The sequence below is a fragment of the Adiantum capillus-veneris genome, chromosome 25, assembly GCF_014529385.1.
Source record: "Adiantum capillus-veneris isolate H3 chromosome 25, ASM1452938v2, whole genome shotgun sequence".
NCBI lineage: Eukaryota > Viridiplantae > Streptophyta > Polypodiopsida > Polypodiales > Pteridaceae > Adiantum > Adiantum capillus-veneris.
This window is the reverse complement of record NC_140955.1, coordinates 89,173,992-89,246,080: the sequence shown is the minus strand read 5'-3', so window position 1 is coordinate 89,246,080 and position 72,089 is coordinate 89,173,992. Positions and strand designations below refer to the sequence as shown.

The 72,089-nt window shown below is 42.5% G+C and overlaps 2 protein-coding genes across 3 annotated transcripts in view; one reads left to right on the top strand and one right to left on the bottom strand.

Moving 5' to 3' along the window:
• The first annotated feature begins 20,232 nt into the window (after positions 1–20,232).
• Positions 20,233–48,380, top strand: FIO1 (methyltransferase). 2 transcript variants are annotated; one of them, XM_086500271.1, is made up of 8 exons: positions 20,234–20,582; positions 20,924–21,129; positions 45,676–46,222; positions 46,300–46,513; positions 46,595–46,702; positions 47,177–47,278; positions 47,382–47,451; positions 47,650–48,380. In XM_086500271.1, the coding sequence occupies exons 1-8, from the start codon at positions 20,353–20,355 to the stop codon at positions 47,727–47,729; spliced, it is 1,557 nt and encodes a 518-aa protein (XP_086356397.1). In that variant the 5' UTR covers positions 20,234–20,352; the 3' UTR covers positions 47,730–48,380. The 2 variants fall into 2 exon arrangements, 1 of the variants encoding a protein (XP_086356397.1); XR_015186433.1 differs by lacking the exon at positions 47,650–48,380 and having other exon boundaries at positions 20,233–20,582; positions 47,146–47,278; positions 47,382–47,428.
• Positions 48,381–71,822: 23,442 nt separating this feature from the next.
• Positions 71,823–72,089, bottom strand: part of LOC147425248 (calcium-dependent protein kinase 13-like) — a 22,462-nt gene continuing 22,195 nt past the window's right edge. Inside the window, exon 8 of the mRNA XM_086500800.1 lies at positions 71,823–72,089. This exon is cut by the window's right edge and continues 165 nt beyond it. The gene's annotated coding sequence lies outside the window, so the exon portion shown is untranslated.

Genomic DNA, 72,089 nt, shown 5'->3' with positions numbered 1-72,089 from the left:
AGCGTTAGTCTCTTAGCTATTCTTCATTGGTGGCGTCTTCTCATTTTCCCAAGAATAAATGTTGGCAGATTATGCCCCTTTTTTTTGGCAGCAAGAAAATCAAAGAAGAGTAATCTATAAGGAAACTGAAAAATGACTTATTTATTGTAGGTGACAGGTGGAAATAGTCAAGGGTTATGCGAAAGGTTAGCACATTTATGAACATTTCATTATTTAAGTGCTCTTTATGAGTTATAGTCATTTATGTCCGATCGACAGTATGTATTCATTTTTTAGCGTTCAAGAAATCTATAAATAAATACATGTAAGAGGAAAATGCTCACTCTTGCACTGGGGGAGATTGCACCCAGTGCTTGTGTCTATTCTTCTCTCCTCTCCTCTCTTCTCTCTTGTCGTGCCGGTGTAGCACTCCACTCTAGGAGGTGCACCTGCACACACTCTCCTATTTTGTGCGCGTATGTCGCACGTGTCAATGCAACGGACTTGCCGATACACTGTGTGCGAGCCACAAATGGCTACAAGCACACAACCAGACTAATCTAGCAAGCTCAAGAGAGCAAGGGTGTGTCACTCACTACCCTATGCTCGCTTTCGTGAAGGATTCCTCGCCGCGAAGAAGAGGGAGCTACCACCGTGCCGCGCTCAACCGCCTCACCGCCATCGTGCCTTGTAATGCTCTCTCTCTCTCTCTCTCTCTCTCTCTCTCTCTCTCTCTCGCGCGCACGCATACACACACACACACAAAGAGATGAAGAAGAAGATGGAGATGGAGCAAGAGCACCCTTCCATTGCACAAATGAGAGAATACTATTTTTAAGGTTTAGGTGACTTTTATATGAGCTCGCCCATTCACACTTGGGTGCCCATGCTTAACCAACTAAACCTTGAATGTTCCCGTTAGAGTGCACCTCTCATCGGCGATCACTCTTACCCTTTTCCTATTGGACCGACAAGCCCGATCTTTGACTCAAAACAATGTAATGTCCGTGGATGTTTACTGGGACATTGCCTTTTTGCCAAGGTCAGTACTAAGCGATAGGTGGCATTGGGCAGTCCCCAAGCCTCGTATTCGCCTGGTGTTGACTTCACTGTCGCATGTCATGTCTTTGTCACCAAGGTCAACACCAAGCGATAGGGAGCGTTGGACAGCCCCCAAGCTTCCTATTTGCATAGTATTGACTCTAATGCCTCTTGTAGTGTCTTTAACCCCAAGGTCAACACCAAGCGATAGGTGGCGTTCGGCAGTTTTTCAAGCACTTGGATACATAGTGCTTTTCTTCAAACTTCATGGGTTTTCTCACCTTCAAATCTAGAATTTAAAATTTGTAGGTGTGATTACACTAAACCTAGCCTTTTCCCTAGAACCAGCACTCACATATATAGTGCACTTTTTCAAAAACTTGGAAACCTTACATATGAGAAAAGTATATTTGAAGGTTTTTATGCGATTTTCCTTTAAAATTTGACGGTTTTTACAAAATTTGGAGGTTGCCATCAAGGGTCTTGGAGAATCCCACAAAAGATTGAAATTTGAAAAACCTACATATGATAAACTTTCAGAGACAAATTTACTTCCTTGAGTGCAAACATAGGTTCCATATGCAAAAAAAAGGGTGGCCACAAGGGTGCACAAATTGGCCATCCATTAGTTTGGGATGACCAATTTGCGCGCCCTTGTGGCCACCATTTTTTTTGCACTGTCTAGCTTTGTTTACCCCATAGGATACCAAAAAGGTTAACATATAGTGAAACCAAGTGTTTATGCAACATTAAACTAGATTTTTCAAATGTCCAATGTAACTGGGCCTTTTGGTGCAAGGAACTATTAGGAGGTGATAGTGTGCTTGAAAACTTAAATCCTGAGTTGATCTCACCTTTTCTAGTGTCCTTGAGTGCAAACATAGGTTCCATATGCAAAAAAAAGGGTGGCCACAAGGGCGCGCAAATTGGCCATCCCAAATTGATGGATGGGCCATTTGCACGTCCTTATGGCTACCTTTTTTTTTGCACTTGGTAGGCTTCTTTGCCCTCAGGATACTTAAAAAATATAGATTAAGTGAAAGCAATTGTTTTTGCAGCATTACTATAGAGATACCACTTCTTTTCACTCAGATGTGTTTTATACTTTCCCCAGAATTAAGGTAAGTTGAAAGGATTATCGTGTGCATCCAACTTCCGTTATGTTGTTACTTCAAGCAAAAAAGACATAGCTTATTGAAACATATCACCAATTACAACTATTTTCAAGATTGATAGATCATATTTAGAAGAATATACAAGATAGAGAGACAATTCGAAATATTTTTTATTACTTTCAAAAGTTGATTTTACGTCATTCATCTGAGGAGTTCATAATTTTCTTGACCATTTCCTGGCGCCTCTCTTGCACGTAAGGCAACTCCCCAGTCAAGAGGGGCAATGCTATGGCCTTTGGGTCAGTTGAGCCAATGGAAGCATGTATCCCTATCTGGGCAAGCACTTTACCACGGAAGCCAGTGCCAAATGCTGTGCACACAAGGGATCTACGCACTAGGAACACAACATGCGCAGTTTGAGCAATGGTGCTCAAACACAAAACCTTGCTCAAAGCTTTCAATGACCACGTCATAAAATGGCCTTAGGGAGTAAATTCATTATGGACAATGGCAACATATACAGGGGGGAGTTGTCCTAGGTAATGCGCAAGGGAAGACTGAGGTCCAAAGCCCGTCCGCCTGCCACCCGTTCTTGCTGCAAAATCATCAACCTCCACAACGTCCTGTCATAAACCAATCAAGGTTTAGAAAAAAGACAATGAAGGATAAACAAATAACATGAAAATTAGGATAGAGTTTACCTCCTGCTCCTTGTCGTCCTCCTCCCTGTTGCCCTTTCCATCCAAGTCAATGCTCCCATGCATCGCAGCTACGAGCTTTGGATCATCAGATGGGGGGTTGCGTAGTGGCATAGGCATCCCAGCAGTCTCAACCTTGGCTTGCATAGCTTGGAATTCTTCCTCAACCATGTGCAACTACTCTGCTGCCAGGACCTCCACACACACAACTGCAATAGTGTCAGCAACAAAGTCCCCAAGTGGCAAGAGCTTGATTTCAAGGGCATCTGGCATATTATATAAGGGAAATTTGGTGCTGCTGCATAGCACACTCAAGAATTCATGCATGCACAGGCCAAATGCTTTCTCCAAATCATGCATAAACACATACTCCTTCCATCCACTACCACTGAGGAGAAGTGGCTTATTTCCACCTTTGGGATAGCCTCATCTGTCGATGGTAGTGGAACTATAATGACACTAGGGCCAGCCACGACGATAGATTTCTCTACCACCTCCTTGAGCCCCTTGGGGTACTTGAGCTGAAGTGTTTGTCCTTCTGCTGCAAGGTTCATGGGGTCAACCACCTGCTCCTTGGTGTCCTTGATGAAAGACCGAATCTGAAGGTGTGGTAGGCAGAGCTCTTCCATATCAGGTCCCTCGCTCACCAAGAAGATGAATGTTGCCATTCGAGAAAGATACTCCACTCCCAACTTGCGCTTTTTGAGCGCTAACACCCCTGGGGCTTGCTCGTCCAAGAAATGGTCTACGTTGGTGGCAATTTCTTGGAACCGTTGCAACCGCTTGGAGAATGGGTGATCACCTTTGTGTATGTAAAGCAAAAGATCGCAAGGCACCTAGATTCCTACATATGGGGAGATAGATACAGAATATTTATGATGTGCTCCTCCATGAACGCATAAATCTCGGCAAATGCATCCATGTGAAGGGCAATTGTGGGGTCAAGTTCAGGGAGACGAGTAAAGAAGGTGTGCAGGTCCAACTTCCCTTTGTATTTGGTGTCCTCGAGGAAGAGGATGAAGCGTGACAAAGGGGTGGATGTGGATGTGGGTGCAGATGCAGAGGTTGTGGAGGCGTCCATGTCTAGCCTAGGGTGCAGATAGAGAGTGGAGGAGCTCAAGAGTTGTGAAAGTGAAAAGTGTAAATGAGTTATACGGACCCCCTTTTACAATGGTCCCTTTTTTAAAGACATTTTTTTCCATTAAAAAAGCACTTTTCACCAAAAAATGATCTCTCATCTCAGTGCAAAAAATTATAATCAAAGACATGATTTGCCGAAGCAAATCATGTTGATTACGTCGGGGATTGTTTACAAAATTGCAAGAGTTACAAAGTTATAAGAGCGATAGCATAGTTCCATCCATACCCCAGTCCTCCTCGACCTTCAATTTGTCTTCCATTCTCTTCCCAATCTACAGACATTCATTACAACAAGCATCCAATGATCGACAAACTATGATGTATTGCAATGTGCAGGAAGGATTCTCACCTTCTGACCTTGTAAACAAAATTACTCTTGTTGAAGGGCCTCAAAACCCATAATAACCAAATGTTCTCGCACATTACTGAGAGTCCAATGCTGCCTCCAAAGCATCGTTGGGCATCCTCACTGCAATGTCAAAGCTTGCAATAGCACCGTCTACACTCTGTAAGGGAGTCCACACTTCAAGCTTGCACATCCAATGATCATAGTGGAATCGTATGTACAAGGAGGTGTGGGATTTCAAATAACACATTCCAATACTTGAAGCTCCAACCTTACAACGGTACCAATTCCCATTGTGCATGCCCTCCACAAAACCCCATTCCTCTTCTAAAAGCCTTCCTAATTCCTCATAATGCACATCTTTACATACAAGCATTGTGGTAGTCTCCACAAATCCAAATTCTTTAAAAATGTGCACAAAACAATGAATAGGCAAACACCAACTCAAGCCCACAGACCTAAAAGCTTTAGAGTATTTCAAAGAGTTTTGTACATCTATTATCATCTTTTGCTTGAAAGATGCTACCGACCATAAACCTGTCACCGACCACTCCATACTTAATAAGGAAGTTACTTTGATGGGTTCAAGTGTTCCAAACTCTTGTGTAGAAGTAGGCACAATATAGGAGTGAGAATAGAAGAAAATCCTTCTTTGAACCAGTTTGGATGGGCAAAGATGTGCGAACATTGTTGCTCCAATATCCGCATGTATAGCATTGAATGTGTCGGAGAGACTATGTAGTGGCTGCTCCTCCACCAATGTGGATGGAAATATGACTATAAATGCATGGAAAATCTTAAGTATGAATCCATAATAGCATTACACTGTCATTTCACACCTAGCTTTGTATTCTCAAAACATGTACTTACAATGTGTTGGAAATCGAGGTGGTTGTTGCAATTGCATGCTTGACATTGAGAAAACATGTTGCAAAATGGCTACGGTCCCCTTGTCTTTGAGGTTCTTGAAGCCAAGGAGCTCTCCTTTCGAATGTTGATCCAAGTTTGCACGACTCCGCACATGATGAGGGCCAATAGCAGATGGTTGCATGTATATCCAAACACCTTTGGTGAACTCTTGTGGTACCCACTCATCATCTATACCTCTTGTGTTGTGGCATGCAAGTGATGTGACCTGATCCTTTGGTCACCTTTGAGAAGTAGAGTTGGCCATGGTTGACAAAGAAAATTAGGAGGAGGAGCAGGACCTTGCTTGTTGCTACAATGTAGGTGGGATAAAGTGATAGGAGAAGGTGGTTAACCTTTGCTTGGTGTGGCAATAGGAGGAGAAGGTGGATAATCCTTGCTTGGTGTGGCAATGGAAGGTGGTAGGAGAGGAGAGAGGAGCTTCCTTGCTACAGCAATGCAGATGGTGTAGAGAGAGAGTGTTGGAGTAGAGGGTGAGTGTGAAGGTTGCAACCAAGGAGGGGTTGGAGAAGGGGTTCTAGAGAGAGAAAATCATTTTTTGCCTAATGACTACTTTTGGGGGGGCTCTGGATAGTAAAAAAAGATTTTTCAAAAGTTTTTAGAAAAATTTGAATTTTAGGGTTTTTGGGTGCACGTTTTGACCATGTTTTGTTGGTCTCAACTTTCGAGCTTTCATGAAGGAACTTGAGAAGTCATCAATCAAAATTTCCCTTCCTAGAAACTTACATCCAAGTCACCCGCTGTGCATGCCAACACAACTAGCTTTTTTACTGCTTATGAAATGGCCTAAATGATGTCAACATTTGCTTGCACCTTGAAGGTATGTTAGTATTATCCAATGCCAAAATTTAAGAAGTTGACATGAATGAAAGAATTCATAATGAGATTCCTGTCAAGGGCTCTTGGAGAAGCCCAAAAGACAGATTATGGTTGAAAATGCTTTACTCAATATATACACTAAGTGTGATCATGTGCTGAAAAACGCACAACAAGCTCTCGATGGTATTAATGTTTGTAGTTTACGATGTCGCATATGTCTGGAAGGAGGAGGGTGAGGGTAAGGAAGCTATGAGTAGTTTTCACATGAGACAAGGTGAGGGCTCGTGTCCGGATACAATTTTGTAACCTTATATCTCAAAGGCATGTGGCATCATGCAAGTATTTGGCATAAGCAAACTAAAATGGCTATTGAGGTGCTCGTTGAAAAAACCATCTTGTTTCAAAATGTTTTGGTCAACATGTACACCATATTTAAATGTAGCCTCTTGGAATGCACTTATGTGACCCTTGGCACCCCCATTCTTAGGGGTTTTTACTCTTTAGGGTCACTTTCAAGGAGGCAAATCTACTATATTTACATTAAAATTATTCTTCGAGCACTCACGCACACAATGCTTTTTTCAAAAATTTGAAAAACCTACCTATGAGAAATTTTAGAGGCAAATTTATTGTATGTGATGGTTTTTACACTAAATTTAACTAAACTTTGTAGGAGTTTTACCTTCAAATCTAGAATTTAGAGGTAAATGTCAAAATTTGTAGGCTAGACGATAGTAAACAAAAGTTTTTTTCGAGCATTGAGATACACAATACTTTCTCCCAAAAAAGTGGAAAACCTATGTATGAGAAATTTTAAAGGCAAATGTACTATATTTTGTAGGTTTCATTTTGCACGTTGGATCAAACTAAACCTTTTTTTTTTTTAGCACTCAAATACACAATATTTTTTCCAAAAAACTTAGAAAATCTACGTATGATTACAGTAAGCGAACACTCAAATACATTTCTAGGTGTGATTGCACTAAACCTAGCCCTTTTTTTAGCATTGGGATACACAAAATTAATGTTACAAGAGATGAAAGATTTGAGACTTTTAGTAGGGAGGGGAAGGTGTCAAAGTGTCTTAGACATTATTTGTTGAAGGTGCCATTGATCCAACATCTAATGATGATGGTGAAGAGGCAAATTCTCCCTCATCTAGTCCTTGCATGATGCTAACACATTAATGGTTTCTTGAACTATTGGTTTGCTTGAATGTGAGATGGGTATGGAGATGATCCTTTGAAGGCTAGCGGCCGAGCAACATGCTTCGACGTATGTAAACCATTCTTCATCTCTTTCTACATCAATCTAGGGGCCAATCCCATGGACTCGAGAATGTCAAGTATGATGTATAAGTCATCCAATAAGCACACTATGCTTCTTTTCACCTCTTCTAAAGGCTTGGGAATCATCCATTTTTAGAATACGAGCTCGTGTGAGTGCAAACAAGCGGCGATGATACTCCTCACAAGATGGCTTATTGGGTGGCGATGACACCACACATCTTATGCATGTCCATGGCCAATTGCATCCCTCAAATGTGGTACACATAGGCATGATCATCTTCCATGTTGGCCAAATATGTGCAGTAGCTCCGTGGAGAAGTTATTTAAGGTTAAATTCTCCTTCATCATGGAGTTGGATGGCACTATGTAGCTCTCTTTTTTCTCAAACGATTAGACTCTCTCTCTCTCTCTCTCTCTCTCTCTCTCTCTCTCTCTTCAATAGCTATAAAGCACTCCTAGATCCATTGAAAATCCTATGTAACATGTGAAAATCGGCCAAGATTGGTATTAAAGAAATATTTGCCGCCCCTTGCATGTATAATTTCTTTTGAGAATCCATAAAGAGATGTTGTGAATCATTTTTTTGAAGCGCAAAAGAGTGTATACATGTAGAAAAATAGAATCTATATAACTTTCCACCTTTGTAGTTGTAAGAATAGAAGACATGCATTTTCTAAACGCGGCAATGTGCAGGCTACATCTAGCAACTATTTAGATCTTAAAAGAAACTATCTTGTCAATAAAGGCATTACAACAAGTTATGGCTAATATAACAAGATAAACTAGCTATAAGTACAGGCTTGAACATGAGAAAGAGAATGGGGAAAGAAGAAACAAGAGATACATATACAATGAGAAATCATTTTTTAAAAAGAGGCTTCTAACGTACTTGTGTGAGACAAGGCATTGAGTATGAGAAGAGCTAAGAGGCCCAATCTAATGTATCTTTTTTTTTGCCATACTCACAATCGTGAGTTGAGCTAATTTATATTAACTTGATAAGAATACAACAGCTCTCAAGCATGAGGGGCTAGGGTTCCATCAAAGACTTGTACACAGAAAACCTACCAGATGAGTACCTCGTATCCTCTTGGGTGTTCTAAACAGCTCAAAGTATGCATCCATCCTTCATTTTTGTCTGCTACCCCTCTTCTTGCTCCTTCCATGTGAATGAGCTCAATGCTTGATCGCACAATATCATCTCAATCTGATGTATCTTATAAAGTCCTAAAAGAATGGAGGAGGCTACATCATAGTCACTCTCAACTACATTTAAGCACAAAACCCTTTCAAATATCTTTCATCAATAGCTTGTTGCAACTCTCCTATAAGAGGTCCATTTTTTTAAAGAACTAAGGAGATCCCAGAGCCAAAATGCATGGAGAAGCTCTATACACTGCATCAAATGCGCGGCAAAAAGAGCAAAGGCATGCACCACACAATAACCATTAATCACAATAAAGGTAAAACATTATTTAAGATCTTCTTTTCTAAACAACCTAGTATAGCACACCCTTGAGAGGCCACCATTGATAACATTAACTATAAAATTCTTATGCATGGAGATGCCCAATACAAAACTACAAAAGAGAGGAAAACCTAAAGAGATCTTGAAGAAGTACTTCATGGTAGCAACATTGATGTTGATGCATGGAGCCATGGTAGATGAGAAAAAGTAAAGAACATGTCACCAAAAATCCTTCCGTAGACACTAATCAAAGGAGAGTCTCTAAGTGATAAGACCTTTACATAAGCACTATGGGAGTGAAGAGTATTGAAAAACTTAAGGGTGAAGAGTTCCAAACTTGGCCAAGCAAGCTTAGGGGATGCTTTGATGGGAAAGAATCTATTGGCTGTAGTGATAGAGATCAACAATCTAGTGATGACATGAAAACTAGGGCCTCATCTTCCAATTCCATGCTATCTAAGGGGAGCCTCATCCTCTACCATTATTGCTCGACTCCTAATGAATGATGAGAAAACCTTATGAGTCATTAACATAGCTCTACATGATGATCCTATCCATTTTATAGATGAGTGTGGTAATGCACACAAAGCCTGGGGGTTTTAGAGAAAATTTTGGCACGCGAGGAAAAAATAGCAAAGTAAATCTTAAGAAGCAACGTTAAAAGCTCAATTAGACAAAGATGAAGATATTGCTAGCCTAGTCAATAGGCTACATGGCCTTGTCACGCACTCGCATACATCAATGCTAGGTTCCGGAGAAACACAAAGTTATTGTGCTTCTAATTGCCTTACCCCCATCATTTGGCCATCGAGTTACCATGGTTGAAAAGAAGGAGTGTGCATCTGCCATGCAAGATATGAAGAGCTCACTATCAAGGGAAGAGAGAAAGTATGAGAGGGACACAACTTAAAGGGGAAGAGCTTTAATTGCATCATTCAATCATGCATATTGCAAGGGAATAACAATCATGTTTACTCTATGGAAAACAATTACACCGTTGGTGACTATATATTGTATAGGGTAGAGCCATTTCTAGATAACATGGAAAGCTTGGTCCTACCATAGTTCCCTAGTTTAAGGGGAGGTCTTTTTTTTCTCCCTTGTGGAGGAAAACGTGACATATTTCTCCTTTATGGATGCATGCATGGTATTTTCTCTTATACAAAATCCCGTGTAACATTAGTAGTTTGTGTGGCATTGAGTGTCTTCTCCATTTTGCCATAGCTCAAATCCCAAGGTGAGTGTTGTTGGGTGTGGTCTATGTCATATAACCCTTGGGAGAACCCTACCTTGGAGCACATTTGTTGAGTTTCCATGTGTGTTTTTTCTAGTGGAGTTGAAACCTATGTGGTACTTAGTCATATGACACCACATGTATGCCAACCTTGTCATTTATCCATTTCATTGGAGTCGAAAAGCATCCCAGATTTTTCCCACTTGGAGCATAATGTCATTATATTCCCAATCACTTGATGTGAGCCCCAATGCTTGTCTTCACCTACAAAAAGAAAAAGAAGCCTTCTTTTGCAAACTTTTGAATAATACAAGTTATGTTTTCTTTGTTATCTCTTGATCTTTGATGGTTGATTAGTGTTCTCTCCCTAATCTATCATGCAAGTGGCATGTCCAAAAGGATGCCAGCATGGGCAACTTACTTTTACACATATGGTGCTCACTATGTTGAATATTTTTGTACAGTTGTCACATAGTGTATTTCATTGGTTGAGTCATTCACCTTAGCGGGCGTTGGGGCCCATTGCTCAAGCCTCTTAAAGACTTCACTACCTTTTGGGAGATGGGTTAGGGGGTGTCCAAATTTACATTACGTTCATGTTATGCAAGAGGCATAGATGATATTTTCGGGCATTCCATGCACATCAACTTACATTTCCAAAAAATGAGAACACTTAAAAGGTAACAAGTGAAGAACAATAACCAATAAGCGCAAGTTAGCAACCTACAAACCTCATTTTTCTACTCAAAAGTGGTGGAGAGTCCTCTTTTTTAGAGGTGGGGGAGGAGAGGAAGGAGAGCCAGGTATGCTCCTTCCCTCTCCTCTCTCTCATGTTCCCTTCCCCACTTTCTCTCTCTCTCTCTCTCTCTCTCTCTCTCTCTCTCTCTCTCTCACACACACACACACACATTGTGTTTTTGAGAGAGAGAGAGAGAGAGAGAGAGAGAGAGAGAGAGAGCACATGCATAAACAAAAAACACACACGCACACACATGCATAAACAAAGAATGCATACACACACATTGAGAGAGAGAGAGAGAGATAAAGATATAAAACAAAGAGAGAGAGAGAGAAGAAGAAGAGAGTTTTAACGTCGTAGGAAACTATCCCAAGAGACCTTAAAGATCTAGCCGACGAGGAGTTGAACTTAAGACTTGTTATTCAAGAGGGAAATGGAATAACCAATCTACCACACTTGGGTGATAGAAAGGTTATACCATTTTCCTCTTTTTATTGGCACATACACACACACACACACACACACACACATGAGAATAAGAGAATTTTAACGTCGTAAGAAACTATCCCAAGAGACCTTAAAGATCTAGGCGATGAGGAGTTGAACTCAAGACCTGTTATTCAAGAGGGAAATGGCATAACCAATCTACCACACTTGGGTGATAGAAAGGTATACCGTTTTCCTCTTTTTATTGGCACACACACACACACACACACACACACACACACGAGAAGAAGAGAGTTTTAATGTCGTAGGAAACTATCCCAAGAGACCTTAAAGATCTAGCCGACGAGGAGTTGAACTCAAGACCTGTTATTCAAGAGGGAAATGGCATAACCAATCTACCATACTTGGGTGATAGAAAGGTTATACCATTTTCCTCTTTTTATTGGCACCCACACACACCCACACACACACACACACCCGAGAAGAAGAGAATTTTAACGTCGTAGAAAACTATCCCTAGAGACCTTAAAGATCTAGCCGACGAGGAGTTGAGCACAAGCCTTGTTGAACAAAGAGAAAGAGAGAGAGAATAAAAAACCAAAGAGAGAGAGAGAGAGAGAGGGGGAGAAGACGAAAGAGAGAGGTAAGGGGAGAAAACAAAGAGAGAAAGAGATTATGTTAAATTTTAAATTAGATTAGGTTAGATTACATTTAGATTTGTGTTTATGTTGAGTTTAAGATTAGGTTAGATTTAAATTAAGGTTTATTTAGTGTTAGATTAGAATAGATTTAGGTTTATTTACGTTAGATTTAGATTTACGTTAAATTAGATTAGATTTATGTTTATTTTGAGTTTAAGATTAAAGTAGATCTAGATTTATGTTCGATGGACTAGCTTTTTTTAGATTTAGGTTAGATTTTAGTGCATGTCAATGAAGGTGCGCTCACAGCCTCGACAGTCCATGCGAACCAGCAATTCCACCTGCATGTTTGACTGCTGCTACCATACAATAAGCCGTCATGATCAGCCAATGGAAGAGCAAATTGAGCCTACACAAAAATTAGTGATGCAAGATGACGATTCCAAGGGTCACACACACACACACTACACAGCCCGTCAAATCTAGAGTAAGAATTAAGTGCTTTGAGCAGGCATCAGCTACATTGCAAGAATGACGTACCTACATGCTACAGACAAAGATCTACTGTGAAAAGATGTTAAGATGCTGTGAAATGCTACCATGCACTATCATGTAGACGTGGGTGTGTAGATTTCTTGTACCCACAAATACAGGCATTGACCAATAAAGACGAGATTATAACCCGGTGGTTCTGATCTCCGTGCACCTCTAGACCGAGGTGTGCGGGGATTGGACATGACTAGAGAATGTGAGGTAGTTTATAGTGTGAACAAAGAGAGAGAGAGAGAGAGAGAGAGAGAGAGAGAGAGAGAGAGAGAGAGAGAGACAAATGACGAAGAATGCCAATAGAAGATTAAATTTATTGTCCAGATTATAAGGTTTTTACCCTCATTATGAGTAATGACGAGTATGTGGGGCCGTCCAACCAAAACACCTATCTCTCAACGAGGATCTTATGTCCTTGTAATCAATGCAAGCATACTGTGCGACGGACAAGATGCGTTCTTTGCAACATGTTTGCGAATTTGGCAAGTTCGATCCATCTATTATAGATCGAGTTGTTGCCAATTATAACTTGTCGGACTTTGACGCTGGCCAACAAGCAGCAATATTTCAACCCAATAGACGTGTTCGCAGGCGCTTTGGTCAAGCAGCATATGTGAGACCACAAGATGTAGCCTATGATAGCTCGGGGGATGATCATGCAGACCACATTCCCAACGAGGCAATGTCTGAGCCCAAGATCGATGAAATGATCGAGACGATCATGGATTCAGAAAGGCTTACCTACAATGATATGAAAAGTGAAGCCGATACGCCATTGTATGATGGAGCACGTGTGTCTAGATTGAAGGCGCTCCTGGTTCTCAACATGCAGACAAAGTTTGGATGGAGTGACACTAGCGTCACAGCGCTTTTCAGGTGATCTATTACAATGTGTTTACTTTAATAAAAAACTCTAGATGTATAATGATATGATAGATTTTTACACGATTGTACCGTATTTTTTTCGTTGTGTAGATTGCTCAAAGAGCACATACTACCAGCTTATAATGTGATGCCAGATTCCAAAGAGGAAGCAAGAAAGATTTTGTGAAACTTGGGCATGGATTACAATTCGAACCACACTTGTCCTAAGGACTGCATTCTTTTCAGAGGGGAATCAATAGACATGGAGAAGTGTCTGAAATGTGATTCCGAGAGATATCGAGTAGATCTCCACGAAACAAAAATTCCACAAAAGGTTTTGCGGCATTTTCCTCTGCTTCCTCGCATCAAGCATTTCTTTGAATGTAAGTCCATGGCCGCCCTAGTATCCTGGCATGAGGAGAATAAATCTTCGGATGGTGTGCTACGGATTCCTGCAGATTGCGCAGCCTGGAAACATATAGATGAAACATGGTCGGATTTTTCCAGGGAAGCTCGAAATTTGCGCCTAGGCCTAGCTATGGATGGCGTAAATCCATTTGGTCAAAGATCAACATCTTACAGTGTATGGCCTATTGTCATCGTCAACTACAACATTCCCCCGTGGTTGACTACAAAGAAGGGGCACCTATGGGTAAGCTTGATTGTGTCGGGGGCGATATAAAGTGAAGAATATGGATGTGTATCTTTGTCCACTATTGGAAGAGCTACAACAATTGTGGATTGGCATAGGAGTGGTGGATATGAGCCGACACAAATGTCGACAGAATGCTTTGATCAGAGGCATTCTAATGTGGACCATGCATGACTATCCCAGACTAACAAAATGCTCAGGTGATTTACACTTAAACTCAAACACTGTAAATCTTGGTTTTTCTCAAGCTTATCTATTATCATGTGTATACATGCAGGGATTCAAACAAGCGGATACAAAGCATGTGTCACATGTGGACCTAGATTGAATGCACGCCGGGCGCCCTCATTGAAGAAGCAAATCTACGAAGGTCATCAAGCGTATCTTCTAGAGAATCATGTGTTATGCGACGGCTTTTTGGGAAGAGAGCCACCGAGGATGTTTGCACAAGCATGGTTAGAGCAAAAGGAGATGTGTGATGACGGTTTGCCCCCAGGGATGAAGAGACTCTCTCTATGGTACGAGTTACCATATTGGCCCCAACTCATGATCAATCACTTGCTTGATCCAATGCACATATTCAAAAATGTGGGTAATCTACTATGGGACCATCTGACCGGCAAGAAAGATACTTTGGGAGCCAGGATTGACCTTAGAAATGTGGATCATATGGAGCAATATTGGTCGCAGACAGCATCCAATGGATCGATAAAACTCCCTAAAGTGCCATGGATTTTCACATGAGCCCAAGAACGCAAAGTAAAAGAGACCATTTGATCTTTGCACACCCCCACTGGAGTAATGCACTCGCTCCAAACGTGTTTTACTAAAGAAGGAAAGCTTACCGGTTTGAAGTCACACGACTGGCATAAAATGTGTCAGGTATGTTCATAGTGGAATATATCATAGTGGGAATTGTGTAACAAATTCGTGTGTGGACTTTAATATCATTGCTGCATGTGTTTTGCAGTTTATTTTACCGGTGGCCATTGAGGGATGTTTGTCTCTTGACGTCTGTAACACAATCTACAAACTTGCGAAGTTGGTGCAATGGATCTCACAAAAGGAGATCAACGTAGACTCCATACCATTCGCCAAACTAAACACTACGGAGGTTGTGTGCATGTTTGAGAAACACTTTCCTACTACCATGCTAACCATCCAAGTGCATCTTGTTGTTCACATAGTTGATGAGGTGGAAATAGCTGGCACAGTACAATCCAGATGGATGTTCTTTTTAGAACGTTTCATGAAAATGCTCAAGGGATATGTGCGTCAGAAGGCACGTCCGAAGGGTAGCATGGCAAAAGGTTGGCTGGTATCAGAGTCCCTAGTGTACATTGGAGAGTGGCTAGACGGGTTTGATAAAGCCTGAGACACGCTATGGAAAACTATAGATGATGAGCACATATCTGGGATTGTCATGTGCAATCTCGGTGTTGAGAAGAAGATGATGAAAGATCTAGAGGCTAAAATCAACCGATTTTGCATGCTTCACAATCCGGTGATGCAAAAGTGGATTTCACAATATGAGGATGCAAAGCAAGAGCGACAAAGGGCACGAATCGAGTGGAGACAGGGAAGACAACCACCGATGCACTATCCGACGGGTCTGGAGAGCCTATCAACATTCATGAGCTTAAGATGGTTACACAATCAATTGAAAAGCGCAAAACAGTGCGGTGAAGAAGTGATTGAGGAGAAGTGGGAGTACTCTCGGGGTTGGGCGACCAAGGAAAGTTTGCAATGTACAACTAGTGACTTTCTAGATGTTTGAACGGCCACTCATAATCTTTGTTGGTTGTAGTATAAGTTATACATAGCAACATGGTGTAAAGGTCGACATTTTAGGGTGGAATGGATCAACAAAAAGCATTTTACTGAAGATTGTGGAATCATGGCAAAATTTGAATAGTCTAGTTGACGACGGTCCTCTGATGCAGATCCTGTGGTGGTAGAACTCACTTACTTCGGCACGCTCCAAGAGATTTTGAGGATCGATTATAGAGGATTTTTTGTCGACTTGTTTGACGTGCAATGGTTCAAGATAATCATGGAGGGTCACAACGCTACTGTGCGTAGAGGAGAGTCTGGTTTTCTTGAGGTGGATTCAACTAAGAAATGGACTGACCTAAGAGACACTTTCGTACTACCCGAGCATTGTGAACAAGTAAGTACATAAATAGTTAACATCCAATTTTAGAAGTTATGTTCTTGGAAGCTCTCAAGTAAGTTATGTGGCTCTGGCAGGTGATATTTCATCCTACAAAGTCTGCATCAAACTGGTGGTACGTCATAGAGGTAGCCCCTCGTAGTGCACGAACGTATGAAGGCTACCATGTCCCAATCACAGTGGCATCAATGGAGGAGATCGGAGAAGATGCTCAGTCAGAAGCCGCTGAGGTGGTGCCAGACGAGCATCAAGCTGCCACTCTCTATGGGGTGCATGGAGAGGATCTACAAAATGAAACGGAGGACATTTGTTTAAACGGAGAGCTCTATATAGATATAGGAAGTTATGCTGAGCTTTATGAGGATGAGAGAGATACCTCTTAAAGCCATAAATATAGTATTTGAACAATCTAGCTCCGTTTTATAATGTATATTATATTCACGTGGCTTTTTTCTCCATTTCTGTCTATATGCGTCATTGTTTTCTGCATTGCGATCTCCATTGTCATCTTCTCTATGACTCCTGCCTTCATGTCAACTATCACGTCACTTTTTCTATCATGTCTACCATAACCATTGCTTTTGTGTTGTTCCTCTTCTTTCAACTTAGCCTCATGCGCAAGCTCCTTTTGTAGTTCTTTGATTCTCCCTCCATCATTAGGGACAAAAAGCACATGTTTTTGCTTGTCTACAGCCTTGCTTTTAGGCAAAATAATAGCATGAAATGCTAATGATAAAAATTGTGATGAAGTACTTAAGAAGCTCAACACCATTACCTCAACCCATATCTCTTGATCTCTCTTCACAACATCGTTTGTATTAGAAAATGATGTGTGTGGTAATTTGCGACACATGCATAGCTTTTGATAAACTACAATAGCAGGGAAACATTGTTGTATCTATGCATAAGAGTGTGAGAGGAAGGAGACTCTAAGAGTCTAGAGAAACACAAGCGGCATGCGTGATGTGCAAGATACTTCTCTCTCCATTTTTATTTTCTCCACAAGCTATCCGCTCTTCTCCTCTAAAAACATTCCAAACTTCTGGTTTTTCCATTGCAAGCACTGTCAACAACTCCTCACTAAGAATCTCATCAATTTTTTTTGCCCATGTTAGTGTCTTGCATAATGCCACATGTATTCAAGATGTAAGCATAGCCTACAAGACCAAAGCATAGGTGATTACATATGGAGAAATGCCCTCACTTTGCATCTACTGAAAACAGCCCAGAGCTTCTTGGCCCTTTCCCTTTTTTGCATATCCTGCAATCAATGCATTCCAAGAGTTGACATTACATATAAGAAGCTCCTTAAGCACTTTATGTGCTTTCTAAAGTACACCATATTTGACATACATGTTGACCAAGGCAATGCCAAGCACAACTTATTTTTTTAGCAACCATGACTAACAATATGATTGTGAATTTTGTTTCCATGTGAGTGTCTTGCATAGTGTCACATGCCTTCAAGACAAAAGCATAGATGATTGTAGCTGGAGAGATGCCCTTGCTTCACATCTACTAAAAATAGCATAGGGCTTCCTGGCCCTGCCACATTTGACATACATGTCGAACAAGGCAATGCCAAGCATAATGTTTTTGTTTAACAGCCTCTTGAATAACAATATCAGCATCGGTTCTTTTGCCCATCTCAGCGTCTTCCAAGTTGTCACATCCCTTCAAGATGCAAGCATAGGTGATTGTATATGGAGAGATGCACTCACTTTGCATCAGCTGAAAACAGCCCAGAGCTTCTTGGCCTCACTAGGCTTGTTTAGCATATCCCACAATCATTGCATTCTTAGACTTGACATTCTCGAAAGGCATCTCCTCAAGAACTTTTTGTGCTTTCTGAAGTACATCACATATGACATACATGCCAACGAAAGTAGTGACAAGCACGATGTTTTGTTTCGATAGCCCTTGACTAACAATATCATCATGAATGATGTTGCCCATATTGGTGTTCTGCATAGTGCCACATGCCTTCAAGATGCAAGCATAAGTGATTGCATTTGGATAAATGCCCTCGCTTTGCATCCTCTAAAAACAGGCCAAAGCTTTTGGCCCTATCCATGTTTAGCATATCCCACAATTAGTGCGCTCCAAGAGACGACATTCTGGATAGAAAGCTTCTCAAGCACATTTTGTGCTTTCTCAAACACACCATATATGGCATACATGTCGATCAAGGTAATGCCAAGCATGTAGCCCCTACCTCTAACAATATTATCGTTGCCCATCTTGGAGTCTTGCATAGTGCCACATGCCTTCAAAATGCAAGCGTAGGTGATTGCATCTAGAGAGATGCCCTCACTTCTCATCCGTGTCCTTGTTGTGAATATCCCACAATCAATGTGTTCCAAGAGATGACATTCTGGACAAGAAGCTCGTCAAGCATTCTTTTGAGCTTTCTGAAGTATTTGTTGGCATGCATGTCAACAAAGGCATTTCCAAGCACGACTTCTTTTTTCAACAGCCCTTGACTAAAAATATCATTGTGAATCCCTTTTCTCGTATTAGCTTCTTACATAATGCCACATGCCTTTAAGATGAAAGCGTAAGTGATTGCATTTGGAGAGATGCTATCTCTTTGCATCTGCTGAAAATAGCCTAGGGCCAGAAGAGCTTCCTGGACCTATCCTTGTTGGGTATATCCCACAATCAATGCATTTCAAGAGACAATGTTTTGGACAAACAAGCTCCTAAAGCAAGTTTTGTGCTTTTGAAAGTACACTACATTTGGCATACATGTCAACCAAGACAATGCCAAGCATGAAACATTTTTTAAACAACCCTTGACTGACAATATCATCATGAATATTTTGGCCCATATCAGTGTCTTGCATAGTGCCACATGCCTTCAAAACGCTTCTCATCTACTGAAAACAACTGAGAGCTTCCTGGTCCAGCCCTTGTTGGGAATATCCCGCAATGAGTGAGTTCCAACATACGACATTCTGGACAGTAAGCTCCTCAAGCACTTTTCTGAGCTTTTTGAAGTATTTGGCACACATGCCAACCAAGTTTTGTGCTTTTTGAAGTACACTACATTTGGCATACATGTCGACCAAGGCAGTGCCATGACGTTCTTTTAAACCAACCCTGACTAACAATATCATCGTGAATATTTTGGCCCATATGAGCATCTTGCATAGTGCCACATGCCTTCAAGATGCAAGCATAGGTGATTGCATTTGGAGAGATGCCATTGCTTTGCATCTATTGAAAACAACCCAAAGCTTCTTGGCCCTATCCCTACTGGGCATATCCCACAATCAATGCACTCTAGGAGACATTCCGAACAAGAAGCTCTTGAAGCAAGTTTTGTGCTTTTTGAAGTACACCACATTTGGCATACATACAACCGTGTGGACTATCGTGTTCACTTTTGCTATCTGAATGCTTACTTGCTTTTAGGGGTAAGAAGAATATGAATACTCGTGAGAAAACTTCCACGAAGTACTCATGAGAGGCTTCTTCCAGCTTCTTGACGAGCTCTGCTAACACTTTGTAGAATTTCCTTTGTCTCTTTTGGGGGAGGTCGATGATGGACTACACTCACACTATCTAAGAAGCGCTCATGTTGGCTTCCAACTCTGTGCAGACCATGCCAACTTTGTGCTGACCTTCCAAATGACAGAGAAGTATAAAGATTTCGTCATAGGCTCTTAGCCCTTTTCCGTGCCGAAAAGCAGAGAAGCTGTAGGGCAGATTAGCCTCAATACTATTTGACAGCAAGTGATGGGATCCACGAGGTTGAAGTGAAGCTCGTTTCCCGTGAAGCTTGGATGCTGTTTGATTTTTCCATGTTTACTTTTTTGGTCCGTGTTTACTTTCCCCCCTGTCCGAGTTCACTTTATGAGAGAGTGGTTTCGCCTTGGGGACAAACAATCCCACGCAAGCGCGTGGTTAGGGCGTCGGGCTGCTAACCGTGTGGTCGCGGGTCTGAATCCCCCACGGGGGATCGTGGGTCAATACACTAACTTTTTTCGCAACCGTCTACCCTCCTCGAGATTCCTATAGCAAGCGTGCAACTGTCGATCCTAGCGTCGTGAAGTGTCATTAAGACCCGGTGTTAGATAGTGTCGTGGGCAGATTATACGATGAGATTCAGCAATTGGACGTCATACATGTTGACTACGTTGACCACCGTGAGGCCTCAACCCTGTTTCCAGAATCCAAATTCAGCAACACGAACTCTTCCTTGCGAACGTGACAGCAGACAGAGCTTGCCATGGCAAAGGATGGCTCAAGGAAGCGGAAGAGGGAGAAGCGGAGCATGCACCCTTTCAACAAGTATGCGGAGAATCCCCCCGATTTCAATCTCCTCGCCTCACGCTATCCTTCCTTCAAGGAGTACGTCTCCTACACTCCAAATGGCAGAGCAAAGATTGATTGGACCGACTTCAATGCCACTCGAGAGCTCACCCGAGTCCTTCTCGAACACGACTTTGGCATTCACTGGTAACTTTCTCATGCTCAATCTAATCTAAGTCTACAGAGGTCGAGATTAGAGAGGTCGTTGAGTGGGCGACTCGAGGCTGGAGACAATCATGCATGCCTACATATTCATGCACTGATGCATGCATATGAACATCCATATGCCTCTGATGAGCGGGGGCACAAAGGGGAAAAAAAGCCTTAAAAGTGTTTTGCTGGTGGTCCTCAATGGGCCACAGCACACAAGAAGGAACTGCTTGAGACTTTACCTTGATGGCTGGTCTATCAAAGTCCGATTCTCAGCTGATGCAAGATGACTGGAAACAATTATGACGACTATCAACAGCCTTTTATTGCTATTGTAGGTGGATACCAGATGGACAACTTTGCCCTACTGTTCCTAACAGGGCAAACTATATCCATTGGATACAAGACTTGCTAACAAATTTCCCGGCTCCTTGGCATGCTATTGCTGAGGATTCAATACTGGGACTTGACATTGGAACGGGAGCAAATTGTATCTATCCTCTTCTCGGTGCTGCAATACATGGTTGGCACTTCATTGGTACAGGTATTCTATTCTATTTCTAGATTGTAGTTGTGCCTTATAGAAGTTTATCTTTATTTCGAACTGAAATTATTTTAACTGACTGTGGAGATTCTAGTGAGTAAATGTGCTAAAATTTTAACTTTATAGTCTTAGTTTTGAAGAATGTTTTTGGCATTTCCATGCTTGGTGCAAGGACCTGTGCATTATGGACCCTTATTCTAACCTTTTTCATCCTTAATACTAGATTTTTTCAGATTGACTTTGGATATGCTTGCGAGGAAACTTATTAAAAAACTGAACTTCGTTAGTCTTAAATTGCAAGAATATTCTTATAGAGATCTCCTTTGTCGGGCAAAGGGCTCCTTATTCTCATGTGTATCAAGTTAATGAATGAAGTAAAGGTTAGTGAGGCTAGTAAGGTTGTTGTGCTGCAGAAAGCTCCACCCATACAATGTGCACTCCTCTCTCTCTCTCTCTATAAATAAATAAATAAATAAATATAATATAATATAATATTATATATATTTATACATACATATATATTGTACTGGTTGAAGCATAACAATAAAGAAATACCGAGAAGGGACACTAGTCTTTGGGGCCAGTACTTCTGGGTGTGAAACTCTGTCGTGCCATGTCGTCTCTCTCTCTCTCTCTCTCTCTCTCTCTCTCTCTCAGTTTTCTTCAATTGTTTGAGTTTCTCTCGCGTATGTTGCACTAGAACTTAGGCCTGGGGTGCCCAAGTCTGTTACAGTGGCACTACATAGATCCAACACTTGCACAAAGACGACACTCACTATCCACAACACCCCTCAGGTAAAGAAGAAAGAAATGCTGCAGTCATTTCGTCTTTCAAACATGCACTCAAACAATACACACATGAGAAAGCACACGTAATAGATTCATTTTAGGAACTTGAATTTAAAGTACTTCTTTATGTCACAAACGGGAGCGCATAACAATATAAAATACATTCGGATAAATAGGATTTATCACTTATTACTGAAGCCAGAGGATATATATATATATATATATATATATATATAGAGAGAGAGAGAGAGAGAGAGAGAGAGAGAGAGAGAGAGAGAGAGAGAGAGAGAGAGAGAGAGAGAGAGACAGTACTGGGGACCAGCCCATCTAGAGAGAGAGAGAGATAGAGAGAGAAGATCGACACAGTACTGGGGACCAGAAGATGGGCTGGTCCCCCCCCCCCTAATAGTATCTTCATTACCGAGGAGAAGTCTATACAAGCACTACCGAACGTATTACCACGTTCGTTCTAGAATAAGACTTGATGGTTCCCGAAAGCTGAGGCTTCCGATTCCTAGGGCAAAACCCTATTCCAAAGAACTTCCGTTCCTTATTGCTAATCCTTGAGAACCAAGGTTCTCGCCTCTGGATCTCACCTTCCAGACTCAGGGCATGACATCCCTGCAACTCTCTTTTCCAACTATGTTTCTAGAGTCCTCTTCCCACAAAACAACTCTGATTTCCTGGACACGAAGTCCTTACTTGGGAATCCCAACTTTCGGATCACAACTTGAGAGACTACCTCTCTCCGATCCGTGGATCTACTTCCCAAACTCGGTACGAAACCCTTGGGCAGATCTGGCTCTAGTTCCTCAGAGCGCTTTTCTCCTGCAGAGGCTCATGCCTTCCTCTGCTCCTACTCCCTCACGAAGAGGAAGTACACCTGCAATCAAATACTCAGAGATCATAACATGAAAATCGTCACCTTCAAAGTCTCGACGCTCGAAACGCAACTCGGTTCTCGAAAAGCAATTACTTGGAAGAGATCTCTACATAGAAAATCCTCTCTTCCAATCCTACACACATGTAAATCAGCCTCGTCTATGACGTTTATGGGCTGAAAACAGAGAAAAACAGCAGCTTGTCGCGATGGAAACACGTTCCGTAGGCACTTCTTCGCGAGGGAACTCGCGCACTGGGTCTTGGCGACATCGGGTACACTTGGGACAGTCATGGGCATCACCAGCAAACGTCTTTGCGGGTGAACTCTGCAGCAGCATCTCCTTCTTGCAAAAACTGATCCTCCCCTTTGAGTGAGGGCACGTGATGATTTTATACCTCCTAGCCACGGGCAAGAATAGCTGCTCGCGTAGAGATCGTGGCCGTTTTTTTTTTGGGGTTGCGTTGTTCTGCTAGAAAAAGAGAGAAAACGCTGGCTGATTTGTTGCCTTATTTATTAGATGGTTGCCCACTTATAAATTGGGCGGCCGGTGATTTTTAAAAATAGTCTGAATCTGCCCAAAAACTCAATAAAACCTTAAAAGTTAAAAACAATGCTTTCATAGCACTTTCCAGGCTCCCTGGATGCAATCACATACACAGTTGGGATGCAGACATAGACTTCCTGGCAGGAAAGCATCTGCTTTCCCGAAAAGCAACCCCGCTTTCTCAAAAAGCATCTGTTTTTCCTCAAAGTTTCCTTTGAACCCATCTTCATTCAAGTGCTTGCTTTTCCTTCTGCACAATTCTAACACAGTTCGGAGTTTCCTCTTGACTATGGATATCTCCTTTTCGATGCACCCGTCACTCACCTTGTGACGCATCAGGAATACCCATCACCTAGTCCTTTCCTACCGAACTTAGGGTACAATCTCCTTTGCGATGCTCTATGTCACCCATCCTATGACGCATCAAAGATGTCCGTTCCCAGATGGTCGGATACTTCTTCTTGATGCTCCCTGTCGCACATCCGATGTGACGCATCAGAAGTACTCGTTCCCAGTGGCCTTACAAATATTTCCGTTCTCAGTGCTCCCGTCATTACTTTGAACAAGGTACTAGGAATACTCTGTACTCGGATGTCTCAAGTGAGAAAAACCCTCTCACTTAAAATTCCAATAATTCATTTAGAATTATTTTTCCTTGGTGTAACCAAGCGAGAAAACCCTCTCACTTAGAAATCCAATAATTCATTTAGAATTATTTTTCTGTCAGATAAAGCCAATTTAGCAACACTTTACATAAAGTGATCCCAACAGAATATTGTCAACCTGTCAAATGTGAAATCAGTGACTTTATTCCATCGAGGTAACTTGTGACAAAGGAGCGGAGTGATTCTCCTCTTGAGTAATCCACACCGCACTAGAGTCAACCCGCTGATTCATCATTAACTCTTGGAATAAGTTGTAAAATCTGAGGAGTATGTGCCAAGTCCTCCTCCATCCACTTGGCATCCAAAGGCGGATAGTTCTTGAACTTGACTAAATACTGGAGTGTCTACTTACCTTTCACTTTTATTTCCTTTTTTCCAAGTAACTTCAGCCTGAAGTATACATCATTGATCTTCTCTTGTATCTAGAAAGGGCCATAGTATTGCATACTTAGCTTTGGAAAAAGCCGCTCGGTATTCTTTCGTTTCCGTAGGTGTGCCTTCTCAAACTGTAATAGCACCCAATTATCCTCCTTCAGTTGCAAGTCACGTCGATACATGTTTGCTGCCTTCTTATGCCGTGCTTGAGACTTCTCCAGAGCCTCCCGTACCTTGGCAAAAGCAATGTCGAGATCCTATGTATAATGATCTGCTTCAAAAATCTTATCTTTGGTGCTCAGAATAGGTGGAACCTTCTTGACACCCTCGATAATCTCAAATGGTGCCTTTTCCATAGACGTATGAACCGTGTTGTTGTAGGAAAACTCCACCAAGGGCAAATACTTCTCCCATTGAGTCTTTTGATCAAAGATGTACGACTTTAACAAGTCCAAAACCACTGATTTAGCTATTTCCGATTGCCCATTTGTCTGTGGGTGGAACGAGGACGAGAATTTTAGCCGTGTGCCAATGGTTTTCCAGATCGCCCTCCAAAACAAGCTTGTGAAGCGGGGATCTCTATTTGAAACTATAGACTCAGGCATATTGAAACCGGCCCGTAGGGCGATAAGACTTTAGCTTTCACCCAATTCTTTACTTGAAAAACTTTACTTGAACTTTACGACACAGTGGAACTTCACGAATAAACCTGTGACTGGAATCAACACTCCAGACAAACCACGGCTTGGCAGCTAGAGTGCTACCAAGCAGATAGCGACACCTTGTAGGGCCCAAAGATTGGTGCCCCTTTGGGTATTTCTTTATTCTTATTGCAAATAGACGATCCAAGTATTCATCTAGGTATATTCTTTAGTCGTATTGCGGACATGCAGACTTCACATTGTGAAGTTTTCGTCCAAGTTACGACCAGTTAATATTGTGCTAATTCTTTCTATCTTTTGTGGTGCGTATGCCCTATCAACTACCTCATTTTTGTGCTAATTTTTCCGATTTAATGCTTCTTTTAGTGCTAGGCTTCATTATGGTTGAGTCTGCCCTTGATCTCCGGAGTCATGACAGAAACTCAGCACGCTGAACTTTGTGTTGATGTATGCTCGTGTGTGTGCGTGTGGTGTGTGTTGTGTTGGGGAGCATATGTTAGTACCTAGTTCTACACCCACTATTGGGCACTGACGACTTTAGTGGGGATGTCGTGGTATTTAGTCAATACTATGCATGATGGAGCTGATGGCTATATTGTCTTGTGGGTGACTACCATGGGGCTATACCTTGCACTTTCCTTCAAGGGTGAATCTGGGCTTATCCTGGATTCATCTAGGTATATATAAGATCCAAGTACTTTCACCTAACTCTTATCAAGCTGTCCAAACCTGTTCATGGCTGTAATTACAGGTTTTTGACCCAATTTCGCCAGCATAACGGTGCAAAAAACCTCTGTAGGTCAAAAGTACACGTCAAGGACCATAGCAGCTATAATACGCGTACTTTATTTAGAATACCGGGACGTCTCGTATTGAAACGTACAATACGTCTCATAACGTCTTCTATTTTAGCATTTTTTTGTTCAAAATGTATTCTATTCTAATGTCTTTTGCTAGTTGATCAAGTGTGTTTCAAAGCTTCATGGTGCTTGTTTATGTATGCTATGATTAAACATCGAGGAGGTGCATGACACGCTTCATTTGTCCTTATTAAAGTATCATATCTAAAAAAGTTGGCGTACTTTATTTTTGATTCTCAAAAATATGTCTAGTACGCGTATTGTACTCCAAGTATTAAATGTCCTGTCCTGTCCCGTACCGTGGTTGCTATGTCAAGGACACTTTCCCTTGCGATTTGGAAGCTTTCCAGTGAGCTGCAAGTCAAATTTCAGCGTGCTGTAATTTTTTGTTTTATCACTTCGAGGTGTCCAAAGTCCTGTTTAAGCATCCCAAGGCTTTCCCGAGGCTCCCCTCGCAATGTCCTCTAGGTTAGGTGTGAAACCCTAGCTGGCTGTAATTTTCTGTTTTGGGCGAAGTGAACACGTCCACGCGTGTCTCAGGTGCTCCTGCATGCATTGGGACAGTCCCCCTTTGAAAAACAAGTTTTCATGTGAGAAAACTCTCCGCTTTTGCAATCCTTCGCGATGGAACTGTGCGCACCTATGGGGGATTAGCAATTAGCTAATCCGATTCCTGTACAGAAGGCTCTTGCCTTGGCAAACACGCATAAAACCCCTAGAATTGTACATGGTCATCTGAGAAGCCCAACTAGAGGGGCATTACCGTGTTTGCAAAGGGGAGAGAGATGTACGAGAGCAAATCTTTGCGCTACTTGAGATAAGGGAGAAGGTAAGCTTTCCATTAAAGTTGTGATCACCTTCACCCAACTACTGACACACATTGTAGGCTCATGATAATGAATTGCGAAAATCAGCCTCCTCTCTCAAATTGGGCGCCCCTCTTGGGATGAGCCTGGCAAGTGTACCGAGAGCCGCCATGTGCCCAGTTTGTGTCTTTTGAGTTAATTCCTAGTACCCACCAACTTATGAAGTGTAGCGAGGGGCCTAAATGACTTTGAAATGAGCCTAGACACCATTTTGTTCCTCGGATTTCAGTGCCGACTGACCCGACTATCTTGTGGCGACCTGGCCGTCCCGACTGTGGGTGAAGCTTTTGGCCGTCGGACATTTCACAGTGGCCACACAATGTCCGGCCATTTGTGACTTCAAAAAGAGGGTCCCAAAATACAAATAAAAATCAAGAGAAAGAAACCAACAACTAAGGTTAGTGGTTGCCACAGCCTCGTGACATACCCTCCTCTTGAAATCGCAAACGCACCCTTTTATCATCACATGTATCCGCAAGAAAAGTCATGAATTTTGTGAGCCTGTTTGCAGGACTTGCATGTTCGGACAAGTCCATTAGATTAGGTTTTCGAGTTTTGGAACCCTCTTGCATAAATAAATTGTACACGCGTTTTGACAGATGTCAGTACACTACGGGGGGCATGACGTGCATATAGTTTTAGGTTAGAGGAATCCAATGAGCCATTCCCCGCGCAATCGGATTTCCGGGTGGGCAGTTGTGCGATAGTTTCACCCAGAAAGTGAGCTCTCATCAAACTTATATATAAATCATTTTATGATTTTATTTATAAGAATTTGACAGAGGTTTTGCCTACCTCAACCTAAAGGAGTTTATAACCTGCAATTTCAGCGAGGCCATGGATGATCTTTCCGTGGTTTCTTGCCCTTTGTCACGTGACACATCCAACCCTATGTGTCCGTGGACAAGCTACAGCATGATCAGGGTTCAATTCAGTCAAGTCAGTCTAGATTAGAAGTGATCTGGCACTTTGTGAGCCTATTCGTAGACCGTGCATGCCCAGTCAATTAGCATAGATGCATATCCTCTGGTTGCACACAGCATGATCATCAGTATTCCCTTCAGAATCCATTAGAATCAGTTAGGGGAGTTTTCCAGTGCATTTAGCCTATTTTCCCTATTTTTGATATTTTTCACTTATTATTTTTAAGTGACTTTCCAACAAAAGTAGGTAGGGCAATTTTGCTAAGTTAATATATAAGCAAACCCAAGATAGCACTTTCTGGCAGAAGAGGCAGCAGGAGCACATGCTCAACAAGCACCTTCTCAGCATAACCCCAACAGTACCCTTGGCGTTTTTGGTTCCCCCATCCTCGCCACACATCAGCCCCAGCGTTTTTCAGTTTGCATCTTTGCCATCGTCACCAGATTGCATAGCGTTTTTGCATACCATCAGCAGTACCAGATCCCCTGGCGTTTTCAGCCATGATCGCCAGCAGCAGACCCAGAACAGCCTAGCGTTTTTACTAACGCTCAATAGGCAGATCAGCATTTTTGGTTTTCAGCCATTGCCGCGTCAGATGGTCAGCGTTTTCAGCCCTATTGGACAGCAGCAGAATCAGCCCTAATTGGTTGCAGAAGAACCCCCATTTTCAGCCATAAAAACGCAGCCAAAACAGTCAATTTCAGTCACCGAAACAGTCCTGAAATTCAGCAGTTAGAAGACCACAAATTTCAGCCCTAAAGTCGTCGTCATCGTCATCTGCATAGTCCCAAGTTGCATCAGTCCATTGCATCCGCATTGTACCACTCTCGCCGACGAGAGGGGGGCCTTCGGAGGAGGGTTTTACAACATCTCTGGTGTCGTATCTCTCTTCTCTCTCTATCTCTCAGTCTCATACACTTGCACGCACAGCGTCCATTCACTTTGTTGTGATCATAGCACTTTCCATTAAGAATGAAAGGCTCTCCCTTTTATAAGAACTAAAAGGAACCTTGAGCACAATTCGGAGCACTCATCTTGAGCAAAGCGCAAACATTCATTCCATTGCACCTAACATTGGTATCAGAGCTTTGGCAGTGTTCTGTATCACTCAAGGAAAGAACCACAAGAATTTTTTTGCTTGTTGAGGTCGCACGAACCCAAGTTCGCTTGGACGTGGCGATTCCTAATCGTGTTTTGTTGAAGAGTGACAGGAATCCCAAGACAGAAGGGCTTGTCTAGCCTCCCCTTGTGTCTCTTTTCACTCATTGAGAGCGGACCGTGCAATAGCGGCCGGCCAATCGACGTGAGGTGGGAAAAAGCAACCTTGGTGTGAGTGCAAGGCCGCCAAGGGGTGCGCCCACGGAAAGGAGTAGAACTCGGGGGAAGAGAAGATCCTTCTCAAACGTGGTTTGCAAGCGAAAGAAAACCTCAAGAACCTCAAGAACCTTAAGAACCTCAAGACCCTCAAGAACCCAAGAACCCAAGTTCCTCGTGAACTTACGAACCCAAGACCACAAGAACCCACAAGAACCCAAGACTTCAGTGGATGGTCATCACTCGAAGCGGAATGGATACTTTGCTTGGAGGTGATGAGCATGAGAGAGGCGAAGAAGAATTTTCCCCACCATGAGGTTTTTCCGACCCTCCCCTTTTCACATCTACGACAAGGATCGCACTAACTCCTATGGAGGAGTTGAAGCAGTTGTTTATGGAAAGGAAGTTAGAACGCGAAGAAATAAAATCAGAAAGAGAAGCAGAAAGAAAGGCCTACGAAGAACAAAGGGCAGCCATAGATCGTGAATACAAAGAAGGAATGGCCGCCATAGAGCGTAAGTACGACTTGGAAGCCAAAGCAATACAAGAACAGAACGACCAACAAAACAAAGAGTTTTGGCGACTCTATTCTCAAGTTCAGGCACAGATGCAAGAGATTTGGGGAAAGGAGACTCTCTCGGTCTCTTCTTCTCCCAAGCATGATACATAGGATTTACATGATTGTGAAAAGCATGATGATTTGATTGACAATGATCAGCATGATGATTTGAATGACAATGACAAGCATGATGATTTGCATGATCAAGATGCGATTTCTCACAATCATGATGAGTTGCATGAAGAAGATGTGATTGTTCACCAGGATGATGTGTCAGTGGAGGCTAACCTCGTTGTAGATTTGATCAATCACGAAGGATCGACCTTGGCTCTCGAGCCTAGGTCCAAAGAACCCTTACAGGGAGTATTATGTGTTCGCATGATTGATACGCACGCATTGTTCGAATGTTTCATTCGTGATCGTTTGCTGTATTTTAGTCAGTATCGTTATGTGATCCCTTTTCCTATGCATGACATATTGTATGTTGAACAGGTTTCTCTCATGGATGAGCACGAATGCATGCGGATTTTTCATGAAAAGCTGAAAGGTATGTATGTAAGGAAGTCACATTCCATGTCTCTTCCTTTGCATGACACAATTCCCGAACGAGCACATGAAAGTATGAGCACCAAGCATGGGCATTTCCGCTGTGAATTGCCGCAGTTGATTGCTCTAGATCATAAGAGAGAGATTCGATCTCATTGTTTGCATGTGTCTGATGAACGGGTTGTCACTCCGTCTCTATGTTCATCTACAGTGCATACACAGTTTTAGCGAAGACAAGATTTTTTCCACTCACTTTACATGGAATAGGTATGTTCATGGTTTTGTGTTGGAAGTGGTTTCAGGAATTTTCAAACATGGAGATTCTTGAAGAAGAAGGAAGCATGACTCTCAACAAAGATGAAGCATTGAAGGAGACACAAAAGACTTTGTCGCTTTTGGCGCGGCCCAAAGAAGCAAGCGTTGTAGACCTTTATGAAGTTCAAGTACCGCACGACCCACACATCAGAGTGGGCCGGCAAAGAGTCCCTTCCAGGATTCTGGATGATATTGGCAATCTTCCTCGACGCCATACAATTCGGTATCAGTACCTCACTTTGAAAAGGAGGGGATGTCACGTGACACATCCAACCCTATGTGTCCGTGGATAAGCTACAGCATGATCAGGGTTCAGTTCAGTCAAGTCAGTCTAGATTAGAAGTGATCTGGCACTTTATGAGTCTATTCGTAGACCGTACATGCCCAGTCACTTAGTATAGATGCATATCCTCTGGTTGCACACAGCATGATCATCAGTATTCCCTTCAGAATCCATTAGAATCAGTTAGGGGAGTTTTCCAGTGCATTTAGCCTATTTTTCCTATTTTTGACAATTTTCACTATTTTTAAGTGACTTTCCAACAAAAGTAGGTAGGGCAATTTTGCTAAGTTAATATATAAGCAAACCCAAGTTAGCACTTTCTGGCAGAAGAGGCAGCAAGAGCACATGCTCAACAGGCACCTTCTCAGCATAACCCCAGCAGTACCCTTGACGTTTTTGGTTCCCCCATCCTCGCCACACATCAGCCGCAGCGTTTTTCCGCTTGCATCTTCGCCATCGTCACCAGATTGCATAGCGTTTTTGCATACCATCAACAGTACCAGATCCCCTGGCGTTTTCAGCCATGATCGCCAGCAGCAGACCCAGAACAGCCTAGCGTTTTTACTAACGCTCAGCAGGCAGATCAGGGTTTTTGGTTTTCAGCCATTGCCGCGTCAGATGGTCAGCGTTTTCAGCCCTATTGGACAGCAGCAGAATCAGCCCTAATTGGTTGCAGAAGAACCCCCATTTTCAGCCATAAAAACGCAGCCAAAACAGTCAATTTCAGCAACCGAAACAGTCCTGAAATTCAGCAGTTAGAAGACCACAGATTTCAGCCCTAAAGTCGTCGTCGTCATCACCGTCGTCGTCATCGGCATAGTCCCAAGTTGCATCAGTCCATTGCATCCGCATTGTACCACTTTGTGCAATCATAAGTAGACCACTCTCGCCGACGAGAGGGGGGTCTTCGGAGGAGGGTTTTACGTCGTCTCTGGTGTCGTATCTCTCTTCTCTCTCTATCTCTGAGTCTCATACACTTGCACGCACAGCGTCCATTCACTTTGTTGTGATCATAGCACTTTCCATTAAGAATGGAAGGCTCTCCCTTCCATAAGAACTAAAAGGAACCTTGAGCACAGTTCGAAGCACTCATCTTGAGCAAAGCGCAAACATTCATTCCGTTGCACCTAACACCCTTTCTGTCCTCATCACTCGAGTCGGAAGAAGATGAGCTGTCCGAGCTATCAAAAGAAGATGAGGACGAAATAGGAAATCCTTCGAAGCGTACACGCTTCTTTTGTTTTCTGGTGTTTTCAAAAGAGGATTTTTGGCCCAAGTAACCGGGGAAATCAATTCCCTTGTTACCTTTCTTCAGTTGCTTTTCTTTTGACCCCAATTGGTTGACTCATTTTTCAACAACATTCTGGAGTTCATTTTCAATAAACATCCATGGAACTGGAGGTTGCTTGAGGGCTGACCTTATTGGGCAATCGATGGCTTTTTGCCAATGAGTGCGCACCTCGTCAATTGCGTGTCGCTTAAAAAATTTGGCATACCAAGGACCCTTTGCAAATTTAGGCATCTGCTTTGCACACTCATCAACTTGCTGTTGAAGCATCTCCATTAGCTGATGCTGCATAGGCCGAGGTGGCCCATATTCATGATCTGCTAAGCCATTCGAATTTTCAGTATCGCCTCCCGTTTCAGAAGTATGAAGAGGGTTTGTCTGATTCTTGCGGGATTCGTCGTTTACGGTTTGAACCCATGTGTGATCTGGGATTCTCTATGGCTTATGCCTTGTAAGATAGCAATGATGGGAGTGCGCCCGATGAGCGATGAAGTAAGGGTGGGAGTCACTAATAAGTCCGGGGTCGGGACAGGAAGATTCGTCAATAACAATTTCCAAAATTGTGTCCAAGTGACCCGTCTGCTCTTTGATAGGACCGGTATGCTTTGAGAAAAGCACACGCCTGATAAAACCGGCCCGAGGGGCGGTAGGCTTTGGCTTTCACCCGAAATTCTTTACTTTAGACACACACACAGAGAACGTGCAAAGGAAACCTGCAACGGGAATTAACACTTAAGCACACACACGGCTCGAAAGCTAGAATGCTCTGAGCAAACGCCGACAACCTGTAGGCCCCAAAATTGGCCCCCCTTTCGGTATTTCTTTATACTTTGAGAGGATAAATTACAAAGTAGAGTCCGGGGAATCCTTTACCTGTATCCAGCTAGATACCACCTGCTTTGGCCAAATTTCAGCAGCATAACAACCCCAAAACATGCGCGAAACCAATTCCCCTGCTGGAACTCACTTCCACTGGCATAAACCCTCTGATTCTTGCCCAAAAACAGTAAATTCAGCACGCTGTATTTATTGGTTTTTCCCCTGTTTTCAGCCCTAAGCAGTCCCCGAACTGTCCTTTGCCAGTGGGGCACTGTTCCCAATGGTTCTGGCGTCCGTATGGCTGAAAAACAGTCAATTTACAGCGCATACACAACGCTGAAAACGCACCTGTACGGTGAGGTTATGACACTCACCGGTGCCTGCTTTGGAGTAGCAATTAGCTGCCCTTGTTCCTGCTCAAGGAGGCTCTTGACTCGGCACAAAAGCATGAAACCACACAGCTGTACATCAGTCAAATGAAGATTCCTCTTGTGGGGCATCACAAAATTGCACGTAGGGGAGAGAGAGCAGCGTGTAGTGTGCAGGGCATCACTCCTAGCACCACATTGTACATTGAGTGGAAAGAAAGCACTCCATAGCTCTTAACCTGTGACAGTTGCAAATTGAGACCTTTCTCAGCTTAAAAATCAGCGCCACTTCTTGATGCAAGAGGAAAGTGCACAGGAATGTGCCACTTGGCGCGTTTACATGCATTTTCCCGTTTCGGTGTTGCCGCCTAAAAATCTCCCGACTTGTTGCCCAGTTGACTTCGCGACAGAGTTGTAAAATGTTTCCCTTGTCATTTCGAAGGTAATGACGCAACACATTTCATGGTCCAAAACAGCAGTTCCCTAATTTTTAGGAGATGCTTCCGTTGGGCTCCCATTGGTCATCTGACCATCTATCCTCATTGGGACCGCATCCAAAAGTGCAATGTGGCCCAAGTGTCGGATACTTTCTGTTGGTGATCCCACCATGACTTTATGCCTTTATTGAGTTCACTTTCTAGTATCCACCAACTCGCTAAGTGCAACGGGGGGACCTACATGATCTTGCACTGAGCCTAGACATCCTCTTACTATACGAATTTCAGTGCTGACCAACTTCTCGTCTGCAAGTGAAACTACCGTTCACATTGACCATTTGCAACTTCAAAAAGAGGATCTTAAAAATAAAACAAAAATCATTGAAAAGAAACCAACAACTAAAGTTAGCAATTGCCACGTCCTTGTAACATAGTTAACAGTTGCCCCGTCCTCGTGACATACCCCTTGTTGAAATCACAAACGTCCTCGATTGCATACCATAAATACACGCCATTGATGATCTTGTGTTGTTAGCACTCTTTTATCATCGCATATATCCGTAAGAAAGGTCGTAACACATAGATATAAATGACTTAATGAGACCTTTATACTTTTTTCATTTCCATCTATTACACTGAATTCATATGTACATTTGATGTGCTAGCTCTATCATTACCCCTCCTTTGCACACATTGGGTTGGGACATAGGTAGGTTGTAACCCAAAGGCTTCAAGGTAAAGTTGCAATACATTTGGTGACTCTGACAGTTCATGCTCTTCCATCCACTTTGCATCCATAGGCAGATAGTTCTTGAACTTCACCAAGTAGCGTCTTGCAACCTGTCCTTTAACTTTTCTGTCCTTATGTGCCAAAACTTGCTCAGGTACCCAGATCTCATCAAGTTCCTCAACTTCTGGCTGATCCTCATCTGGCATATCTTCTGGCACATCACCCACGAAGGGTCTTAGAAGACTCACGTGAAACGCATTATGAATCTTCCGCGCATCAGGCAATTTCAGCCTGTAAGCCACATCGCTGATCTTGTCAAGCACTTGAAAAGGCCCATAGTAACGCATACTGAGCTTAGGAAACAGCCGTTCCTTGCTCTTCATCTTCTTTAACCTTGCCTTTTCGAACCTTAACAGTACCCAATCACCAGGTGATAATAGCAATTCACGACGGTGACGATCAACAACCCTTTTCTGGTTTGCCTGAGTCTTCTCCAAGGCAACTTTAAATTTCTTATACATTTTGTAACATTTAATGGCCTAGTAACTTGTGTGTAGCGGAAAATATCATGAACATAGTGAGCATTTCATTAGAATAGATTCCTAATGAGAATAACAAGAGTGCTTGGATTAAGAGAGCAACAAAAAGCATAACACCTAGTTAGATAGCATGAACAATACTTCAAAAGAGAGAGAAATTAAGCAATTGACAACAATTGAGGACCTGATTTGCATGAAGCCGGTCCCCTCTCCAAAAGGCTTTGTATTATTGTTTCTCCCATCAAGAGAGACATTTTACAATAAGTTCTTTGTGTTCCTTCAATACTAGCTATTGCAATAGAGATGGAAACTTCATGTACTAAGCAAAACACTTATCAAACACAACATCAATTCCCTCACGGTCTCAGACCCAAGACCTCACACACCTTCGAAGATGGTGAGAGCTAGTGGGGTATGAGAGTAGATTGAGAGGAAGAAGGAGTAGTCTTACGAGGAAGATGTAAATCTCCTCACATAATCACTCATATTAGCATAGCTTAGCTTAGTAATTAGCATGGTAGAGGAGATGAGCATACATTGAAGCTTGGCTCTTGGTTGGATTTGCATCACAAAGCCAAGAGTTGTTGGTGTAGGCCTCCCTTCTCACAAGCTTGAAGTAGGTGATAAGCTTTCCATTAAAGCTTGAGAAGGAGAGAGAGAGAGTCTTCTTGCTCCACACATAGATTGTGTGAGTGTGTAAGTGAATAATGCCTTTGAAAAATCAGCCCCCTCTTGCTATTTGCTCATGCTCACTCCCTATTGGACCTCCCCAGGCTCAGCCAATGGAAATTAAGTAGCATAAGTGATAGCCTTTGGACATGTGTCCCCCTTTCCCCTTTTGTGAGAGCTTTTGCTAATTAATTAATGCAACTAAAATCTCATTGGACCCCTTTGTCTCCTGGCCAATAGGAATCAGGCAAGCCATTGGGCTGTTGAATGCTCATTGGACACGTAGGGAGACTGTCCAATAGTCTTCTGGAGAGCTTAATTCTTATTGGTTCTTTTATTAAGTGTTTTTAAATTAATTAAACTAGACTTACTCTAGCCTAATTCTCATTGGTCCACCTCCAAGGCCAATTAATAGGATTTATGTACACCTTGTGGGCATCTGGGCTAGGGAGCTGACATGTGTCCCTCTTTCCCCTTGTGTACAAAGGAAGCTTATGTGTGTGTGTGTGTGTGTGAGTTTCTCTCTCATCCCCACTTCTTGGGCTCGCCCCCTCCTCTGTAGGGCTTGAGAAAGACTTTTGGGACATACACAAAGCATCCAATTTCCCTAGGCTTTTGACCTTTGGACACAACCTTTGAATTTTGGAACCTTAGCATTTTGCAAGTCTTAATGGGCTGAACCTTAGGGTCTTTTAAGCCCATTGTTGCACATTGCTCTTTTGCAAATGGCCCCCCCCCCTATGGATCCCTATTTTCCCTCCTTTGGATCCCTACTCTTGCTGGTTTGTTAGCTTAACCAATGTTCTAGCTTTTTCTCCCCTGGCACTTTCCCATATTAAATGATCAGTTTAACATGAGAAAATCATTTAGGAGAATTAGATATTGATTATTATGACACATTTCATCCATGTTTTCAACATATCGATCTGCCTCAAAGATCTTGTCCTTTGTATGGAATGTAAGGTGCAGCGGAAGTGAATGTTGAACTTTGCTCAAGATGAGTGCTCCGAAGTGTGCTCAAGGTTCCTTTTACTTACGATAGGGAGTGAGAGTGCAATCGACAAACAAAGTGGATGAACACTGTGAATGAAGATTCTGAAACTGAGAGATAGAGAGAGAAGAGAATACAACACCGGAAAGTTGTAAAACCCTCCTCCAAGGGCCCCACTCTCTATGGCGAGAGCGGTCTACTTATGATTGCACAAATCTCTACAATGCTTGAACTTGCCGACGATGAGGACGACGGCGAGACGGGTTGAAATCTGAAAATGCTAAGGGCTGAAATCTACAAATCTTTATCTGCTGAATTCTGACTCTATGTCGATGACGACGACGCAATGACGACACGTTGAAAACGCAGATGCTGAAATCTGCGTTTTCCGGGCTGAATCTGCAAACCTTGTTGGATCTGATCGTGCGGCTCGGGAAGGTGAGATCTGCGAGGTTCGGGGGTTCTACTCCGGAGTCTTGATGTTGAAAACTGAAAACGCTGATGCTATTTGAAGTCTCGTCGCGAAGATTTCGCAAAAACACTGGACTACCAGGCTGACGCAAAAACACTAGGGCTGAAAATGATCTTGCGGGAAAATTTGCTATGGATCTGCTGATGCAACTGCTAACGCTAGGGCTGGGTTCTCCTCTGTTGTTGCCGAGCTGATGCAGATGCAAAAACGCTAGATGATCTGGGTCTTGTCCAAAAACGCTAGCCCATCTGCTGTGGAGCAAAAACGCTAGGGATCTTGGGGTCTTGCTGAGAAGTTGCCTGTGAACACATTGGTTCTTGCTGCCTCTTCCGCCAGAAAGTGCTAGTGCTAGGTTTCTATATATACAAACTTAGTAAATTTGCCCTACCTAGTTTCCAACAAAAGTCACTTAAAAATAATAACTGAAAAATGTCAAAAATAGGGAAAATAGGTCTATGCACTATAAAAATGCTCCTGATGGGTTGTGATGGTAATCTGATGATCATGCTATGTGCAACCAAAGGATATGCATCTACTCTTAAGTGTCTGGACATGCACAGTCTGCGAATAGACTCACAAAAGTGCCAGATCACTTCCTATTCTAGATTGACTTGACTGAACTGAACCCTGGTCATGCTGTAGCTTGTCCATGGACACATAGGGTTGGATGTGTCACGTGACATCCCCTCCTTTTCAAAGTGTGGAACTGGTACCGAACTGTATGGCGTCGAGGGAAATCGCCAACAACATCCAGAATCCTCGAAAGGACTCTTCGCCGGCCCACTCTGAGGTGTGGGTCGTGCGATACTTGAACTTCATAAAGGTCTGCAAAGCTTGCTTCTTTGGGCTGCGCCGAAAGCGACAAAGTCTTCTGTGGCTCCTTCAATGCTTCAGATTCGTCTAGAGTCATGCTTCTTCCTTCTTCAAGCATCTCCATGGCTGAAAATTCCTGAAACCACTTCCAACACAAAAACATGAACATACCCATTCCATGTAAAGTGAATGGAAAAATTGTAATCTTCCTAAAAGACTGTGTATGCAATGCAGATGAACAAAGAGACGGAGTGCCAAACCGTTCATCAAACACACGCATACAATGGGGTCGAAGCATGACTTTCTGATCTAAATCAATCAACTGTGGCAAATCACAATGGAAAAGCCGATGCTTAATGCTCAATCCTTTTTGTGCTTTGTCTACGACTGTGTCGTGCCAAGGAAGAGACATGGAATGTGACTTCCTTGAATGCAAACAATTCAGCTTTTCATGAAAAATCTGCATACATCCGTGCTCATTCATGAATGAAACATACTCAATGTACAATATGGCATGCCTTTGGAAAGGGATCACATAAAGACGCTGACCAAAATATAGGAAATGATCACGAATGAAACACTCGAACAATGCATGCTGACTAATCATGCGAACACATAGTACTTTCTGTGGGGATTCTTTGGACCTAGGCTCGAGAGCCAAGATTGGTTCTTCATGATTGATCGAATCTACCTATGGGGGTTCTGTGGACCTCGACTCGAAAGCCAAGGTCGGTTCTTCGGGATCTACCGAATCTGCCTGTGGGGGTGTTGTGGACCTCGACTCGAAAGCCAAGATCGGTTTTTTATGATTGATCGAATCTGCAATGAGGTTAGCTTCACTAGAAAAAGTAGCAACTAACACATCATCCTTGTGAACAATCACATCATCTTCATGCAAATCATCATGCTTGTGAGAAATCACATCTTGATCATCATGCTTGTCATTGTCATTCAAATCATCATGCTTATCATTATCATTCAATTCATCATGCTTATCATCATGCAAATCCTGTGTGCCATGCTTTGGAGAAGAAGAGACTGAGAGAGTCTCCTTTTCCCGAATCTCTTGCATCTGTGCTTGTACTTGAGAAAAGAGTCACAACATCTCTTGCATTCTTGCTTTGTTCTCGCGATCAAATCTTGCTTGTCTTTCTTTGTTCTCACGCTCATGCTCACGCTCTATGGCTTCCATTCTTGCATCGTATTCACGATCTATGGCTGCCCTTCTTTCTACGGATTCACGATCTATGGCTGCCCTTCTTTCTACAGATTCACGATCTATGGATGCCATTCTTTCTGCTTTACTTGCTTCGCATTCTAACTTCCTTTCCATAAACAACTGCTTCAACTCCTCCCTAGGAGTTAGTGCAATCCTCGGCGTAGATGGGGAAGGGAGAAGGTCGGAAAAACCTCCTGGTGGGGAAAATTCTTCTTCGCCTCTCTCATGCTCATCACCTCCAAGCGAAGTATCCATTCCGCTTCGAGTGATGACCATCTACTGAAGTCATGGGTTCTTGTGGGTTCTTGTGGTCCTGGGTTCTTAAGTTCACAAGGAACTTGGGTTCTTGGGGTTCTTGAGTTCTTGAAGTTCTTGCGGGTCTTGAGGTTCTTGGCTTCTTGGTGTCTTCTTTCGCTTGCAATCTGTGTTAGAGAAGGATCTTCTCTTCACTCGAGTTCTGCTCTTTTCTGCGAGCGTACCCCTTGGCGGCCTTGCCCTCACACCAAGGTTGCTTTTTCCCACCTCACGTCGATTGGCCGGCCGCTAAGTGCACTGTCCGCTCTCAATGAGTGAAAAAAGGCACAAGGGGAGGCTGGACAAGCCCTTCTTTCTTGGGTTTCTTGTCACTCTTCAAAACTTGATTAGGAATCGACACGCCCAAGAGGACTTGGGTTACGTGCGATCGCTACAAGCAAAAAAAATATTCTGTGGTTCTTTCCTTGAGTGATACAGAACACCGCCAAAGCTCTGGTACCAATGTAAGGTGCAGCGGAAGTGAATGTTGAACTTTGCTCAAGATGAGTGCTCCGAACTGTGCTCAAGGTTCCTTTTACTTACGGTAGGGAGAGCCTCCCGTTCCTTTAGTGAGAGTGCATTGGACACAAACAAAGTGGATGAACACTGTGAATGAAGGTGCTGAAACTGAGAGATGGAGAGAGTAAGAGAATACGACACTGGAAAGTTGTAAAACCCTCCTCCAAGGGCCCCACTCTCTATGGCGAGAGCGGTCTACTTATGATTGCACAAATCTCTACAATGCTTGAACTTGCCGACGATGTTGACGACGATGAGGACGACGACGAGACAGGCTGAAATCTGAAAATGCTAAGGGCTGAAATCTGCAAATCTTTATCTGCTGAATTCTGACTCTATGTCGATGATGACGACGCAACGACGACGCGCTGAAAACGCAGATGCTGAAATCTGCGTTTTCCGGGCTGAATCTGCAAAGCTTGTTGGATCTGACCGTGCGGCGAGGAACTGCTGCGGGAAGGTGAGATCTGCGAGGTTCGAGGGTTTTACTGCGGAGTCTTGATGCTGAACTATCTATTTTTCTGCTTCGTGCTCCGATCCCGGATTTATTAGCCACTCCCACCCTTACTTCATCGCGCATCTGGCGCACTCCCGTCTTCGCCGCTCATATCTTACAGGGCATAAGTCATTAAAATCACTTGCAAGAGAAGGATCCAAGATTTGTTTCGAGTTGCTGTTTTTCTCAGAGACAGTACCATGCAGATGTCTATAGCTACCAAGTCGCACACTTCCAAGGACTTTGCAAGTTTTCAAGAAAAAAAATTTACGTGAAGTTATATGGTTTTTGACATCTTTCTTCGAAGTGCAACTTCTGGCAGAGTGGGGTATCTTGAAATGCTTGCCATGGAAACCCTAGCAGATTGTATCTTGAAATTTCTCGACATCTCTCAGTAGATGTCTCTTCACGAGCAGATTACCTTGGAGGTCCGGTGTGACTGCTATGACTTGGGACTACCATCACCACCATAGGAACATTGTCTGTCCAAGAGTTGATGGACTATGCTGTCGTCGGCTACGACCTTATGCAAGGAACCTAACCCTAATTTTTTTGGTGCAGGTTTCAGGATGGAAAGTCAACCGACTTTTCGAGCTCGGCTGATGTCAAGATTGCTTTTTAAGTTTGAATTTTGTTTGATCTTGTTTGGAATCTGTTTGAAATGGATGGTATCTGTTTTGAACCTGTCTTGGTGCCGATTTGAAATGTTTGACTCTGGTTTTAATACTGGTTTCAATGATTGGTGATTTTACTCCCGGGTGGAGTAGTGAGAAATGATGTTTGAGAATGCTTGTTCATATCCATGGCCAGGACCCTGTGGTTATTTACGGGGGGGGGGGGGGGGTAATGGTTGTTGTTACTCATGGCCTGGACCTGCATGGTTATTTACGGGGGGAGTTTGAAGTCTAAGCAGTGGTTACTCTCAGCACCTCCAAACGACGCAGGCTGTGGTCTGGGGGGCGTTTGGTTGTAAAAGGCCTCTATACCTCATGGCCCGAACCTTTTTAGATTATTTGCGGGAGGAGTGATGAGGGAGTCGTTGAACAGCTCATGGCCCGGACCTGGATGGTTATTTGCGGGGGGAGTGTTCATCGGCGGCTTTATGTATTGTATGTCTTGTAACATGCATATGTGAGCATTTGTGTTGCATTGTGATGTGTCAACCACTGAATATTCCTAATTGGATGAGATTGCCTGGTTATTTAATTTTAGTGCATCAAGACACCCGTGGAAGATCAGTACAGTGGGTGCGATGGCTAACTTTACTACGCCGGAATATCAAGAGTTTCAATCTGGACAAAAGGAGAAGCTAACTCCTTGATCAAAAGAGCCGAAAGGAGAAGCTAACTCCTTAACAAAAAGCGCAAACTAATTGTCTCTGGGATTTTTATTTAGTTTTTTGAGCTAACTTGAGTTGTTTTGTAGATATGTCGTAATCGCGGACGATTACTCTCTTTCAAGAAGGGGAGATGTAACAAACTGATGACATGTCAAAGCCCTGAAGAAGGGAGCCAACTTGCAGATGTGGGCCGAGGGGCCTAAACCCTTAGTGAAGAGGTAGAGCAGCAGGAAATAAAGCAGGGCTCACACACACACAAGAACTTGCGAAGCAGGCTGATGACGTGGCAGATTTCCAAAAATCACGATGGTTGATGACGTGGTAGAACTGTACGGATTTCCGCTTTTCACGTTGGCGGTGTTGACGTGGTAGGATTGTACGGATTTTCGTAAATTGCGCTGGCAGCTTTTTGGCTTTGCTTTTGGACCAGATGCTTTTGAGTTTGAAGGCTTTTCACTGTAATTGCTTTTGGGGCCTAGGGCCTTTAAATATGTGCTAAGGGCTCATTCTCTGGCATGTGTCCTGGAGAAGGTGCAGAGTCTGGAGTACCGGCTTGTATTGTGTTGATGCAATATAAAGAAATACCGAAAGGGGCGCCAAGGTTTGGGGCCAATACTCTCTGGGGTGGAATTCCGCCACTCCGTGTCGCGTGTCGTCTCTCTCTTTCAGTTCAATTGTTATTGAAGTGCTAAAAGTTTGTTCAGTCTGTTCTTTTCTATTGGCACGTGGTGCCCGCGTCTTGTGACATGAGCACGCTGAAAATCGCTGGACGGCAGCGTTTTCATCACCTCGTAGTTGCGTTTTTGGGTGGACAACAGACACTTGGCTTGTGTTTTTCACAGAGGATGAAGTTACCTCCTGCCAGGACACTATCCGATGGTGGTCCGTGCGGTCTCTCTGTGACTGCTGCAGTACACGGTATCTTCGACATCGGCTTGATCATGTACGGGCGTACGATCCTTGGGAGATCCGTTCATTCCAGCCATCATTCGGCGGTTGTGCACTCCAGAGGGGGTGGTGACTTGTGGTTTGCTTTGGACACACCTATGCACTCATCAGAGGAGTTCACACGAGATATGATATGGCCATGCTCATGGCATATGGGATCATGAGACATTCTCAGAGAAGACACCACCATCTTTGGTGGACAAACACTTACCGCTTGACCTCGACACGCTAGATCACTTGCTTACACAGGAGCTTCTACATGGACTTAGGGAGAGGATCTTAGATCTCTTCTTGAACAGGTTCATTGCTTGGATCTACAGATTGGGAGTAGGACTTCAATGCTTTGGACTCTCTTGGAGAGTTTACCCGCGAGATGCGGGAGATCAAGCATCATTACGCGACTACATCCGGAGTCACCCAGTGCTTGGCTTGGATGATAGTGCAGTTGCTCTTCTACACTCCTGATCATTTGGATTGCTTACCTTCAGAGTTACTTACACTCACCCTTGGTAACCTTACAACAAACCTATCCCTCGATCTGGGTAGTAGGCCACTCCCAACTCATTCACATTGAGAGCCACACAGAGTTGCGGTTTGGTGGCATTGTTGGCGCGGATTCAGTTTTGGTTGACACAAGAGGATTGGAGGCAGGAGATACAGGCAAGACGGCGCAGACACATTGGTCTGGCCTTTCCTCTTCTCAGAGGCCCTTCATAGCGCAGACTGTTGAGCCTGGCTTTCCCCTCATCTTGGATTACCCTACCTACTGACAGGACACCATCCGGTGGTGGTCCGTGCGGTCTTTTGGTGATTGTTGCAGCTTACGATAGCTTCTATAGTGTAGATTGTTTAGTCTGGCTTTCCTTGATTCGGAGGACATTTCCGGCACAGATTGCTATATCTGGCCTTCTTGGAGTTTTACACAGCTTAGCCACCTTGCCACACTGGGTTGCAGGTTCATGCATTGACACGCTTCCGGTCATTCTCATGACGGTTCCTGGGCTTCTCCATTTTCTCCAAACGAATTGACTACAGACACCACAGATCCTATTGGGCAGGATACTTGCAGGTGTATTGGCACTTCTTTTACAACAAGGAGTTGTTTTCACACTCAGTTTGAAACCTTCACGCAGTATCTTCACCCTATATCGACGGAGTACAGCAGTTTGCTACATTGCTTTTGAGGGCATCTTTCCTTGGAGATTTCTTGGCGATTGGGACACCCCAGACTGCTGCTACACTCGCGGAGTTCGCCAGAGTATTGTCCTTCAGTGGACATCGTAGCAGGCATCTTCATCATCTGCCTCACATCTTCGGCTTCATGCAGTTTGTTCAGCATCAGGTGTTGAGAGGGGGTGTCAGACTTTCACCACTCTGCTGCTTCACAGGTCTAGGGCATACTTGTATGACTAGTATGTCTCCGGGCTGGCCACCCATAGCCTAGGTTGCTGCTGGTCCGGCCGCTCGAGTTAGGGGCCGACCGCCCACATTTTGTCTAGGCACCCTCATATATTTCCATATATCATTTTTCTATTGGGTCGTGGGGATTTTTATCAGGCCTTGCCCTACCTCCCCTTGGGCACCTATTTATAGGACCAGGGGGGTACCCACTTCCACATCTCTCATCTCACAGAGATCACACAATTGATTGTACTGAGGGTCTTCTGCTCATGGTAGTCATGGGGGGCTGATCGCCCCCTCTTCACCATATCTTGCATTTGTGGTCTCTCTCTCTCTCTCTCTCTCTCTCTCTCTCTCTCTCTCTCTCTCTCTCTCTCTCTCGCACATGCGCCCTCTCACAGAGGGAGCTTGAGAGCTTGCGAGAGTAGAGGAAGGCTTGAGGCTTGAGCTAAAGCATAGGACTCGTCACTCAAGAGTGGAGAGCTTGAGCTTGAAGCTTGAGTATTGCATATGCTATAATGCATTGAGGAGGCCTCCAAAACACATCCTAGAAAAGCCCCTTTGGCCTTGTGTAAAGGCCCTAAAACTCCCCAAAAAATGACCAGTTGACCGACCCCTACCATTCTTGGATTGAACGGCATTCTGAACGGCCAGGCGTATCATCTTTCAGAAATTGCATCTGCCCATCCATCTTGCTCCATCCCTATCCTTGTCCCTGTTCCCTGGCCCTAGGGTGCCGTCCCCTGTGCCCCTGTTTCTATGCTTCATTGTCTACTTGGACGCCAAAAACAGTGATGAAAAGGACAAGGAGTTCAACGTCGGACGTAGGTCCGCCAACTCGGATCATGTGATAGCAAAAGGTGATGAATGAACCTGAGAATCCACCATTTGGGGGTTTTGAGGGATTTTTCAAGTAATAGAAATCAACATCTTTTTTTTTTTTTTGGGGGGGGAGTTGGGGAGGGGGGGGGGGGGGGGGGGGCTGTTTATGATACCATATAGGAGCAGACAATGGTTGAGGCCAACTACTTTTAGGATATTAGACACTATGCAGAGTTGTTTGAGAGTCAATTCAATAGGGCGTTGGGGAACTTGGTTTGCTCAGAGAGGTGCATCTTGCTACTTCCCTTGGGTCCCTCCTGCCTCTCTCACACTACGGCTGTGCCGTTGATCTGCATCCTTTTTTGGGGTACATCTTCAAGAAATGTTAGTGTGGATGCGGATGATTTTGGAGGCACAGCCTGTGGGTTTCACAGTCCCTTGGCTTTCGTGAGCTGCTATAGGAGGTTTTTACAGTGGATGCTTTGTGTAGATTTGTATAGGCTTGCTTATCACAATCCAGATAGCTACATTTCACTACGTGATTAGAGTATCTTTATCCTTAGATGTATCGTGTGGTTTGTTTTGGGATTTTTCCCAATGATCTCATTGTATATCTTTTTTTTCCCATTTCTCTTGTATGTGGCCGATTTCAAGGGTCAAAACCCCCACTTTTTTTTTTGTGTGTGTGTGTGTGTGTGTGTGTGTGTGTGTGTGTGTGTGTGTGTGTGTGTGTGAGAGAGAGAGAGAGAGAGAGAGAGAGAGAGAGAGAGAGAGAGAGAGAGAGAACTACTTTGCAGATGCAACGGACACGGCTCTTGAATGGGCACAGTGGAATGTTCAGCAGAATTCACATCTGGCTGGTCTCATTTCAATCAGGAGTGTTACAGATCATTCAAAAAGGAAACATGGAGTCATCGACAATGAGGAAAAAAAAGATGAAAAATGTAATGTTCTGTCTGACTCTTTTGATCAGCACAAGAAACTGCTGAGTCCTGCCAAAGATATGAATGGGTCTGCTGGTCTAAATGTCTCACCTCCTCCAACTGATTGCTATCCAGAATTGGAAATTGATGGGATTGAAAGATCCTCTATTGGGCAAGAGGACTTGGAAGTGGTTTGCCTACGACACGAGGACCTGCCGATTCTTGCAGGAGTCGTGCATGAAGCGGAAAGGCTTGACTTCTGCATGTGCAATCCCCCTTTTTTTGCGAGTATGGAAGAAGCAGGTATGAATCCTCATACATCTTGTGGGGGAACATCCGCTGAAATGGTCTATCCAGGAGGAGAGGAAGGGTTCATATCCAAGATGATAGAGGATAGCATGCAGCTCAAGGAACAAATACAGTAAGATAACAAGGAGTTATATGTATTTTACATCAGTCTGTGAGTGTTTTCTCTGCTTATGACTGCTTTAATGGCAGCTGGTTTACGACCATGGTTGGAAGAAAGGTTAACCTCAAGATTCTGACCTCAAAACTTCGAGAGAAAAAAGTTCGGATGCTTCGCACTACAGAATTTGTTCAAGGACGGACTTGTAGGTGGGGTCTGGCTTGGACTTACAACGCACCTCCAGAACGCTTGCTTCAGCAACAAGCCCGACCTTTTATCAGTAACAATGCATCCTTCATGATTGAGGTGATTCTCTGCCAAATATTATGTGAACCTTTTGATGCTATGATTGTTCTTGTTCAAATTGTGCTCTCCCTTATTTCTCAGGGGCTTCCACGTCAATGCAAGGCCTACGATGTACTTCAAGAACTGGCTTCCAACTTGCGTGATTTTGGAGCTACTTGTGAAGTTGACGCAGTTTCCTTTATGCTTAAGGTAATGAGTCCTTTTTTTCTGGGAAAATTTGCAGTCGTGTATATTCATGCAAGGACATGTTTGTTGTACATATACACCTGTACATATCGGTTTATATTCTCAGCTCGCGTGCATGCATCTGTGCACGCATGTATACCTGTGTATATGCACATACTGTGGAGCCATTGGTCATTTGTTTCTAAAAGTAAGGCAGCCCAACAGGAAGTTGCATCTAAAGAAGCGCATTGATAAATATTAGAAAAACACACCATTGCTGCTGGTCTGTGTGATGTAAACCATGACCACTACATTGCAATAACTAGCTCAGAAATAGATGAACGAAAACAGTCAGGTGATTAACCACATAATAATGTACTAGCATGATAGTTTACACGATTTCGTTACGGATGTTGGTAAGAATGTGCATGCACAAGGACACATGCAAGACAGACACGGGCCCACAGCGGCCTGCAATTTGCTGTTGAACTGTGACAGGGTATGCTACAAGATAATATGGAAAAGCAGCGTATAGATGTTCAACATCAGGAAGCATCACCACCATCAAGGGAAATTGATGCAGGCCGTTTCACGCTAACGGTAAGTAAGAATTGACAATTTGACTACTGTTAACTTTCTGGTTTTGGGAGTGGTTCTTAGAATAGTTAAACTGGAGTGCAAATGCTAAAATGTTTCTGTCTAGGTTTTTGAGCAAGCACCGGGAGCACTACTGATAAAGGGGAAACTATTAGAAGAAAAAAGTCTGCTTACAGGTGCGCTTCATTTCTGTTTGAATATCCATTTGGTGCTAGGGTTAGCAGGCTGAGGCATTCATCAGAGCTGTATATATGTATATATAAAAGAGGTTTGGATTGGCACATAAAAAAGTATACGTGTGTGTACGCGCGCATGTGTGTGAAGGAGGCTCAGATTGGCATGTAAGAAGTTGATTGTGTTTATGGATTTTGCAGGGAAATTTAGTGCCATGTTAAGCTCCATCGAGCGAAGACTGAAACATATTTTTTGTGCAAAAAAGGAGCAGATTAGCTGATAGTACTTTTCTGTGGTGGTTCTATCAAATGCCCATTTTAATGGAGTTAGGATCTCATCAAAGCTCGTGTCATCCTGTGAGCTAGTTTATATCGACTAAACAGGGTGTATGGAGCAACATTGTATTGACAACCTGGCATTGCAACGATTTGAAATTGAGGATCAGTCAACGCATGCATGGCCTCATACTTGAAGAAGATGACGTACAATTCAATGGACATTCGAGCCTTCTTGCCATGTTTCAATCAGTAGTCCTTGTTGCTCGAGGTGGTCTCTAAGACTCTGTGCATCAAGCCTCATCTCATCCGTATATACAACCAAAGCAATTGAGGAAAAGATCATTAGAATCAGCCATGGCTTGAAGTTTACCTTATTTTTGACATTTAATTGGGATAGGCTTTTCTTCATTTTCTCTTGTTTACTATAATTCAAGCACTTACCATCATTTTTCGGCACACTAGTTATTTGACAAAGATGGTTGCATGTGTCCCATGTCATCTTGGAGATTCGAGGAGTTCTTGATGCATTTGGTGCAGTTTTCATTCAACATTCCACTTTTGTATGCTTTTCCAGAACAACATTGGCAGAGCAACCTTGTTCAAGGTCCTTACATTTATTTGTGCGAATAAACTTGTGGGTGTGATGAGGTCAATCCAGATGCCCGTCCTTCCAATGGACATGATCTCTACTGTTGGAGTTGGCCTTGCATTAGTCAGGATGTCTATTTTGTTCCTTCTTCATGCTTGGCATTGGTCGTTGCTTGCTATCTGATCTGGCATGCAAATTATTGAGATTTGTATTTCTTTTGACATTGGCAACCCAACGCTAGGACCTTTGCCAAGAAGCCGACGTCGCAACAGAGTACATTGGAGGACCTATCACCGAAATGCAGTCATATCACATCCTGCAGAGGGTGCAAGTATGCTGCTCACTTTTGGTGTTTCAACAATGCCCATCCAAAGGCAGCCCAAATATTTTGGTGGGGAGCCTCTAAATGGTAGTGGATCTTATGAGGGGGCAAGGATGCAATATCCAAGTCTCTAAGCTTGTCTCCTTCCTTTGTTAATTGTTAACAAATCCTATCCTATCCTAATGAAGTCATCTCCATAACAACATTCTTGTGGACCTTGTATAATGGTTAGATCCTTCCTGGCTATGTTACTTGTGAAACTTCTTTTATGGGCCAAGATAGTTATTGAGAGTGAGTAACTTTCAAAGCTTTTCCTTTGGAAGTGTTTTCAAGTATAATTTTTATTTTTGTGGCTAGCCATGATTTTCCCGTCCCAAGTAATAAGAATCTATAAATTCTTTATGGCCGGTGGAAAGGAGGAACACGTTTTGCCTCCTCCCACCCTTTTGTCATGTGCACGCTCTCTAAGTTCTTGTAGGGATAGTAGGAGATCATGGATGAAGGGGCCCAAAAGTAGGATCAGACCATGGCCGAGAAAGGAGCGGCCCCATACGTAGGCACAAGTCGCTTCCCCTGCCATACACAAGGATGGCAAGTGCACTCTCCCTTCTCGTTGGGCTATGTGTAGCAGGCCTTGCGTCCTCTACTCTTTACACTCTATTCTATGCCACAGATGGTCAGCCGTTGCCACTAAGTGACTCCGAGCATTTAATGAGGGGGGTTGATGGACCAATGGTCAGGGTCCATGGGCAGGATCTCGAGGCGAATTAAGCTTGGACGGTGCAATAATCAAGGCAGTATGAAGACGTTGGCACCCTCCCATGACCCAGGATTTGAACCCACATTCTCTCACCTCGATTTCCTATGATGCATAAGCTAACCACCTTGTTGGGGTATAAAGCCCAATGTGGTCACCCAGGTAAGTGGGCGGGCCGCCAGGTATGTACACATATTCTTTTGTTAAAACCTAATAAGAACTCACTATGCTCTACACATTACAGTAGGGCGAGTTCACCATATCGTCGTGCTTTTCTTCTCGCACACTCTCGCGTCACACTTTCGCTCGTACTCCTTCAATTGGTATCAGAGCTCAGATCGAGGCTCGGGGCAGCACTGCAGGAGGCTAGAGTCACCAGCTCAGATTGGAGTGAAATTTGACAGGCAAAGACACGGCCCCAAATCTTGTGGGCAAGCCCTTAGGGCTTGGTGTGCTCAGAATTTCATTCTGAGGTCATCTCGGTCATCGTTCGGCTTCGACAAAGTTCTGCGCAGGCCATTTTCGAATACGTGGTCTTGGCGGGTGCAGATCTGACTCTGCAAATTTGGGGTTTTCGACTTACGACTGTAGGTGCTGAGGATATCGGCACTCCCAGAGTGCTGATTTGTGGTTGTCTACACATCGAAGGACAGCTCACAGTTCTTGGAAGCATCACATACGACACGGGCGCATCTACACACAGACTGTAGGCGACATCCACTAGTTCATCAGGTAGCTTGTGTTTGCTGCTTGATATTCTAGATTTCATCCTGACATTGTAGGTACTTCCACATGGGATGTATTATCAGAGATGATGTATGTTTGTTGAGGGTTTGCTGGCTGTGAGTCACGCAGCAAACAACCGCCGCAACGGTTACAGCATATAGTGGAAAATTTGTGGATGTATGATTTTGTGGGAAGTCTATGTACTGTCAGATTTACTACAGCCTTTGTTGAGGGTCGAGTGAGGTTTTATTGAGCTAGGGAATTCTCGAATGTTGAGATCCTTTCGGTGATACAGGTCTTGGAGCGATCCCTCGAGCACCCTTAGATAGACAGCTAGGATGTATTGACTATGAGTTAGACAGTTGGGATTGCATCTTTGCTTTACTGCCGTTGAGGCATTGTCGCAGTCTATGTTTACAGGACTTACAGGACAGTGACAGGACAGTGAGAGACAGTACAGGTGCAGGACAGGTTTACCTGCAGCTTACAGTGTCAGAGAGACAGTGTTTTTTGAGCTGTTTTTGGTCTGTTTTTTAGTACACCATAGCCATTTTACAAAGGAGACTCTACTGAAATTTATGCAGAATTTGAAGCTTTCTTGGTTCATATGACAGATTGATATTGGTTCAGAGGTCAGTTTACAGGGGAAACTCTACCGAATTTTTCCCAGGAAAGTAAACCACTGTGAAGCGTAGCTATGGCTGAATCACAGGACACTGCTCTTTACAATATCAAGAAGCTGGATGGAACCAATTTCCCATTGTGGAAGAAGCAAATTTGGCACATGTTGGTACAAAGGAAACAGATAAAACCTATAAAGCTCAAGGGGATAAAACCAGAAGATATGGACGAAGATGAATGGAGCGAAATGGGTGAATTGGCACTTTCTACCATTATGCTGACTTTGGCAGAAAGCGTTTACTTCAATGTAGCAGACGAGATGTCGGCTTATCAAGCATGGTTAAAGCTGAGTGATCTTTATGAAAAGCAGAGTGCAGCTTCACAGGTATACTGGCTTAAGAAGCTTGTTGACTTGAAGATGAAAGAAGGGACACCTATGTCCAATCATCTGAATGAATTCAACACAATCTATAGTCAGTTGTCAGCTCAAGGTGTCAAGTTTGATGAACCTGTTAGAGCTATGTTCCTGTTGATCACATTGCCGGAAAGTTGGGACACTTTTCGCACAGCTTTGAGTAATTCTGCACCTCCAGATGGTTTGAACATAGCAGGTGTAGAAGGAAGTCTGCTTACTGAAGAAACCAATAGAAAGACAATGGACAAAGGCAAAGGAACAGCTTTAGTTGTCAGGGGAAGGACCAAAGAAAAGTACAAAGGTGGAAAGAGGAATCAGTCTCGTAGCAAGTCCGCAGTGCTAAAGGCAAGAGTGACATAGAATGCTACCATTGTGGCAAGAAGGGTCACATGAAAAGAGACTGTAGAGAATGGAAAGCAGAAAAAGGCAAAGAGAAAGCTGAAGACCATGGTGAGAAGGACAAGTCCTCAGTGAAGATTCAAAAAATAAATGTGACAAACACTGTTGCAGAGAATGACAGTTAAGTGTCAGGAGACATCTACTTCTTGAAGAATACAATGGACTCAGCTCTTCTTACAGCATCTGATGGAAATGCACTGAGTGACTGGATTATAGACTCGGGGGTATCACTTCATGTGTCTCCAAACAAGGAGTGGTTTACCTCTTATGTGACCACTAAAGATCATGTTCGGCTAGGCAATGGGCAGACATGTGAGATCTTAGGTGTTGGAGATGTTCAATTGAAGTTTCAGAATGGCTCTTCTTTCACGCTGAAGAATGTGAGACATGTTCTCGCAATTACAAAGAGCTTGATCAGCACAGGTTTACTTGATGATGCTGGCTACGTCACCACTTTTGGACAGAACATGTGGAAGATATCCAAGGGTTCTATGACAGTAGCACATGGAGTAAAGTCTGGAGGACTTTACATGATTTATGTATCAAATGTCTCTAAAAATGTAATCAATGTAACCGAGCAGCCGAACGTTTCTTTGTGGCATAGCCGGTTAGGACATATGTCCAAGAAGGGAATGGAAATCTTGTCTCGTTCAGGTTATTTGCCTGGCTTTTCATTTAATGATTTTGAATTCTGTGAACATTGTCTATATGGTAAGCAAACACAGCAGTCACATAAGCATAGAAGCAGTAGAAGAGATACACAGTTGGCACTTGTTCATAGTGATTTGTGTGGACCTATGCCTAACCTATCTCTAGGGGGAGCTTCTTACTTTATGACATTTATAGATGATTACTCGAGGAAAGTATGGGTTTACTTTCTCAAGCACAAGGATGAAGCGTTTAGTGTTTTCAAAACGTTTGTGACACTTGTGGAGAATCAGAGTGGCAAGAAGCTTAAATGCTTACGCACTGACAATGGTGGGTCAAAAGGTATAAAACGTGAACTTACTGCTCCTTACAATCCTTCTCAAAATGGTGTTGCTGAGAGGATGAATAGGACCATACAAGAGAAGGTCAGAAGTATGTTGTCTAATGCACAACTGCCAAATGGGTTTTGGGCTGAAGCTATATCAACAATTGTTCATCTTGTAAATAGATCTCCTAGCAAGGTTTTGCAGAAGGATTCAGTGCCAGAGATGGTATGGTCAGGCAAAATGCCCTCATACAAGCATCTCAGAGTCTTTGGCTGTGAGGCATAAAAACAAGACATGGAAGCTAGTTAAATTACCACAGGGCAAAAAGGCTCTACCTTGTAAATGGGTTTACAGGTATAAGATCACCGCTCATGATAGTCAGCCAAAGTACAAAGCAAGGCTTGTTGCCAAGGGCTTTAATCAAGAACAAGGCATTGACTTTGATGAAGTCTTCTCTCCGGTGGTCAAGATGACTACATTGAGATGCTTTCTTGCATTGGTTGCCATATTAGATTTGGTGTTGCACCAAATGGATGTCAAGACAGCGTTCTTGCATGGTGATTTAGATGTGGAAATTTACATGCAGCAGCCAGAAGGGTTTGTTGAGAGAGGCAAGGAAGATTGGGTATGCCAGTTGTTAAAGAGTCTTTATGGCTTAAAACAATCACCGAGGGCATGGTACCATAAATTCCACAAGTTTATGCTTTCTCAAGGCTACAAACGTAGTGAGTTCGATCATTGTCTATATACAAAGAAGGCTAAGAATGGTAGTTGGTTGATCCTTATTTTGTATGTGGATGACATGTTGATTGCTGGCAAGCACTTGGAAGAAATTTCAGCTTTGAAGTCAAAGATGGCAAAATCGTTTGACATGAAATACATGGGTGAGGCAAGTCATATACTTGGTATGCGCATTGAGAGAGACAGATCAAAGAAGTTGATTTCGTTATCTCAAACAGAGTATATTGACAAGGTTTTGCAACGTTTCAATATGGAGAAGGGAAAGGCACTGAGTGTTCCATTGCCACCATATGTGAAACTTAGCAAACAAGATTGTCCTGTGTCTGAGGAAGAACACGCTGAAATGGATAAGATTCCATATGCGTCTGCAGTGGGTAGTTTGATGTATGCAATGATTGCTACTCGCCCAGACATTGCATTTGCAGTGGGAGTAGTAAGTCGATACATGTCAAACCCAGGCAAGAAACATTGGGAGGCAGTGAAAGGAATATTGAGATACCTGAAAGCTACAAAGAATATGCGTATATGCTATGGGAGTCAGGAGCTAAGTGTAAAGGGTTTTGCAGACTCAGATTATGCAGGTGACTTAGACAACCGAAGGTCTACGTCAGGGTATGTCTTTACATTGGCTGATGGAGCAGTATCATGGCGTTCTAGATTACAAGATTGTGTTACTCAGTCTACTACAGAGGTTGAATATGTTGTAGCATCAGAGGCATGCAAAGAATCAATTTGGCTTAATCGACTAGTAACAGATTTGGGAATCAAAGAAGAGATGCCTGTGTTATATTGTGATAGTCAAAGTGCTATACAATTGGCTCGCAATCCAGTTTATCACTCAAAGACAAAGCATGTGGATGTGAAGTATCATTTCATCAGGGAAATGCTCGAGGATAAGCAACTTCAGCTTGTCAAAGTTCACACCACAGAAAATCCTGCTGATCTACTTACAAAAGGACTTCCCTCAGAGAGCTTTACGCATTTTCGCAAGCAGTTAGGTGTAGGGTAGTACATCACTTCTCTACATCTCTTGTATATTAGCTTGTATAGTAGCTTCTCTCACACTTAAAGTACCACATTGGACTTTAAGTGGGAGGTTGTTGGGGTATAAAGCCCAATGTGGTCGCCCAGGTAAGTGGGCGGGCCGCCAGGTATGTACACATATTCTTTTGTTAAAACCTAATAAGAACTCACTATGCTCTACACATTACAATAGAGCGAGTTCACCATATCGTCGTGCTCTTCTTCTCGCACTCTCTCTCGCATCGCACTTCCGCTCGTACTCCTTCACACCTGACCCAGGCACACATTGTATACCTAATTCTATTTTTATGAGTTTATATTGTGAGTTAACATGCATTGCTTGGGTTTTCGGGGTTTAACTCGTGTCCACGTTTAGTTTTTGACTTGACACCTACAATTGCGATCTCCCCGACTTTCCCGTGCGTGGACTTCTTGGTTGTAGATCCCCTCACCCCCCCTCGTCAATAAGTGACACGGGGTCCTTGTCAAGGGATCGACGGCGAGGGTGTGTGATTTGGGCAATCCGATCTCTGTACACGTTGGCTTGCTTGTTATGCATCGACACGTGTTAGCTCAGATGGATAGGACTTGGGATTGCTGAGGGGGAGGTCGTGGGTTCAATCGGTTGCCGCGACTTCAGAGGAATCCTATTTTTTCCCCCTCAGTGGGATGCTATCACCGACGGATTACACAAAAAACAAACCCCCCCCCCCCCCCCCCCCCCCCCCCCCCTCCCAATCCCGTTCAACAATCGACTAATGCTAGGTGTTACTTAGTCTTGAGGATGAGCAGCCAAACGTTTACCACCCACCATTTCCCCAAATGAGAAGCCAATGAGAGATTGCCCTGTGGAGATTGTGTGTTGAGAGTTGTGTCAAGCACTAGAGGATTGACTTGCACCTACCACCTAAAGCAGTGACGCTATCCAATGTGGGAGAGAAAATGTGAGGCACAGCTCCGATGCTGCTACGCATTGAACTCTGTGAGTTTGTGAGCATGTTGCTTGTGACTGATCAGGGGGGGAAGAGTCTAGAGAGAGATAGAGAGAGAGTATATGAAAAAAATTGAGAATTGTGTACAGATTGCCATCCCACAACTACAAGAGATCACTGGTGCTTCCCCATGACTTCATGAGAGAGAGACAGAGGAGAGAGAGCGTCTGTTGTAAGGTTGTGCGTTTTTTGTCCGTATACTAAGCTAGGCGAAGACGCCCATGGAAGAGCAGGTGGAGCTCGTGGCCCCCGTGCTAGTGCTCATCACGGCGGGCCAGGCGTTTGTTGCTTCGCACTAAAGTTTTGGTCACGCGAAGCTTAGTTCTCCGTTGGAACTGTCGACCAGCTCTGACACAAGGCAATTTTTCACCGGCTTCTCCAATTCCGATCACCTCAGCTATTCTCTCTCTTGTCTACGCCTTGCTCTTTCTCTCTCTACCTGCTACTCTCAGTTTCGGCTCTAAGATCCTGTCAGAAATTGTCGAGGCTTATTGATAACTAAGCCTCGAGTGACTAGGCCCTAAGCTTGCAATGTGATTATCTCTCACTTAACACTAGTTTGGTACCAAAACAGAACACTTAAGTGTTCTTTTTTTACAAATTTAAATTAAATGCTACTTGTATTAGACGGTTTATTTAAGAAAACACTTTTGATATGCTTAAATATGTTAGCTAGAGGGTCTTTTAAAAATATAACCTTGTATTTTAGAATCTACCATGATCAAGAACTATACTCATTAAGTTGATGCTTTGAAAAAATCGCTTTTATAAGCTCAATAAAAAATGAAGAGACCTTGTAGAAAAAAATTTTCCATAATTTTGCTATAGATAATTGAAAGTTTCATGTGCAAAAAAGTTAGTATATAAAATAATGGAAAGTTCCATGTATTTGATATGGTCATTTCAAGCATATCGTTGTATACAAAGAAAAATATGTTTTTGATATATTTGTGAGTTTTAGAAAGTGATACATTGCTTGCCCTTTTCATTGAGCACTTAAGGTGGCAAGTACAAGGGCTTTGGTATGTAACAATTATTGGATCATTTCAAATATTCAAAATTGCATAAGAGAAAACTTTGATATTTTTATTCTTAAGACGAGCTCAAATAATATCAAACTTTCCAGGTAGATCAACTAAGTGTATCAAAGTACGTGGTACATACACAATCGGGGTAGCTAAAACCTTGGTTTCAATGTTATTATGGAGAACTCAAGATTTTCAAGAGTTTTTGCACGATAAAAAATCCAAGATAGAGTTCAAGCAACGAGATTTAATTGAGTTAGGGAGCCCAAAAAATATATAGTTTCTTGGTTTAAACATATAAAGTCATTTTTAGTTGTCAAATTGCACTAGAATAGTACCAATTTCATGAGGAGACCTTTGGAATACCAAAATTATGCTCTTATTCAACACATGCTCAAGTATGAAATTATGTCTATAACTTACATGTGACTTGAAAACTTATCTTTGAAGTGCACTTTTTCGTTTTGTAACACTAAGTGCTAAGACTTGGCTTTTATAAACATAAAAAAGGCCATCTCTACAAAAAGATACAAGAAAATTTTTCAGTTTTTTATATATTTTTTCTTTTTAAAAGAAATAACATTTTTTTTGCAAAAAAATAACAAGTACTCAAGCGTGCAAATCGACTCCTTAAGATTAGTAAAATGATGGGTTCCAAAATAGCGGGTAATCCAAAAATGGAGTGTTACAAATAAAGAGAATACCACCAAACGCGTTTCGCTCTTAGGAGCTCATCAATGGTGGTGTCGGCGAATTGTGTTTGTAAGGGAGGAGGAGGAGGTAGAGGTTTTATAAAGGGTGCTGGGTAAGATTCTCTTTTGAGGGGCAACATTTTTCTTTGGGAACAACTTTTTTGGAAAGAGTGGAATTGAAGGCTAAGTACCGAGGTACAAGAAGAGAAGTTAAGAGGAGTTAAGGTGAGTTGGGTGTAGGAAAAATCAAGGTCCAAGAGTCCAATTATAAGGGTACAAAATCAAGGGTGGGGTAGCAGTGTGTATAAGGGGGGGCTGCTTTAAGTAAGGGAGAAGAATCAATATGAAAACAAAGGCAAAGTTAAAAAGGGAGTGGCTTAAAACTAGTCTGTAAGAAAATTGCAAAGGTAAAAACTCAAGGATAAAAACTCCATGAGGCAAAAAAGAAAATTAGAGGTATTATGAGGGGAGAGAGGCATGGTAGTGGTGTTCACGCGTCTAGTTTGAGCTCTACAAGGTGAGATGCAAGAGGTACAATGGAGGGAAAAATAGAATGGAAAGTAAGAAAAAGGAATCAGTAGGCGAAGGGGTTTGGGTGGTGTGGAAGGCACAAAGAGAAAACTTGTGTTTGTAAAAAGTCAAATCAAGGGGGGTGTAAGATATGTACCAAAAGGATGTGGATGTTGGGCCCCGAAGTCCAACAAATGGTTAGTCTAGGGAGGGAGAGGTTGGCATCGAGTTGGCAAGCCTTAGAAATAGGATTGCTAATACATTGAGAGGGTAGCATTTTCTAGTGGTGGGTGTGAAGGGAATTTTGAGCACAGTCGGTGAATTTTTTGTTTTTTTGTGCGAATGTAGGAGTAGTGAGGTGCGGTTGAGGTAAGAATATCGGGTATGGAAAACTCCTTTTTTTTTAAAAAAATTAATTATGTACCTGCAGTTAAGTAATGACCAGTTTTGAAAAAACCCCAGTAATTGTACCATAGTAATGCTCCCAACAGAAGCCACCTTTACCATGTAATGCCAATCAACACCGACCATTATAGTGGTCGTTACCAGGCTGTAGCACGAGAAACAGAGCCCACCAAACAGAGGTTCAATCACTTATATCATGCTCTGCTAAGTATAGTCATCCCCACTATTTAAGTACAGTGAATATCATGTATGAAAAATCGTGAATAACGGGTATGAAAAACCCCTTTTTTTCCAAAATTTTTATGTACCTATAGTTAAATAATGACAGCTTCGAAAAAAACCAATAATAGTACCATAGTAATGCTCCCAAAGGGAACCATCTTTACCATGTAATGCCAGTCAAAGCGGACCACTGTAATGGTCGTTACCATGCTATAGAATGAGAAATAGAGCCCACCAAACAGAGGTCCAATCACTTATATCGTGCCATGCTAAGTATGGTCATCTTGACTATTTAAATACACCATTTGCTAAGTACATGCATTTTTATGAAACATCGCTTTACCATTTAATAAAAAAATGACAGTAATGAGATTATTGATGTTAAGCTTAGTGACCAACTTGCGTTGGCTGAGTTGTAAGCTCCATGCTTGGTGCAACAGAGATGAAAAAACACACAATCCTTACTTTTGATGCAAGTAAAACACACGCAAAGCTAAGTGAGGGGAAGAATGCGCCCTCACCTCTTTAAATAAAAGAAGGACAGCCACCCTCACTCATGGCTAATCGTCCGCAGCGCATCCTGAGTAGATCGAGCTCCCCCTGGGGAAATGTGGAAGAGTAGCCGCCTGCAATGCATAGTAGGTTAAATCCAAGCGCCTCATGACATAGTAAAAGTATGTAATAAGTAATTTTTTCACTCTTTGTAACCATCATACCCTTCTAAGGGTCCTATCCCATGTTTCAAGAGTAGTAGGTCCCCTTAAATAGAATCTAGAGTATCGACAAGCAAAATACTCCTTAATCTCATGCTTAAAAAAGGCTACCAGCAAGTGGTTAAATGTGTGTGTGTGTGTGTGTGTGTGTGTGTGTGTGTGTGTGTGTGTGTGTGTGTGTGTGTGTGTGTGTAGTATACTAGTAAGTGTGAACTAAGCTTTGAAAAAATTATTACCAACAGGTGGCGAAATGTGTGTGTGTGTGTGTGTGTGTGTGTGTGTGTGTGTGTACCCCCTATCCCAGGCACCATACACAATGGGTCAATAGTAAGCCCATTGTGAATGGGCCTACTACCTAATTAAAGAGATGAGATTGTCATGGTTAAAACGTAATTCAGGCCAATCATGTCGAGTAAGTGATAGTAGAATTTTATCAATAATGTCATATCTATTGAAGCCATTAAGGAAGTACTTTTTAATAAGTATCTTAATATCCTCCCAAGCAAGGAGATAGTTAGAAGAGGAGTAGACAATTAGATATAGTAGGCTGATACAAGTGCTAAGAGCTACTTTGTGGGGTCTATTACTGTTCCTTTTAATGAATTCAAAAGGAGGAAGTTCCAGAAGATCTCTCTACCACATATATTTTCGGTCATATCCTCTAACACATGGTATATGAAGCAAAATAGAGAAGTTAAGGAATTGTACTAAAGTGCAGAAAAATCCATTGGGTGTTGTGAGCCCATGTATAGAAGTTGTTTCTATTTTCAAACAATTAGGATATATATGATGGATCTCCTTTAAAAAATTATGTTGTTGATGCTCAGTAAGTCATCCATATATCGGTAAGTGTGTCTAAACAGTAAAAGCTTATTACTATTATCTCCCATAGTTTTGACAAACCACTTGTACTCAAAGAAAGAAGGAATATATTACACATAAGCGGGGAGCAAGAGAATCCCATGGGGATGCCAAGGCTTTGGTTAAAACAATGTCCTCCATAGATAATGGTACAAGTTTCAAGTAACCAAGATATATAGAGGCATAGCTTCTCTTCATTGAAGTGTAAGGGATGCGAAGAGTTTGTTTTTTTAATCCATCTAGGTTTTTTTAAAAGAGATATGTAGAAACAACCTCTTTTACTAGCATTAACTAAAGCTAGTTTGATAAGTTGTGATAGTACATCTTTAAGGGCAAGATCTCTTTCTAAAGGAATATTCTCATAACATTGAGTAATATTCACCAAGAAAAGATGAAAGATGTGTTCAGGGAGGTTAAGAGAAACCTCGGTAGAGTTTTTTGTTATCCAAAAGGAGTTGTATTGTACTTGTCGAAAGTTATGGTAGATTTTTTGTTTAGATACATAGATAAGTTCAAACTCTGCTAATATAAGGTGAAGACAAAGAGTGATATCTTTGGTGATATTCGTGAAGATGCCATTTGAAGCAAACCAAGAGCAAATAAGGGAGAGATGAAAGCCCACTGGTTTCTGCGGGAAGATTAGGTCTAGATGGTTGAGATTAAACCATATGGCATGATCGAACCACATGATGCTAGATTCACATGAAGCTTTGGGGTCAAGAAACTTGCAGGCACATTTAACATAGATCCAAAAAACATTCCAAATGGATTATGTGTAGAAGTCAAGGTTGCTTTTGGCAAACTCCATGTTTCCCTTTGTTCGGATGTAGAGGCCTGTATTGGAAGGGCATTTGTAATTCTCGATAAGGTTGAAGTTGAAGAGGGATTTTATGAGTTCCCCTTTATCAAGGAGCTATCCACCTTTCAGAATTTGAGTCTGCAGTCTTCAACGGTAGAGGCAGGGAGGTTAGTAAGGTAAACACAGGTTTCACTTAGAATAGGTGCTAAAACAGCTTTGTTAGGTAGGACCCAGAGCTGATGGTCTATCCCAAAGGATTCAATTTCAATCTGCCTAACATGTAGGAAAGGAAAGACTTTAGAGATTTTTGGTACCATTTCTAAGAGGTTAAAAGTCATTGAGGGAGCAGAGATTGCTCTGAAATTCTTTAACGACTTCCAGAGTAGCATTATCCCTATAAAAGATGCCACCTGTTTGAGGGATAGTCGCGGTAACTAGTGTACTTATAAAGGTAGGATTGAGGCCGCATAGTTTCTTCAAAAAGTTGGACAAATCAGCCCCAAAGGATGAGAACGAGGCAAGCTCTTGCTGATATTGTAAAGAGAGTATAGGAAGTTGTGTTGTGTATTGGGAAATTAAATTAACACCTTCTTTTGAGTCCTTATCCAAGGTAGCCAAAATTTTGACCCAATCATTAAAGGATAACATGTGTAAGATAGACATCTTTTTGTCTGAGGTAAGAGCTGAGTCATAAATTAGTTGAGAAGCATCTAGGCTGCTAATACATCTGAGGACAAGAGATGTAGCGACAGTGAGGGGTTCAGAGGATAATTCCAAACCTTGCGAGAGAGCAAGGGTCTACAATATACAAAAACGTTAATGAGAATATGACTACTTAGTGTAGTAAGTAATACAATATTTGGTCTTTCTTGGTAAAAAAGGTCGGGTTCTAGCTACTAAGGATTTTTTAGGAGTATGGTCTTTTCGGTAAAACTTAATCTGCTCTAGAATCCTCGTATGATTCTCCGGGTATGGAAAAACCGTGAATAACGGGTATGAAAAACCTCTTTGTTTCCAAAAAAAATTTGTACCTACAGTTAAATAATGACCAGCTTCGAAAAAAACCAGTAATAGTACCATAGTAATGCTCCCAAAAGGAACCATCTCTACCATGTAATGTCAGTCAAAGGCGATTGTTGTAGTGGTCCTTACCATGCTGTAGAACGAGAAACAGAGCCCACCAAACAGAGGTCTAATCACTTATATCATGCCATGTTAAGTATAGCCATCCCGACTATTTAAGTACACCATTTGCTAAGTACATGCATTTTTATGAAACAACGCTTTACCATTTAAGTAAAAAAAATGACAGCAACGAGATTATTGATGTTAAGCTTAGTGACCAACCTGTGTTGGCTGAGTTGTAAGCTCCATGCTTGGTGCAACAGAGATGAAAAAACACACAGTCCTTACTCTTGACGGAAGTAAAACACACGCAAAGCTAAGTGATGGGCAGAATGCGCCCTCACCTCTTGAAATAGAAGAAGGACGACCGCCCTCACTCATGGCTAATCGTCTGCAGTGTATCCTGAGTAGATGGAGCTCCCCCTTGGGAAATGTGGAAGAGTAGCCACCCGCAATGCACAGTAGGTTAAACCCAAGCGCCTCACGGCATAGTAAAAGTTTGTAATAAGTAATTTTTTCATGCTTTGTAACCATCATACCCTTCTAAGGGTCCTATCCCATGTTTCAAGAGTAGTAGGTCCCCTCAAATAGAACTTAGAGTATTGACAAGCAAAATACTCCTTAATCTGATGCTTTAAAAAGGCTACCAGCAAGTGGTTAAATGTGTGTGTGTGTGTGTGTGTGTGTGTGTGTGTGTGTGTGAGAGAGAGAGAGAGAGAGAGAGAGGTAACATCATAGGAACAATCTCAAGAGACAGAGGGTGTTTACACTCTATGCGACTAAAATTGGGCAACAGGGACGTGCGTTGAGCTAGATGCGAGGGGCTCTGCGTGATTTGCTCGACAAAATGGGCATCCAAGACCCCCGTCCAAGAGAAGAGGGTGTGTCCAAACTGGTTGAAATGCATCTCCCACCAATCAGACATCGCATGCCAACCAGTAGGCTAAAGCCCTTGAGTTGGAAACGCTAATAGTTTTGCAGCTTTTTGCTATAGTGGACGGGTTGTGTGTAATGTCCCACCAGCCCGTCTCTCGCATGCATTGGCAGGCGCTATTTGATGTGAAAAGGCCCAGAGAAGTCACTTGAGAATGCATGTTAAAGTATTCTTTGTTTGCCATCATATGATAAGTTGTGTGCATTCAATGACAACTTCTCCACGTGCAGGCCCACTTAGCAGGAGAAGAGGAACCCGTCACAACCACTGCGATCCTCGAGGTGTGTAGCTCATTGAGCTCGCGTTGAGCAGCAGGGGAATGATTTCTCTCTCTCTCTCTCTCTCTCTCTCTCTCTCTCTCTCTCTCTCTCTCTCTCTCTCTCTCTCTCTCTCTCTCTCTCTCTCTCTCTCTCTCTCTCTAGCAAGAGCTACAACTCCCTCTTCACCCCTTCGCGCTGCCGCCATCATTCCAACCTACAAGAAATCGTGGGTTTCCCACTTGGGACACCCAAAGCCCTTTAGGGGTTGCTTTTCAAAAGAAAAATTGAAGCAAGGGAGGGTGCCCACAGTCAACACCCCCCCCCCCCCCCCTCCCCCTCCTTTCCTCAGCTATTGGTTCGACAAATCTCTCAAGGCAAAGACACCAAGGGCGACAATCAAACCTCTATAATTTCAAAAAATTACAAAGATATTCGAGAAGCTACAATATACACGACGATTCTCGATGAGAAATCATTGCATAGTACTCACCTATCTGACACTTCACATGCAAATTCACACACACAACAGGGACGCAAAAATTTATAGTACCTACATTTGAGGCATCCAAGAAGCCCAAGGGGTCTAGGGGCCCTAGGTCTAGTGAAGAGTTTGAGAAGGCTAAAAAGAAAAATTTATGTTTTACCTTTTTAGATAATGGACACGGCAAAAAGAATTTTCCCAAGGATAAATCTATTGCCCAAGGTAAGGAAAAAGCGGTGCACATGGTGCAACTGCTACCTCTTGAGTCCTCCTCTTATTTCTCCAATATGGAAGTAACGCACACCGAAGCGGTGCTTGAGTGATGTATCACGGCCTTAATGTGGCAGTTGATCTTGGAACCACACGAGTTGGTGCATATGCATGGGTCTATCCAAGGTCATAAGGTGCAAATCTTGGTGGATGATAGTACTTCACACAATTTCATCAACTATAAGTTAGTGAAATGGCTCAAGTTGCCCTAGACTCCGAGTTCCCATTGTGACCACTAACAAGGTAGCGATGAATAACTGCCATGATGTTGAAGTGTGGGATACTCTGATGTATCATTCGAGATTCAAAGGTATCACACGTCCTTGAATTTTCAAGTCATGAATATGGATTGTGCACATGTGGTCCTTACTCAAGAGTAGTTACATAGTCTAAGATCATCACTTAAATGTAGCTATGAGCACAATAATTTGATGTTCGGATCCAGTAGCATGCACATGTTGTTGTTGAGATCGAGAGAAGGATATTTCTTCCTCGCCACTTGTTTATTCAACTAAGCTTATGAAGCTCTCTTCTCAAGATGAAAAAAGACTCTTTTTGTGCTACTCAATGTGTCATTTTTTGTGAAATGCTGAAAGCTATGAAAGCGCTTTGTGGCACCTTGGAATTGGAGCTAGCATAATATTTTGAAGTTACCGCTTTTGCGCAATTTGGGATAATGTTTTGAATGACAATTCCTCAATGCCGCATGCTCCTCTCTCTTCTCTTCTATGGCTAGTTCTCTCTCTCCATAACAATCAAATGTTGCTAATAAGCTAAAAGATTTACTGATGAAATACAAAAATGTATTTCTTGCTAATTTTCCACCAAGGTTAGCGTGGACACATACTCTGCAACATGGCATAGATGTGGTTGCAGGTAGTAAGCCCATAGTAACCTCGCTATAGAATGAGTCAATCTGCTGAGGTGGAACATCAGCTTGCTGACTATCTAAGTAGAGAGTTTATACAACCTAGTTCTTCACCATAGGTCTTTTCCATCTTGTTGGTGAAGAAAAAGATGATAGTATGATTATGTACATAGATTACCGTGAACTGAATGTGGTTACTGTCAAGAACAAGTATCTGTTGTCAACAATGAATGAGTTATTTGATAAACTCACTGATGCTCGTATTTTTATGAAAATAGACTTGTGGTCAGGGTATCATCAAGTATGCATTAGGCTTGCTAATATACTCAAAACTGCATTCCGAACAAGGTTTGGACATTATGAGTTTTTGGTTATGCTCTTTGGGAGCCAATGCACCCGTATCTTTCCTGATGCTTATGGACAATGTCTTGAAACCATATTTGGACAAGTTTGTTATTGTTTTTCGTGATGACGTTCTAGTGTACAGTGCCTCTGAGGAAGATCACTTACAACATCTGAAGCAAGCGTTTGAATTGTTACGGAAAAAAAAAATTATATGCCGAGGAATTGCAGTGTGATTTTCTCAAGGAGGAAATTCACTACTTAGGGCATATGATTTCAGCAGCTGATGGGCCACATAAAGATAAATCCAGTGGATGCCATTTGATGTGGCCTCCTCCTAGAAATCTGGAAGAGTTATATATTTTCTTGGTATTTGTAGGTTTTTATCAAAGATTGGTTAAAAACTATGCTCATATTATTGTTCCAATGACGGACCAACCGAAAGCCAAGGGGAAAACCTTTTAGTAGAGCGACGCTCTCATCAACAAAGTTTTGATGCTCTCAAGGATGCATTAGCTACAAATTCTATTTTAGCTATTGTGGATCCTTTGAAGCCATTCATTTTAGAAATGGATGCTAGTAACCGTACTACTGGAGCAGTCCTTTTGTAGGAGGGAAGGTCAATTGCATTCCAAAGCAAGAAGCTTGATTCGGCATAGCAGAATTATTCAAACTCTATGCAATAGTTTCTACTTTGAAAATGTGAAGATATTATTGTACGGGGCATAGTTTGAGATTGTGTTTGACCATGAAAGTATAAAATGGTTTACACAGTAAACAAATTTGAAGGGTCGAAAGACTAGATGGATTGAGATTCTTCAGGAGTATGATGCAAAGCTTTGATATCGTAAAGGACAATACAATGTGGTAGCTGATGCTCTTAGTCGTATGCCTGAGATCGATTCTCTTCTTCTTATTGAGCTTCAAAGTGAGTTTTTGGAATCTCTCAAGGGCAAATATGAGCATGACAATGCATACTCCAAAATATGGAGCAATGTGAAAATAAAGGATCTTTCTCATTCCAATGCTAATAGTGTAACTTTAACCTCTACACCCAATTATCCTCTTTCAAGTGATGAGCTGCAAAGATAGAAGAATTTTTCCATAGATGATGTGTACCTACTCCACAATGGAAGAGTTTTACCGACGGACACAAACATTCGATGCTAAATTCTTTATGAATGTCATGATGACAATCCCACTGTAGATTTCCCATGCATAAAGAAAACTTGCGCACTCGTACGACAATAATTTTATTGGTCAGGTTTACACGGCTATGCTCAAGACTATGCCTTGCATTGCTAGAAATGTCAAGCAAAATAAAGCAAAGCGCATAAACACAGGAGGTCACTTGTATCCATTGGAGATTCCTAATGGTAAACGGGAAAGTATCTCTATGGATTTCATTATGTGTTTACCAACCACTGTACGAGGTCATGACTCATTATGGATGGTCGTAGATCGGTTGACTAAACTTGTAACTTTATTCCAACCAAGTCAGCAATTAAAACTCCAAAGTTGGCTAAGTTGTTTTTTGACAATCTGTATAGGTTATATGGGTTTCCAAGTAACATTGTGAGTGATCGTGATCCCAAGTTTAACAATCATTTTTGGAAGGTTATGTTTAAACGATTGGGTACATAGCTATATATCAATATAGTAGATCATCATGAAACGGATGGTTAGATTGAACGTGTCAACCAAGTGCTAGAGGATGTACTACGAGCATACGTTAGCAAGAAGCAGTCGGATTGGGAAGATTATCTCCCTATTCTCAAGTTTGCTTACAATAGTGCTAAGCATGTGATGACTGGTTTTGTTCCTTTCATATTGGTGCATGGTTTTCAACCTAGTTCACTACTTACGGTGGGGTGGTTGGCGGTTGAAAAGCTTCAGCAGATCAAGGATTTTCTCCAAGACCACATGGAAGGTGGGTATAAAAAGTATCAGATGTTCAACAAGTTACCTTCACAAAAGGGGAAGGGGTATTTTTGTGTGTGTCAAAGCATTCAAAAAGTCTGAAGACTGGGTCAACACCTAAACTATCTCCGAGGTATTGTGGGCATTTTAAGATAAGCGAGTTGGTGATATGGCCCACGAACTCTCATTACCATTCCATAAAGTTGTTTACATAAATGCTTACATAAGGAAGACAATCTTATTGACCAGAAGATTTTGGTTGATCTCATTGAGCCTCCAACTTAGCCGCATGAACATGAGCATGTTGTCGACTATCATCATGTACGTTGCCAAGCATTCGTCAAGTGGAAAGACAGACGTGAGGAAGGTGCCACTTGGAAAAACATTAACGTTCTTAAGAAAAAAAAATTCCACTTGTTTTTTAGGACAAAAATACTTCTCCAAGGGGGGCTTAATGTCAGGCCAAGGGCCAGAGGCCATGCACTGGTCTGAATGTAGCTCAGAGGTGTCTATAAATGGCAAAGGCTGAGTGGAGAGTAGACATTTAGACTCCTTGTGGTCTCAAGGTTGTAGCAACTAAAGAAAGCCTAGAGCCTACATCTGGCCTAGAGCTTATGTCTTTACTTAAGAACACCACAACGCAAGGAACTATTGGGACTCAACAATCAAGGATTGCAGGCTGCTACAAGAGGTAGGGTCCTTCAGCTACTCCAATAGTTTGAAGCTCGACACGCATAGGAGAAAGGACGTTGAGAGTAGCAACAACCTCTCTCTCTCTCTAGGATCCTTCAGCTACTCCAATAGTTTGAAGTTGGACATGCATAGGAGAAAGGACATTGAGAGTAGAAACAACCTCTCTCTCTCTCTCTCTCTCTCTCCCTCTCTCTCTCTCTCTCTCTCTCTCCCTCTCTCTCTCTCTCTCTCTCTCTCTCTCTCTCTCTCTGAATAGCAATCCAATAGCAACCACTGATAGAGAGAGAGAGAGAGAGAGAGAGAGAGAGAGAGATTGGGCTACATACTACGCACTTCTATAGTCCGTTGGACATCTTTGAGGCCTCTTGGGATTGTTCCTACGATGTTATAATCTCTCTTCTCTTCTTCTAACTAGCTACTCTAACTTCAGAAGGGATTCTGCCATTCTCCTTGAGAGGCCTATCATCTTAATGGTGAACACAAGCTCCCATGCACACATGATGGCTCTTGCATGGAGGTTAAGTGCACGTTTTTTAACCATGCTTTGTAGAGTCTCTCTCTCTCTCTCTCTCTCTCTCTCTCTCTCTCTCTCTCTCTCTCTCTCTCACACACACACACACACACACCCACACACACACATACACGTGCGCACATGCTGCTCATTTTTGGTAAGCAGATTCAATGAGTTTGTCAAAATCAATTAGAGGTATCGTCATACACAATTAGAGGTAGTATAGAGCTATGGCTAACTCACCTAGCCATTCAAGTGTATGTTTGGGCCTCCGACTCGAACTCTAATGTATAATTTCTTGAGACTTCTAGGTCTGAGAATAATATGTATGGTACGGGTGAGCTTCATCTCCTAGAGAGACATAGCGACTTATTCATAGACACTACCCAGTCCATGAGATAATTTCTCCGGTTTTATGGAGCCTCCTATTTGGTCTCACCAACATATAACAGAGTGGTGTTAGCAACAATTGTCTCATGTTACTACATATTTGATTGTCACCAATATAGACGGCTTGAGTGTAAAGTAGCATTGTGTGTGGATATAATTATATAGGTGCATAATAGGATTGATAGGTGGTAAAAGGTTTTTTTTTTAAATCACTACGTATATAGTGCAAGGACACACGCCAAAGAGAAGAAACACAAAAGAGAAAATAAGCAAAATAAAAACACATGTATCAATGTGCATTCAACCATCTCTTTATATGGACACAAAAAGTCTTTTGACTTTCTATTTTCATGGTTCTTTTCATTTCCTAAACTCATCCTTCCCTTATGCACTTAAGAAGGCTTTTCATTTTTCTGAGATTGGGGAGACCTAATTGAAGTCTCAAGAAAATGGATTTGTAAGAAAGAGCTACACAAACAAGTAGTATGTTTGTAGATGAAAGGGTAGTCCACAAACTTTCAATGAAGGTAGCGGATTGTAAGATCCTTCAAGTATACTTTACCCACCTCTATAGTATTCCATCTAATTTAGGTCTTCCAAGATAGGAATAAGTTTATTTTGAGCATTGGCCAAAGCTCCCTCCTTCTCTCTCTCTCTCTCTCTCTCTCTCTCTCTCTCTCTCTCTCTCTCTCTCTCTCTCTCTCTGTGTGTGTGTGTGTGTGTGTGTGTGTGTGGATACTCGAGTTATCCTAATGTCAAGGAGCTATATAAAAAAAAACATCTGTATGACGACTCCAAGCTCATGATGGTTTGTAGGAATCATAGAGTAAAGCATGGCTGTGGTGATATAATGCCAAGTAATCTAATCCTACAACACTATAAGGCTATGGTCACGCAAGGCTTAGTTATCAGTTATAGATAACTATGCCACCTATGTCCATGCAGAGCTTTAAATGAATAATTAAGTCTCTTGCATGGTCATGCAAGTCTTAGTTATTCATTGAACCTCCCAACTATGCTTTGAACTTCACAACTATGCCAAAATCGACATAGTTACAAAGGGTAAGCATAGTTATTCATTTAATGCCCTTTCTTGTGTTCGACCAAGAATGAGGCTTAGTTATTAGATCAAATAACTAATAACTAAGCCTCGTGTGACCACCACCTAAGCAACATAAAGCAGGCCGTACTCTTATGTCCCTAGAGGCAAAGTTTAAGCATTGCCACATGTCACCATTTGTTGGAATTTGGAGAGGTGGAACGAGAGAGAGAGAGAGAGAGAGAGAGAGAGAGAGAGAGAGAGATATTAAAGGATCATCGCATGTGCAATTATGAATTTGGAAGATATCACTGCTCTCACACATCAAGATATGAGTCTAAGAGCCCCGTTCCACCATGTGGTTACAAGGGCTCAAAATCTATGGTGCACAGAAAAGCTATGGTCTCACAGAGTGGTTCGAGCTCTCACAAAGCCTCACCCTCATGCTACAACCGCTATAAAATGGAGGGATTTCACCATTTTTTGAAGCGCAACCAACTTGTCCAACGTGTCAATTCTCCTTTTCACTTACTACAATCGGTAGAATCCCTAATTTTTGATGCAGTGACAACATGTTGCTTTAGTTGTGCAAGGAGTCATGCATTGTTAGGCATGCAGTAGAACAACTTGTGCAAACTTAGGGACTGCTTTTCCACACTTCCATTGCATGCCAACAAAATACGCTGCAAGCTCTCTAACCTCTGGGCGGGACGCAGCTCCAAGTGCCACACCAAATGTGTAAATGTGGGGAAAAAAGTTGAGAGAGAGAGAGAGAGAGAGAGAGAGAGAGAAGTTGCAACTTGGAGCTGTGCCTTGGCCACGCTTTGTGCTGACTATTCGGCATGCTTGCCTTAGTGCCGGGTTGCACCCGGGTCAATGGGAGGAGTTCCATGCACAAAGTTGCACCCACGCTCCTGTCCAGGTAGCTCAGAACAAAACCATCGCACTTGCACAAACCCCTGCATTCAAGTACGAAGCAAACCCCTGCATCAAGGACGAAGCAAACCTTCCTTAACCTTCGCTTAATCCCTCCCTGCATGTACCCACCATGGCTGCCCCATCACCATTGCAGACCAAGAATATACATACTTGGGTGCTGGAAAGGTTTTCTCGTCTTATTGACTAATTATAGGCCCACGCTCACAAGGAGAGGAATTTTAATGCTGTAGTAACAAACCCAAGAGATGTCAAAGATCCACACTTGGGTCATAGAAAAGAAGAGATTTTAAGCATCCCAGGAAATGTTTCAAGAGAGCTCGATGTTCTATTCAATAAAGCTTGAATTCAAGAGAAGTTTGGTATATCTACCAAAGTTGGGGATAAAAAGGTTATTCTAGTTTTCTCTATCTCACTCTCTCTCTCTCTCACTCACACACACACACACACACACACACACACACAATAAAGCTTGAATTCAAGAGAGTTTCATAAATCTACCTCTCTGGGTTATTCCAAGAGACCTAACAGATCTTTTGCACCGGACTAAAAACAAGTGTTGATTATCTCGATAAAATTGGGATAACAAAATCCATCACAATTATGTCAAGGAAAACACTACACGCACAAATGAGAGTATGATTTTTACACTATTAAAGATCTTAAAAGTGTAAATGCCTAGTCTTGAACTTAGGACATGATACTCTAAAAGCTCTAAGAAACCTGTCTGCACTTGAAGAGAAGAGGTATTTAATGTTGTCGGGATAAACCCAAGAGAGCTCAAAGATCTACTTGACACAGCCTGAACTCGAGACTTTATAATTAAGAGGGAACTTTGGATAACAATTTAGGTTATTCGAGTTTCCTCTTCTTATTGAGACACAATAGAGTTATAACCAAAGAGAAAGTAGTGGTGATACATACAAGAGAGAGAGAATTGCAAAAGAGAAAGACGTCTATGCGATGAGTCTTGATATCTATGAATCGGTTCACTCCTCACCCCCCTAAAAATTTCACTCTAAAACTTTTCATTAATTTAACAGGTTTTCTTTGAATACTGGACTCGACAACATCCACATTATTCTTACCATAAATGTACATTTGAAGCAGACCCTCCATAGATAGAAGAGCCTTTTATCCGACTCTTTAGTACTGGACAGCTAAAAAATGAAGTTCAGTTGATCCACTTCAACATCACTATCTGTAACCAAACCAAGTCCCCATAAAACAAAAAGCTCTTACTTGGCTTCCTTGGCATACGTCAAAACTTTACATTCTTGCACGAGAAAAGATCCATAGCCTGCACTTGCATCGATAACTTGGTGTGGAGTATGTGTGCAAGCAAGAGACTACACTCAACTAGTGTCCGATGCTACGGCAACCCACACGAGAGTAAACAACATAAAGAAAACCGCCATACAAATCAAATTGAATTTTTGTTAAGCACGAGATGCCCCAGACATTGACCGTAGTAAAATGGGCGTCAAAAAGGCTCCAAAAAGCCTCCGTCCTCCCATCACGAACAAAGACAACATTGATAAACCCCTTTATAAAACCTATGCCCTGGCTATCTTTAACAAATCAATCGCAAACTCAAGTTACAACTGAATGTGATTTACAAATGGCCCGGTAAGAGCTGCAAATTTAGTGTTAGGAGACCTAGTGTTTGAAATATCTCTAATGATCGACGACTACAGAGCCAAGAAGTTTACCAGGGTTCGTCTTCAATGGACCAAGAGCACATACCCCTCTGATTTTGAAAATCGTGTTTGCTTTCTACATAGCCAACAGGAAAGGGCCTCCAAAC

Bases quoted from the DNA above. Each gene is read 5' to 3' on its own strand.
- FIO1 (XM_086500271.1), top strand. From the start codon at position 20,353: ATGGCAAAGGATGGCTCAAGGAAGCGGAAGAGGGAGAAGCGGAGCATG. The intron at 21,130-45,675 runs GTATTCTATTCT...ACTACTTTGCAG, and splicing joins TTGGCACTTCATTGGTACAG to ATGCAACGGACACGGCTCTT. The intron at 47,452-47,649 runs GTGCGCTTCATT...TGGATTTTGCAG, and splicing joins AGAAAAAAGTCTGCTTACAG to GGAAATTTAGTGCCATGTTA.